The sequence below is a fragment of the Silurus meridionalis genome, chromosome 18 (genome assembly GCF_014805685.1).
Source record: "Silurus meridionalis isolate SWU-2019-XX chromosome 18, ASM1480568v1, whole genome shotgun sequence".
Taxonomy (NCBI): Eukaryota; Metazoa; Chordata; class Actinopteri; order Siluriformes; family Siluridae; genus Silurus; species Silurus meridionalis.
Genome location: NC_060901.1, coordinates 26,553,852 through 26,624,922, shown reverse-complemented (window position 1 = coordinate 26,624,922; position 71,071 = coordinate 26,553,852). Strand labels below are relative to the sequence as shown.

General features: G+C 40.9%; 5 protein-coding genes and 1 pseudogene across 12 annotated transcripts; 4 read left to right on the top strand and 2 right to left on the bottom strand.

Annotated features, from left to right (window-relative positions):
* The first annotated feature begins 4,581 nt into the window (after window positions 1-4,581).
* LOC124401394 (tripartite motif-containing protein 16-like) lies at window positions 4,582-7,963 on the top strand. 3 transcript variants are annotated; one of them, XM_046873686.1, is made up of 7 exons: window positions 4,582-4,765; window positions 5,072-5,248; window positions 5,718-5,813; window positions 5,971-6,204; window positions 6,349-6,535; window positions 6,766-6,813; window positions 6,947-7,963. In XM_046873686.1, the coding sequence occupies exons 1-7, from the start codon at window positions 4,658-4,660 to the stop codon at window positions 7,486-7,488; spliced, it is 1,392 nt and encodes a 463-aa protein (XP_046729642.1). In that variant the 5' UTR covers window positions 4,582-4,657; the 3' UTR covers window positions 7,489-7,963. The 3 variants fall into 3 exon arrangements, with proteins under 3 accessions (XP_046729642.1, XP_046729640.1, XP_046729641.1); XM_046873685.1 differs by having other exon boundaries at window positions 4,630-4,765; window positions 4,864-5,248; window positions 6,947-7,962; XM_046873684.1 differs by having other exon boundaries at window positions 4,582-5,248.
* A 491-nt stretch (window positions 7,964-8,454) lies between these two features.
* On the top strand, window positions 8,455-13,697 carry LOC124401395 (tripartite motif-containing protein 16-like). Its single transcript, XM_046873687.1, has 7 exons — window positions 8,455-9,103; window positions 9,839-10,979; window positions 11,213-11,308; window positions 11,480-11,713; window positions 11,858-12,044; window positions 12,363-12,410; window positions 12,523-13,697. The coding sequence occupies exons 2-7, from the start codon at window positions 10,386-10,388 to the stop codon at window positions 13,059-13,061; spliced, it is 1,698 nt and encodes a 565-aa protein (XP_046729643.1). The 5' UTR covers window positions 8,455-9,103; window positions 9,839-10,385; the 3' UTR covers window positions 13,062-13,697.
* A 5,693-nt stretch (window positions 13,698-19,390) lies between these two features.
* LOC124401383 lies at window positions 19,391-22,609 on the top strand (annotated as a pseudogene).
* Window positions 22,610-22,927: 318 nt separating this feature from the next.
* Window positions 22,928-46,877, bottom strand: tmem244 (transmembrane protein 244). 5 transcript variants are annotated; one of them, XM_046873794.1, is made up of 7 exons: window positions 46,748-46,877; window positions 28,724-28,853; window positions 26,559-26,644; window positions 25,344-25,420; window positions 24,406-24,531; window positions 23,554-23,598; window positions 22,928-23,167 (listed from the first exon to the last, which is right to left on the bottom strand). In XM_046873794.1, the coding sequence occupies exons 2-7, from the start codon at window positions 28,802-28,804 to the stop codon at window positions 23,070-23,072; spliced, it is 513 nt and encodes a 170-aa protein (XP_046729750.1). In that variant the 5' UTR covers window positions 28,805-28,853; window positions 46,748-46,877; the 3' UTR covers window positions 22,928-23,069. The 5 variants fall into 5 exon arrangements, with proteins under 5 accessions (XP_046729750.1, XP_046729751.1, XP_046729752.1 ...); XM_046873795.1 differs by lacking the exon at window positions 46,748-46,877 and adding an exon at window positions 28,980-29,103; XM_046873796.1 differs by lacking the exons at window positions 28,724-28,853; window positions 46,748-46,877 and adding an exon at window positions 26,835-27,675 and having other exon boundaries at window positions 23,554-23,574.
* tmem200a (transmembrane protein 200A) lies at window positions 46,845-55,107 on the top strand. Of its 2 annotated transcripts, none has more exons than XM_046873711.1 (2): window positions 46,845-47,453; window positions 53,036-55,107. In XM_046873711.1, exon 2 carries the CDS (start codon window positions 53,056-53,058, stop codon window positions 54,550-54,552), a length of 1,497 nt encoding a protein of 498 aa, XP_046729667.1. In that variant the 5' UTR covers window positions 46,845-47,453; window positions 53,036-53,055; the 3' UTR covers window positions 54,553-55,107. The 2 variants fall into 2 exon arrangements, with proteins under 2 accessions (XP_046729667.1, XP_046729668.1); XM_046873712.1 differs by lacking the exon at window positions 46,845-47,453 and adding an exon at window positions 47,896-48,231.
* A 4,394-nt stretch (window positions 55,108-59,501) lies between these two features.
* On the bottom strand, window positions 59,502-60,432 carry LOC124401691 (leucine-rich repeat extensin-like protein 3). Its single transcript, XM_046874123.1, has 2 exons — window positions 60,422-60,432; window positions 59,502-60,252 (listed from the first exon to the last, which is right to left on the bottom strand). Exons 1-2 carry the CDS (start codon window positions 60,430-60,432, stop codon window positions 59,502-59,504), a joined length of 762 nt encoding a protein of 253 aa, XP_046730079.1.
* Between the last annotated feature and the right edge of the window lie 10,639 nt (window positions 60,433-71,071).

Here is a 71,071-nt window from a genome sequence, read left to right as displayed (position 1 = left end):
CACTGCTCTACATGCTATTTGGAAAAGCTTCTGAAAAATAAGGAGCAGTTTTCAAGTTTCTCGTTAGAGGTCGCTGATCAGCTGTATTTGGTATTGAACTCAATTATAGAATTGATTCAATTGTTTCTACCTATAAAAATATATGAAATAGATTTTTGTTTTTTATTTATTTGAAATCCTAAATGAGATGGACCATGACAAATTTAATTTTAATAAAATGTTACAATGCAACAATAATTTTTAGCCCATACCTTTTTAGCATCAATCAAATTCGAATTTTTGACCTTTTAAAGAAAATAGTTTGGGCATCCCAGCCTTATAATATGACGTTTTAAATGTATGTTATAAAACTAACTCATTCATTCATTTCATTGTTTAGTTTGTTTTCTATATGCTTTAGTTTTATTTGATTTTCAGTCAGTTTTGATTTATTTTGTGTGAAAGCTTGTATATAATCCTGCATTAGATTCAGGATTCAGGATTCAGATGTTTCCGTTCCTCATTTCTTGTTGCTAAGACTGAGTTTTGTGATTTTTGTGATTATCCATCATACACAAGTACCAGATGCAGTGTTTTATTTCCTGTTACATCTAAGTTTAATCATTGATGACAAAAATGCATTGAGGAAAGAAAATGTGAGTAAATAAAATAGTTAAAAAAGAAAAAGCTAAGTGAGAGCAGAACATTTCCCAGTGAAGAGAAGTGAGTTACAAGTTTTGGAGCTCCTCAGAGTGTACAAAATTGTTCTGGAAAAGATGATGTCCCGACGAAGATCATCATCGCTAAACCTGAACCTGAAAAGAAATCAGGTTGAAGTGTGAGTTAGACTCTGAAGGTGCATCTTAATTACCTCATGAGTTCCAGAGTTCCTTTAGCCATTTTAAAGTCTGTCTCATTTGCAAAATCATACAAGTCCAAAATTCTGTTCTCTACAGGAAATGACATCATATTATTCAAAGTCTCTTAGCTTTCAATGTAAGTAGCTGTATTTCCTAATTGTATTTGAAGTGTGATTGAATTGTAAGTGTTTTATGATATTTTTTTTTAAATCGACTAGCTAGCTTTTGGAATAATTATGCTAACAAGTGTATATAAGATATAAAAGCTACAGATCATCAGTGTTCCGATATAGTATATATAAATGTAGTGAACTAGGGTTCCTAAAGTATACAGGTTCTCTATGTACAGAAGGGAGCTTGGGAGTATGTTGTAAAGTACCCAGAGATTGTACTAGAATGAGCAAAGTCAAACTGTCAAGTCAAGTCAAGTTTATTTCTATAGTGCTTTTCACAACAGACATTGTCTCAAAGCAGCTTTACAGAAATCAACAGTCAACGTGAATGGTGTGTGTTTATCCCTGAAGAGCAGCCATGGTGACTGTGGCAAGGAAAAACTCCCTGAGATGTCATGAGGAAGAAACCTTGAGAGGAACCAGACTCAAAAGGGGAACCCATCCTCATTTGGGTGACATCAAGAGTTTAATCATAAATCTTCCAACAATACAGAACACTGGAGAGTGAGAACTAACATGAGCACTGGAGTATAAGATTATAAGTAAATGTTCTTTCTACAGTCTTTGGTATGAAATTAGGAGCTACTGAGCTCAACATTTGTGATCATCACAGATCCAGCAACAGCTTCACCATGCCAGAGCCTTTAAACACTCCCGGAGGTCCAATGTCAAAACTCCACACATGTAGTGGGATCCAATTGGCACTGGTACGTCTCTAGATGGTTCGGGATGTTTGCGAGTTTGGCATCTACTTATTTAAAGTCCATAATCTTCATGAGGTGGGACGTGACTGGAGCTGGCCAAACCTCAGGATGCCTCGGGATGGGGAGAGAAAGAGAAGCAGTGGAGAGCAATTAGCGTAGCTAGGTTATGATGTGATGTGTGTTATGTGTAGGCTTTGCTAAAAAGATACGTTTTTAATCTGCACTTAAACTGGGAGAGTGTGTCTGAGCCCTGAACACCGTCAGGAAGACTATAGTTTAGGAGCTAAATGTGAAAATGCTCTACCGCCTTTAGTGGACTTTGCTATTCTAGGAACTACTAGAAGCCCAGAGTTTTGAGATCTCAGGGAGCGTGGCGGATTGTAGCGTGTTAAAAGACTGGAGAGATTCATGGGAGCCAAACCATTTACTGCTTTATAAGTAAGAAGTAGTAGTATGTAGTCTATTCGAAACTTAACAGGAAGCCAGTGTAGGGACGATAAGATTGGGGTTATGTGATCATATTTTCTTGACCTTGTAAGAACTCTTGCTGCCGCATTCTGAACTAACTGAAGCTTGTTTATTAATGATGCAGGACATTCACCTAGTAATGCGTTACAATAATCTATTCTGAAGGTCATGAACACATGGACGAGCTTCTCTGCATCAGATATAGACAACAAATTTCTTAGCTTAGAAATATTTCTAAGGTGAAAGAAGGCTGTTTTTGTAACTTGGTTGCTATGATTTTCAAAAGATAAGTCGCTGTCTAAAATAACTCCCAGGTCTTTTACTGTTGAGCTAGTGGTTACAGAACATCCGTCTAAATGCAGGTTGAGATGCTGGAGCTTCTGTATACTAGTTTTTGGGCCGATGAACAAAATCTCCGTCTGGTGCTCTAAAAGAAATCAGGAGTCAATTTGAGAGTCAGGACTCACCGAGAGCGATCCACCAATGTTCTGTGGAAGGGAAATTAGCAATGACTGAAACACAACAGCAAACATGAAGATGTATTTATATCTAAACCTGTTGGATAGCAACTGCAAAAACACAGATTTCCAAATTTATCCAGAAAGACCTGGTGTGGTTGCAGGATTTTATCCAGACTAATCAAGATCTGTTAAATTCACTGATTTTGGTTTTTAATAGATAGATCAGGTTTGATTTCTATTTGGATGGAATAAAAACCTGCAACCACTTCTGCTCTTTCTGGATTAAATTGTACACCCTTAATGGAAACAGTTCAAATTCTCTATTTTTCAGTCATTACTTCTTGCACAGCAATTTACAAACAATTAGCTTTTTTAATTTGTGGAATTACATTTTGTGTTGTAGAACTTCATAGCAGCTAGAAATGATCAATTCCTTATCACCTCTATATGATATGTAGCTTTTCGAGCTCCTTTTACAGAAAATCGAGTTTAATCGATTCCAGCTGCAGTGTCCCCATCACGCCACCAGAGGGAGCCGTCACTCAAATATTGAGCTCTTTCAGTTCAAGGGACAACCTTGTTAAACCACTATCGCTAATGACTTACTAATACTAATGTGAAGTATTGCGTTTGTGTTGTGGCTCATACACCACGCTGTATCTCTTTAGTGTTTATTGGATTGCCGGTTTCTTGACCTTTGAATTATTTGACTGGTGTCTTTCAGTGAAATTGGAACAAATTCTTCAAATGTCTCAGTTTTAACTAGGACTACGAGATTTGCATGTGGAAATGGAGTGTGGAATTCATTTGACAATTGAAGCGATCTCTGGCTACAAAAGTGTTCAATACCAGCAACCGTTAGGCCGACGTGTAGCAATGTGACGGTGACGGCGTAGTCCCACACGCACTCCTCGACGATTCAGGCGAACATTAATCTTCCCACGATATACGTCACCTATGTGGAAATCACGCTCGCTGCACGGGGAACAGATGCACAGTCTCAAAAAAACATGAAAACAGAATTGAATGGCGTCCCCAGAACTTAAAATAGCACCAGGACACCTGAGAACCTAGCCTCTGTGCTCATTTCTGAGGTGATTACAGATCTTCAGTTTGCAGAAGCATAAATCTATAAACATCCTGATTGATGAGTGCTGGTTGGTTAAATATTTATCTGCTCTTTGGATCTGATTAACACGGAATAAATAATAAAGTGTTCAACACTTGGAATCTTATAAAACATTTTTATACACAGCTTTTATTCCTGTAACTAAAGGAAGCAACAAATTCTATACAAGAACAGAACTTTGACTAATTACTGTTAAAAGTCATCCATCCATCAAGTTATTTCCCAGAGGTGTGTTAGAGATGATGTGCTGTAATCAACATCTATCTCTTAATGGTGTCACTGATTTCACCATTCTTCTGGACTATCTGGTTCATAACCATGTACCGGTGTTTCAGAAGCCCTCCTCCAAGTGCTGGTGTTATGTCAGTAATGTCATGTGTCCTGGCTCAATGGTCTCCAGTGGATTATAGCTGTCTGGGGAGGACCCTTTGGATGTCAGTTGAAGGTCCAGTTGATCATGTTCTATGAAATATTCCCTACAAGCATCAAACTTAAATAAATTGTTCAGTAAAGCCAAGGCTAGTAGTTTACCAGCGAATCACCATTACATCTGCACCAATGAGCTTCTTCCCACACTAACTAACTAAACTATTGTAGTACCTTATTTTTATTATGATCCGAATAGATTTTCTTGAGATGTTAAAAAAAATGTATGGATATTAATATAGTAATAATTAAATTACAGTACATTATACTCTATAAGAATCATGGAGTTTATCTTCATTGTCCTCCTTTAAAGCCCCGCCCACTGTCGCTTTTATGCTATAAACTCAAAAGCTCAAAGTTCATTTAGATAAAACACTGCACTCGCACAGAGGCTCTCTCTCTTCCTCTTTATCTCTTTTTCTTTGTCTTTCTTTCTGTTTCTGTGAAAGGAGTGAAAATGGCGGAGGCCAGTATTTCAGTAGATCAGGATCAGTTCATCTGTCCAGTGTGTCTGGATCTCCTGAAGGATCCGGTGACTGTCCCGTGTGGACACAGTTTCTGTAAGGTGTGTATTAATGACTGCTGGGATCAGGAGGATCAGAAGGGTATCTACAGCTGTCCTCAGTGCAGAGACACTTTCACTGCAAGGCCTGTTCTAAACAGAAACAACATGCTGGCTGAAGTGGTGGAGAAACTGAAGAAGACTGAAGTCCAAGCTGCTTCTCCTGATCACTGTTACGCCGGACCTGGAGATGTGGAGTGTGATTTCTGCACCGGAAGAAAACACAAAGCCGTCAAATCCTGTCTGGTGTGTGTGTCTTCTTTTTGTGTAACTCATCTGAATCCTCATTATGTTTCTCCTGCTTTTAAGACTCACACATTAACTGAAGCCTCAGCAAAGCTACAAGAGAAGATCTGCTCTGAACATAACAAGCTGATTGAGATCTACTGCAGAACTGATCAAAACTGCATCTGTTATATGTGTATGATGGATAAACATAAAGGACACGACACTGTCACAGCCTCAGGAGAACGAACTGAGAAACAGGTGAGAACTTAAAATATCTCTAGAATAAATTAATCATTCATTTTCTAATCTAGAATTTGAAAGAGAGAGAGAGAGAAAGGCAGAGAGAGACCGGGGGGCTTTTACAAGAACAAAGGCAAAATAACCCACATAAAAACAGCTCTGGAGTCCATGTCACACTGTCATCTAATTCATTTACAGCTCAAGTTTTTTTTTCTTTTTTTTTTTTTTTTTAGCCCCACCTTCCATCCATGCATCAGTACTCATAACACTGTCGCCAAGAATCTCTGGTAGCTGACAAAGTTCACCCACATGTAGGTTTTATTTATGATTAGTTAGCTTTTTAATCTTCCATCTGATTGCTAATTAAACTTAGACACAGAAAATCCTTTATTTTCTGCAGTTATAATAAAAACCCCATCATATAAAATCTACAGAACGCTGGCATTCAAATCATTATTTAAACAAAAACGTTATATTTTCTCCTCAGAGTGAGTTAAAGGAGCAGCAGATGAAATCCCAGCAGAGAATCCAGGAGAAGCAGAAGAAGGTGCAGGAGCTGAAACAGGCTGTGAACACTATAAAGGTGAGCAGTGAGCAGAGACGGAGCTGCTCCTAGAAACACACACAACATGGACAACATGGAGTCATTTAGAGTCCCAGTGACAGAGGGAATGATAGATGTGTGTGTGTGTGTGTGTGTGTGTGTGTGTGTGTGTGTGTGTGTGTGTGTGTCCTAACAGCTCAGTGCACAGACAGCAGTGGAGGACAGTGAGCAGATCTTTACTGAGATGATCAGCTCCATGGAGAAAAAGCGCTTGGAGGTGATGGAGATGATCAGAGCTCAGGAGGAGGCTGAACTAAGTCGAGCTGAACGACTCCTGGAGGAACTGGAGCAGGAGATCACTGATCTTCAGAGGAAAGTCACTGAGCTGGAGCAGCTTTCACACACACACGATCACATCCATTTCCTCCAGGTAACATACACTGTCTGATCTACAGAACCAGCTGTTCCTCACACAGTCTCTAAAACACCTCTCATTAAGGGAACAATAAATGTCCCTGTCTGACATCACAAGTGTGTCTTTACTCTGAGATCATTCGTTCCTCTCTTTCTGTAGAGTTTCCAGTCTCTCTGTGTCTCTGCTGGACGTCGATCTCCTCCATTTGAAAGACCAGATTTTCACACATCCAGCATCACTGTCCATCAACATCACTTATCAGATGGAATGAGGAAATATTTCTCAGATCTGAAGAAGAAACTTGAGGAATTCTGTGCGGTGAAATTCAACAAAATCCCTGCACAAGGTAAGAGGAACTGTTCCTGCTGGAGAAACACAATGATGGAGGTCTTTACTCGCTCTGTGACAGAGTGATGTCGAGGGGTCAGGCTTCATTCCTGAGCATCAAAGTTCTGCACAGTTTAGAGTTTTTAACACTCACCTGATTCCAGTCTTGATGATAAACTGCTGATGATTGATATAAATCTCTGATTTTATGTGTTTTATCATCTGATCATTTTATTTCTGTCTCCACAGTTCAGTCTTTTCTCTCAGAGCCACAGAGCAGAGATGATTTTATGAAATGTACGTCTCACACACACACACACACACACACACACACACACACACACACACACACACACACACACACACACACACACACACACACAAACACACACACACACATTGTTCAGTTTGTTTTTCTCTTTTATTGTAGATCTCTGTTATCTGACTCTGGATCCCAATACGGCACATTGTTACCTCATTCTGTCTGAGAAGAACAGAGCAGTGAGAGGGAGTGAGAGAAAGCAGCAGATCTCTGATCATCCAGAGAGATTTGATTACTGGTTTCAGGTGTTGTGTGAGGAGAGTGTGTGTGGACGCTGTTACTGGGAGGTGGAGTGGAGTGGTGGTATGGGTGTATCCATTTCAGTCTCATATAAAGATATCAGAAGGAAAGGACGGGGTGATGAGTGTGGGTTTGGACGCAACAATCAGTCCTGGAGTCTGCAGTGTTCTTCTTCTTCTCTCTGTTTCTATCACAACAACATTGAGACTGATCTCAGAGTTCCGCCACCATCCAGAATAGGAGTGTATGTGGATCACAGTGCAGGAACTCTGTCCTTCTACAGCGTCTCTGACACCATGAAGCTCCTCCACAGAGTCCAAACAACATTCACTCAGCCTCTATTTGCTGGATTTGGACTTTACTACTTATCATTTGGTTCATCTACTGTGAGATTCTGTGATCCAGAATAAATTGTAGTGTTTGAGGTAAAATTCCTGCACGTTGCCACATTGATCCTCAAACATCTGTTTTACTAGAAAACAATCCAGCTGCACAAAAACAATCTAAAATTGTAATGAATAAATATCAGTTATTTTATAATAATTAAAAATAAATGTTACAAAATTAACAAACAAATAAAATGTAAAAAGACAATGATCAAATGATTTCTCATGATCTCATTAAATATTTAATAAACAATAACAGATCCAGAACAGAACAATATTGTGTTTATGTGTTACCTAAAATATATTCCCCTGTGAAACAGGATGGTTTTGATGAATTTCCTGGAACAGCAGCTCTGACCGAAGTTCAGATTTATATGAATGTTCTAATACTTTATTGTTTCTACAGTAACAGTTCACACAAATGTCAATATTTTGGCTTAATATATAAACTTTTAATTTAAAAACCATTAATGTTATTTAATATATTTTTTTTTATATCTCATATTTATCATTGATTATTATCTTTTACTTTCTGTAATTCGTTTTCCTGTTGTCTATCTATCATCGTCTCTTCTCCCTTCGATATGTGAGTTTTTTCTATGTTTGTTTCTCTTTCTATCTAATATCTCTTAATAGCATTGTCTCTCCTTTTATCTAACACTGTCTCTCTTGTCTTCATGTGTCTCCCTCTTTCATTCTCTCTCTATCTGCCTTTGTGTCTCTCCTTCTATCTATCATTTTGTCTTCCTTTGCAGTCTCTGGGAACGACAAAAAATAATTTTCTACACAATAAAGAAAAAGGATTTTTTCACTTCTATCATGTCTATGAACAGTGTAACATCTTACCCCTAGACCACCAGGCGGCGCCCGTACACACATTCTAAAGATTCTCTCCATTTACTCCGATCATTTCCTGTTTGTTCTCATAAAACACACGTGGAACACTCAGTACCTGTGAACTCTTCCAGTTTGGTAGAAAATCTCCTGAGAGCTGAGCTGTGTTTATTCTGGATTTATCTCCTGCGTATGATCTTGAATCACCTCTGCCTTTGCCTTTATTTTAATCAGATCTCTGGTCTACTGTGTTTTAAACCTTTTACATGTTTCAGTGTGGGTTTCCTCCTGGTCCTCCAGTGTTCTCCTACGTGTCACTGACGGCTCATCATGAAGTGTTGAGGCACTCATTAAGTGTGAAGTGGAGACTCTATGAGCAGTGAAACGATGCAGTGACAGAATGAGGGAAATATTTCAGCAGAACAAATGACACTAAAGTGCAGAATCTAGTGAAATCTTTCTGCTTTATTTACATAATTAATGAACACAATCTGGTGGAGGTTTTAGTGCTTGTAGTGAGACACGATCCTGCTGTAAATCCTCTTGTTGTGAAGATCCAGAGTGGATGATAAAAGGCTGCTTGGGTTGTGACGTGGTGCCTTCAATAACACTTGGATTGGATTAGTGTAGGGCTGCAACAACTAATTGATAATAATCAATAACGAAATTGGTTGTCAACAAATGTTGTTATCAAATAGTTGGGCTGCTCAAGTTACGGGTTCGCGTGACTGCAAGAAAACAGCCACATGTGAAAAGGAAAAAGAAAGCAAACTGGTGTCCCGGATGAAGGTCAAACATCAGCACGGTGAGTAAAAACTGTAAAAACAAGGCAAATGTTGATTTACACAATTTGCACTTTGCCTACTCAAATGTTTTATTATTATACAGAAAGAAACCACCAGCATGAGTGACTTTGTTAAAGGAGAAATCCCACATTTACTCCTGAACAAGCAGCTACTATTATCTTTAAAATGGCAACATTAAAGAGAGTTCAACTTAATATGTGGCTTTTGCATTTTTTAAAGTACACGTTTATACATAAATACCCTGAATTAGTGTTTTATATAGTTATAATGAGCAAAACAGTTTATTTCAAGTTTTTAACAAAATTCAGTTATCGCAAAATAATTGTCCGATTAATCGATGATCAATATAATCGTTATTGCAGCACTACATAAGTCCATCATCCTATTCTGTTGTGCTTTCCAACCTCATTCTCCTTCATATGTAGCCTCTGTGCTCATTTCTGCGGTGATTACAGATCTTCAGTTTCCAGGAGCATAAAGCTATAAACATCCTGATTAATGAGTGCTGGTTGGTTAAATATTTACCTGCTCTTCTAAACTTTTTTATACACAGCTTTTATTCCTGTAACTAAAGGAAGCAACAAATTCTATACAAGAACAAAACTTGAACTAATTTTTGTTAAAAGTCATCCATCCATCATATTTTTCCCCAGAGGTGTGTACCCCTTAATGGTGTCACTGATTTCACCATTCTTCTGGACCATCTGGTTCATAACCATGTCCCGGTGTTTCAGGAGCCTTCCTCCAAGTGCTGGTGATAAGTCAGGGATGTTATGTGTCCTGGCTCAATGGTCTCCAGTGGATTAAAGCTGTCTGTGGAGGACCCTTTGGAAGTCAGTTGAAGGTCCAGTTGATCATCTTCTATAAAACATTCCATACAAGGATCAGAACTTAAATAAATTGTTTAGTAAAGACAAGGCTAGTAGTTTTCCAGCAAATCTACATTACATCTGCACCAATGAGCTTCTTCCCACACTAACTTACTAAACTATTGCAGTACCTTATTTTTATTACGATTTGAATAGATTTTCTTAGTTTTTGAGATGCTCAAAAATTAATGGATATTTATTTAGTAATAATTAAAATACAGAACATTATAAGAATCATGGACTTTATCTTCATCGTCCTCCTTTAAAGCCCCACCCACCGTCTTTTTTATGCTATAAACTCAAAAGCTCAAAGTTCATTTAGATAAAACACTAAACTCAGATAGAAGCTCCATCTCTTCCTCTTTATCTCTTTTTCTTTGTCTTTCTTTCTGTTTCTGAGAAAGGAGTGAAAATGGCAGAGGCCAGTATTTCAGTAGATCAGGATCAGTTCATCTGTCCAGTGTGTCTGGATCTCCTGAAGGATCCGGTGACTGTCTCGTGTGGACACAGTTTCTGTAAGGTGTGTATTAATAGCTGCTGGGATCAGGAGGAACAGAAGGGTGTCTACAGCTGTCCTCAGTGCAGACACACTTTCACTTCAAGGCCTGTTCTAAACAGAAACAACATGCTGGCTGAAGTGGTGGAGAAACTGAAGAAGAAGACTGAAGTCCAAGCTGCTTCTCCTGATCACTGTTACGCCGGACCTGGAGATGTGGAGTGTGATTTCTGCACCAGGAGAAAACACAAAGCCGTCAAATCCTGTCTGGTGTGTGTGACTTCTTTTTGTGAAATTCATCTGAAACCTCATCTAGAAGTTCCTGCTTTAAAAAAACACACATTAACTGAAGCCTCAGCAAAGCTACAAGAGAAGATCTGCTCTGAACATAACAAGCTGATTGAGATCTACTGCAGAACTGATCAAATATCCATTTGCTCTTTGTGCATGTTGGATAAACATAAAGGCCATGACGCTGTATCAGTTACAGCAGGAAGAGCTGAGAAACAGGTGAGAACTCGTCCTAATGATATTTCTCATTGAGATTCAGCAGCTTTGGTCAGTTACAGCATTTAACTTCATATTTTCTGGTCTCATTTGAAGTAAATTTATTTTTACTCAGTGTTCTTCATAATCAGATCAGAGGAGTGAACATTTAATCAGCCAACGTCCATTTTACACCTGAAACTCGTCCACATGAGAGAAAACCTGAGTGAACTTTAATAGTAATGATTTCTCCTCAGAGTGAGTTAAAGGAGCAGCAGATGAAATCCCAGCAGAGAATCCAGGAGAAGCAGAAGAAGGTGCAGGAGCTGAAACAGGCTGTGAACACTATAAAGGTGAGCAGTGAGCAGAGACGGAGCTGCTCCTAGAAACACACACAACATGGACAACATGGAGTCATTTAGAGCCCCAGTGACAGAGGGAATGATAGATGTGTGTGTGTGTGTGTGTGTGTGTGTGTGTGTGTGTGTGTGTGTGTGTGTGTGTGTGTGTGTGTGTCCTAACAGCTCAGTGCACAGACAGCAGTGGAGGACAGTGAGAAGATCTTTACTGAGATGATCAGCTTTATGAAGAAAAAGCGCTTGGAGGTGCTGGAGATGATCAGAGCTCAGGAGGAGGCTGAACTAAGTGGAGCTGAACGACTCCTGGAGAAACTGGAGCAGGAGATCGCTGATCTTCAGAGGAGAGTCACTGAGCTGGAGCAGCTTTCACACACACACGATCACATCCATTTCCTCCAGGTAACACACCCTGTCTGATCTACAGAACCAGCTGTTCCTCACACACTCTCTAAAACACCTCTCATTAAGGGAACAATAAATGTCCCTGTCTGACATCACAAGTGTGTCTTTACTCTGAGATCATTCGTTCCTCTCTTTCTGTAGAGTTTCCAGTCTCTCTGTGTCTCTGCTGGACGTCGGTCTCCTGATCTACCAAGACCAAATTTTCACACATCCAGCATCACTGTCCATCAACATCACTTATCAGATGGAATGGGGAAATATTTCTCAGATCTAAAGAAGAAACTTGAGGAATTCTGTGAGGAGGAATTCAACAAAATCCCTGCACAAGGTAAGAGGAGCTGTTCCTGCTGGAGAAACACAATGATGGAGGTCTTTACTCGCTCTGTGACAGAGTGATGTCGAGGGGTCAGTCTTCATTCCTGAGCATCAAAGTTCTGCACAGTTTAGAGTTTTTAACACTCACCTGATTCCAGTCTTGATGATAAACTGCTGATGTGAAGGAGTTTGTGTTCGAGCTGAGAAACTCTGCCCTCTGGTGCTTCAAGACTGAAGTCTGACACGTGACCTACACACGTTTCTGATGATTGATATAAATATCAGATTTTATGTGTTTTATCATCTGATAATTTTATTTCTGTCTCCACAGTTCAGTCTTTTCTTTCAGAGCCACAGAACAGAGACGAGTTTCTGAAATGTACGTCACACACACACACACACACACACACACACACACACACACACACACACACACACACACACACACACAGTGTTCTTATAGTTCAGGTTGTTTTTCTCTTTTATTTTAGATTTCTGTTATCTGACTCTGGATCCCAACACGGCACATCGTAAACTCATTATGTCTGAGAAGAACAGAGCAGTGAGCGGTAGTGTGAGAAAGCAGCAGTACTCTGATCATCCAGAGAGATATGACTCCTGGCCTCAAGTGTTGTGTGAACAAAGTGTGTGTGGATGCTGTTACTGGGAGGTGGAATGGAGTGGTGTGGGTGTGGACATTTCAGTCTTATATAAAGACATCAGAAGGAAAGGACGGGGTGATGAGTGTGTGTTTGGACGCAACAATCAGTCCTGGAGTCTGCAGTGTTCTACTACTTCTCTCTGTTTCTATCACAACAACATTGAGACTGATCTCAGAGTTCTGCCACCATCCAGAATAGGGGTGTATGTGGATCACAGTGCAGGAACTCTGTCCTTCTACAGCGTCTCTGACACCATGAAGCTCCTCCACAGAGTCCAAACAACATTCACTCAGCCACTATATGCTGGATTTGGACTTCACTACTTATCATTTGGTTCATCTACTGTGAGATTGTGTGATCCAGAATAAATTGTAGTGTTTGAGGTAAAATTCCTGCACGTTGCCACATTGATCCTCAAACATCTGTTTTACTAGAAAACAATCCAGCTGCACAAAAACAATCTAAAATTTTATTGAATAAATATCAGTAATTTTATAATATTTAAAAATAAAATGTTACAAAATTGACAAGAAACAAATCAAATGTAAAAAGACAATGATCAAATGATTTCTCATGATCTCATTAAATATTTAAAAAACAATAATAAATCCAGAACAGAACAATATTGTTTTTATGTGTTACCTGAAATTCATTCCTCTGTGAAACACGATGGTTTTGATGAATTTCCTGGAACAGCAGCTCTGACAGTAGCTCAGGTTTATATGAATGTTCTAATACTTTATTGTTTCTATAGTAACAGCTCACTCAAATGTCAATATTTTGGGTCAATATATAAAATGTTAAGGCAAAAACCATTAATGTTATTCAATACATTAGATATTTTTTATCTCATTATCATTGACTTTTTCTTTGTCTCTTCTGTCTCTCATTGTATCTTTTACTTTCTGTAATTCGTTTTTCTGTTGTCATCATTCTGTCTCCCTTTGCAGTCACTGGGAACGACTTAAAATAATTTTCCACACAATAAAGAAAATGAATTGTAATGATTGAGGATTTTTTCACTCCCATCGTGTCTATGAACAGTGTAATATCTTGCCTCTAGACCACCAGATGGCGTAATTTCCCCACATTCTAAAGCTTCTCTTTATTTACTCCTCTCGTTTCCTGTTTGTTCTCATAAAACACACATGGAGCACTCAGTACTTGTGAACTCTTCCCTCACACTTTGGTAGAAAATCTCCTGAGAGCTGAGCTGTGTTTATTCTGGATTGATGTCTTGGTTATGATCTTGGATCACATCTGTCTTTGTCTAGACCTTATTTTAATGAGATCTCTGGTCTACTGTGTTTTAAACCTTTTACATGTTTCAGTGTGGGTTTCCTCCTGGTCCTCCAGTGTTCTCCTATGTGCCACTCACGGCTCATCATGAAGTGTTGAGGCACTCATTAAGTGAGAAGTGAGCTTTGAACGATGCAGTGACAGAATGAGGGAAATATTTCAGCAGAACAAATGACACTGAAGTGCAGAATCCAGTGAAAACTTTCTGCTTTATTTACATGATTAATAAACACAATGTGGTGGAGGTTTTAGTGCTTGTAGTGAGACACGGTCCTGCTGTAAATCCTCTTGTTGTGAAGATCCAGAGTTCATGATAAAAGGCTGCTTGGGTTGTGTTGATATATTTACAGTATAATTAAAAAGTAGTTGAACGGTTTGATTTTTTATGACAGATTTTTTAAATGGTAGTTTACTTCTGTTCCTTCTTTATAAATGTTTTTATCGTATAGTATAAAGATGGTGGAGCATGGAGTTCAAACAAAGTTTACCTGGTGTGAGAGTGAGCAGGCAACTGTGATGCCGTGAGCGATTCTTATCAATACTGAACTTCGCATATATATATTTATCTCTGATTTCCCTCATTTGTCTTGACCATCTGATTCATAACCATGTCCCAGTGTTTAAGAAGCCCTCCTCCAAGTGCTAGAGATATGCTGGGGAAAGATGTCAGGAGCACCAGTGTTTCAGCTGAGGGTATTTCAGTCCATTTGTTCAACAATGCTCTCTTTGTGACCAAACCAGACCCAAGCAGGGGTTTCCCCTACAAAAGAAAAACTGCAGGAATCCTGCATGACTATTATAAAGATTTCCTACAGGATTTTCAGCTGTTTCCTTTCGGAATACCAGAGGTGGCAAAAGTACACACATCCATTACTTAAGTAGAAGTACAGATACTCATGTTTTAAAATACTCAGGTAAAAGTTGAAGTACTGATTATACCTTTTTACTTAAGTGAAAGTAAAGAAGTCTTGGCTCTGACATGTACTTAATAAAAAAGTAGTTATTACTTCCACCTGTTTTAGCTGTTAACTGGACCTCACATCATATTCATATTTAATAGATAGATAGATAGATAGATAGATAGATAGATAGATAGATAGATAGATAGATAGATAGATAGATAGATAGATAGATAGATAGATAGAACTATATTGTCATTGCATAGTACAGGTACACAGCAACGAAATGCAGTTTGGCATCTACCAGAAGTGCAAAAAGTGCAGATAAATATCTATCATATTTACAGCATGTGATATGTATCTAAGCATATGTACAGTGATTAAATATAAAGGCTGTATCAGTGCAGAGACGTGTGGACATCAAGAGCCTTTGCTATGTTTCCATACGGACAGTTAATGAGGTGATACCGGAGAAACTGCACCTCTTCAAGTCAAGTCAGGAAGCTTTTATATATAATCATAGACATTTTACAGATTTGAATGATGTATTGTTTTTATCTGTACGATCAATAAAGACAGTAATTTATGTTTGTGTCACCATTATGAGGGAAAAACCCACAAAACGCCACCCAGAGGGTTAATTGTGTAAAACATGGCAGATTTGGTGTTTGATTTGAGACTTGGCGCAGAAATAAAACAAAAGATTACTGATTAAAAATATTTTTCGGTGGAGTTTATTTATTTATTTTATATCTAAGTTAAGAAGGGACGTCGTGAATAAGTGTATGTTTTGCTGGAGGTTTTAATTTCGCCTCTTTTATATTTATTTATTTATTTATGTATTTACATTTTTTTAATAAAAATGGTAAAAACAGAAATGAGCGCTGAATTGATAGCGCGTTAATAACATTTAGTGCCGTTTAAAATAATTTGAATTTTGACAGCCAAATATATTGTGTCTGTTCTCAGTCATGTTTACATCACTGACTCCCTCTGTCTCATCCACGTTAACCCCAAACTTCTTACTGCCTTCTGCCTGCTGATTCTTATCTTCGTAAAGAGTGAGAGTCAGGACTTTATACACCAGCGGATTGAAAAAGACGCACAGTAACAGGAAATCGGTTGTTCGGCTGAAATCGGCGCGCAGTGAAAAGAAAAATTGGATATTTCACCAAATCAATGGATTAAAACTAAAGTAACGAGCCGGTTTTGAAAATGTAAGAAGTATAAAGTACAGATATTTGTGTAAAAATGTAATGAGTAAAAGTAAAAAGTTGTCTGAAAAATAAATAGTGGAGTAAAGTACTGATACCAGAAAAATCTACTTAAGTACAGTAACAAAGTATTTGTACTCCGTTACTTCCCACCTCTGCGGAATACCTGTGGGAATTCTATGAAGGAAACAATTATACTCAGGAATTATGCTCCTGCAGGTCTATTAAAACATTTCATGCAGGAATTTGTGCAAGATAGATCTGAATTTATGCAGGAGTTTGCAAGTTGTCTTCTGGAGGATATATGAAGGTGGAATAACTTCACAACAAAACAATGGATCTTCAGGGCAGAGCAAAGCAGAGTCCAATTGACAGACAAATTTAGCTAAAACTGGCTTTGCTAAAATGCCTTTTTTTTAGCCTTGACAGCCCTTCCAGACAGCGCACTTCCGGGTCGGTGGCCATCTTGCCATTTTTTCCCGCGCCTCCCGGTGTATATAAGGACAATCAAGACTTTGGTTCCGGGCCAGATTATCTTACCGGTTTCCTAGCCCCTGAGATCAGTCTCGCCATCCTGCCTGCTCTGTATCCTGATCCTGATCCTGATCCTGATCCCTGTCCTTCTCTGCCACCCTAGTTTCCTGGTTTTGGACTTTGGACTGTTTTTTGGTTTGTCTTTTGCTCTGCCCTGTTTTGCCTAGTTTGCCAGTTTATGGATTTTTGCACTGTTTGGTTTTGCTTCCCTGTATTGCCCTCTGCTTTATATATTAAATATATATATATATATTAAATCCAGTTTTTTTTTTTTTTCATAACCTTGTGTACATCCTGCATTTGGGTCCTCACATCCAGTCACTCTGCACCTACCGTTGCACCCGTGCTTGCTGACAGCCAAGGTCTCTCGTCCAAACACTTCCACTGCCAGATCTTCAACTATGGCAGAACACTATGCACAACCCTGTCTGCAACTTGCCAGGAGAGTAGGAAATTGAAGGACACTAAAATTAGAAGCATGTAACAGTGACTACATATACATTACTGTACAAAATGGCTGTGTAGTTGGTCTTTTCAGACACACCTATTAAACTGATTAGTTTTGGCTTGTGTTCAATTGAGGCAATTGGACCCAAGGCCTATAAGTGATGAACAATGTTCACTATAGTAAAGCAACGGAACCATGGACTCAAGAAGCTGTAACTTCACTGCTGCTGAAACCAATGCACTACTAGAGGGTGTTCGGTGCCATTATGGAACAATAGTGGGAAGTTTTAATTCTGCTAAGGATACCAACAAAAAGAAAAATGATGTTTGGATTTTAATCACAGAAAATGTGAATGCCATAGGGTCTGGCCAGAGGAGGACCACAGACCAAATCAAATTGCGGTGGAAGAATATTAAGGCCAGGGCAACAAAGGACCATGCTGAAGCCAAAAACCCACAAACAGGCAACAAGCCATTTAAGAGGGGAGATTACACAGATGTGGTCCTCATTATCATTGGAGGTGAGAAGTCACAAGCTCTCCATGGTATTAAAGGTGTTGTAGGGGATGGCGAGCCTTGGATCGAGGAGGAGGAGGAGAATCTGCCAGTTCCTTCTGAGGCTGATCCAGAATCTCAGCTCTGTTCCTGAGGAAGAAGCTGGATCCTCATTGGTTGAGCCAGTGGTAGTTGCCACAGGATCTCAGAGGCTTGAAGCGCCCTTCATCAAACAAAGATGATGATTACAAGGCACTTCTGCAAAAAGAGACTAAAAGGGCAGAAGCACAGCTTCATCTGGGAGAGGAACAACTGGCTCTGACCAAACTGCAGCAAACCAAGGCCAGACTTGAGATCCACCTCCTAAAGGCTACGCTCAAACAAGCTGGTCTCTTCACATCAGATGAGGAAGTCTGAAATTATTGTGGAGTATTTGACATTAAGTCTTTTTTTTTAATTCAATACATCTATATTCAAAACTTGTTATAAATATCCTCAATGTACAGTGTTTGTGCTGTAGGTCTCAGATGAGCGGACTGCTGGAAGAGGATAGGGTGGGGTTTTTCTTGTGTTTAGTTTCTTTTAAATGTGTGTGTTTTCATTTCAAATAATAATAAACTTATATTGACCCCACACTGGCTATTCTACTTGTTGCTCTTTACATATCTATAGTTCTACATTGTGATTTCCTATCCCGTTTGAGCACTGGTTATCCAGATTTGGTGATGCTGAAAAGTTCCTATCCGGATCAGATTGATCCAATCCGATGTTGCTTTGAAAAACTGGCTCAAGTAGTAAGATGGATTACGTGATCACGGATCGCAAAAAAAGGATTACTAAATCCGGATCAATTTTATCCGGATTAAACCTTTTGAAAAACCGGGGGCCTGGTGCTGATTAAAATGATTTCTGAGGTAACAGAAAAATTTTTATTGATTTCTAAGGTAATAAAAAAGTACATTTTTTTTTTTTGTTACCTCAGAAATGATTATTATTTTTGTTGTAACTTTAGAAATGCTTTTTTTTGTTACCTCAGAAATTATGTATTTTTTCCCCGTTACCTCAGAAATGTGAGAACGCTCTGGCTGGTTGATGTTATGAATAGATTATGGAGTTGCCAAATTAATTATATAATCTTTCTTTCTTCAAAAATTTGCAAAACATGATTCCTGGTAGAATGGAGGGAGGAACCACCTACCTATGATATTGTCTCTAAAAAGGACATACTGAAAAAAGAACGTGAACCTGGGGATGTTATGGATGTGGTGAACGAGCATGAAGGTCCAGCAGCCACAATTATAGAGATTGATGGTAAAATAAAGAAAACAACAGACAGAAAACTGAAGGAACTATCAGATATTTTTCAGAGAAATTTCTCGTTCAGCTATCAGTACATACACAATATCACTGTTTTCACTGTTGATTCATTTTCCATAACAACAGCTCTGACAGTAATCAGAAATAAAGCTGTAACTTTAAAATAAAATTCAGACATTTTCAGGATTTTTCTTTTATAGACGTCACTAAAAATTTGTAAAACTGAAAGAAGTTGTGTTTGAGGTGTCAGGAGGCAAAAAGACCATAAAATAAAACTTGTGTATTTCTGGAAATGAATCCCAGAAAGTGTAGATACATGGGTTAAATTTATGAAGTGAAAGGAGATGAAGTGGTTAACAGGTGAGTTTTTATAACCTACCTGTGTTTCTGGTTCTCCTACTTCTCTCTCTAACACACACAAAACCAGGAAATAACTAGTCATTTCAGACAAACAAAACTGATCTCAATTTCTTACTGTGTAAATGCAGGAAAATGGCGGAGGCCAGTATTTCAGTAGATCAGCTTTCAGTGGATCAGTTCATCTGTCCAGTGTGTCTGGATCTTCTGAAGGATCCGGTGACTGTGGACACAGTTTCTGTAAGGTGTGTATTAATGACTGCTGGGATCAGGAGGATCAGAAGGGTGTCTACAGCTGTCCTCAGTGCAGAGACACTTTCACTCCAAGGCCTGTTCTACGCAGAAACAACATGCTGGCTGAAGTGGTGGAGAAACTGAAGAAGAAGACTGAAGTCCAAGCTGCTTCTCCTGATCACTGTTATGCCAGACCTGGAGATGTGGAGTGTGATTTCTGCACCGGGAGAAAACACAAAGCCGCCAAATCCTGTCTGGTGTGTCTGACTTCTTTTTGTGAAACACATCTAAAACCTCATCTAGAAGTTCCTGCTTTGAAAAAACACACATTAACTGAATCCTCAGTAAAGCTACAAAAGAAGATCTGCTCTGAACATAATGAAGTGCTGAAGATCTACTGCAGAAATGATCAAATATCCATTTGCTCTTTGTGCATGTTGGATAAACATAAAGGCCATGATGCTGTATCAGTTACAGCAGGAAGAGCTGAGAAACAGGTGAGAACTCGTCCTAATGATATTTCTCATTAAGTTTTGGTCAGTTACAGCATTTAACTTCATATTTTCTGGTCTTATGTGAAGTAAATTTATTTTTACTCAGTGTTCTTCATAATCAGATCAGAGGAGTGAACATTTAATCAGCCAACGTCAATTTTACACCTGAAACTTGTCCACATGAGAGAAAACCTGAGTGAACTTTAATAGTAATGATTTCTCCTCAGAGTGAGTTAAAGAAGCAGCAGATGAAATCCCAGCAGGGAATCCAGGAGAAGCAGAAGAAGGTGCAGGAGCTGAAACAGGCTGTGAACACTATAAAGGTGAGCAGTGAGCAGAGACGGAGCTGCTCCTAGAAACACACACAACATGGACAACATGGAGTCATTTAGAGTCCCAGTGACAGAGGGAATGATAGGTGTGTCTGTGTCTGTCTGTGTGTGTGTGTGTGTGTGTGTGTGTGTGTGTGTGTGTGTGTGTGTGTGTGTGTGTCTAACAGCTCAGTGCACAGACAGCAGTGGAGGACAGTGAGAAGATCTTTACTGAGATGATCAGCTCCATGAAGAAAATGCGCTCGGAGGTGAAGGAGATGATCAGAGCTCAGGAGGAGGCTGAACTGAGTCGAGCTGAACGACTCCTGGAGGAACTGGAGCAGGAGATCACTGATCTTCAGAGGAAAGTCACTGAGCTGGAGCAGCTTTCACACACACACGATCACATCCATTTCCTCTAGGTAACACACACTGTCTGATCTACAGAACCAGCTGTTCCTCACACAGTCTCTAAAACACCTCTCATTAAGGGAACAATAAATGTCCCTGTCTGACATCACAAGTGTGTCTTTACTCTGAGATCATTCGTTCCTCTCTTTCTGTAGAGTTTCCAGTCTTTATGTGTCTCTGCTGGACGTCGGTCTCCTGCATTTGAAAGACCAGATTTTCACACATCCAGCATCACTGTCCATCAACATCACTTATCAGATGGAATGAGGAAATATTTCTCAGATCTGAAGAAGAAACTTGAGGAATTCTGTGAGGAGGAATTCAACAAAATTCCTGCACAAGGTAAGAGGAGCTGTTCCTGCTGGAGAAACACAATGATGGAGGTCTTTACTCACTCTGTGACAGAGTGATGTCGAGGGGTCAGTCTTCATTCCTGAGCATCAAAGTTCTGCACAGTTTAGAGTTTTTAACACTCACCTGATTCCAGTCTTGATGATGAACTGCTGAGAAACTCTGCCCTCTGGTGCTTCAAGACTGAACACGTGACTTAAATACGTTTCTGATGATTGATATAAATATCAGATTTTATGTGTTTTATCATCTGATAATTTTATTTCTGTCTCCACAGTTCTGTCTTTTCTCTCAAAGCCACAGAGCAGAGATGATTTTGTGAAATGTACGTCTCACACACACACACACACACACACACACACACACAGTGTTCTCATTGTTCTGTTTGTTTTTCTCTTTTATTTTAGATTCCTGTTATCTGACTCTGGATCCCAACACGGCACATCGTAACCCCATTCTGTCTGAGAAGAACAGAGCAGTGAGATACAGTGTGAGAGAGCAGCAGTACTCTGATCATCCAGAGAGATATGACTCCTGGCCTCAGTTGTTGTGTGAGGAGAGTGTGTGTGGACGCTGTTACTGGGAGGTGGAATGGAGTGGTGTGGGTGTGGATATTTCAGTCTCATATAAAGACATCAGAAGGAAAGGACGGGGTGATGAGTGTAGGTTTGGATGCAACAATCAGTCCTGGAGTCTGTGGTGTTCTTCTTCTTCTCTCTGTTTCTTTCACAACAACATTAAGACTGATCTCAGAGTTCCATCACCATCCAGAATAGGAGTGTATGTGGATCACAGTGCAGGAACTCTGTCCTTCTACAGCGTCTCTGACACCATGAAGCTCCTCCACAGAGTCCAAACAACATTCACTCAGCCTCTATATGCTGGATTTGGGTTTAACACTCTGGTTAGAATTCTTCCCTTGCTCTTTTTTGCTACATCTACTGTGAAATTGTGTGATCCAAAATGAAGTGTGTATTGTTTTAGGTAAAATTCCTGCATGTTGCCAAAATTGTTGCTCAAATATCAGTTATACCAGCACACAATTACACCATGTCCTGAATGAACCATCAGCTAGAAATGTAAGCTTTGCTTTGTTTCTAGAAGAGCTTTACATTTCATATGAAATACAATATTAATTCAGGTCAATATTTGGGTGATGGCTCCCTCTCATGGTTAAAGTTGTGGGTCTCAGGTTGAGGCTTGCAGAGATGCCCAAGCTAGCAAATCAGCCCACTGCTCCACATGCTATTTGGAAAAGCTTCTGAAAAATAAGGAGCAGTTTTCAAGTTTCTCGTTAGAGGTCGCTGATCAGCTGTATTAGGTATTGAACTCAATTATAGAATTGATTCAGTTGTTTCTACCTATAAAAATATATCAAATAGATTTACGTTTTTTATTTATTTGAAATCCCAATTGAGATGAACCATGACAAATTTAATTTTAATAAAATGTTCGGTACAATGCAACAATAATTTTTAGCCCACGGGCATCAATCAAATTCGATTTTTGACCTTTCAAAGAAAATAGTTTGGGCATCCCAGCCTTATAATATGACTTTTTAAATGTATGTTATAAAGCTAATTTATTCATTCATTTTATTGTTTAATAGGTTTTCTATATCCTTTGGTTCCATTTGATTTTCAGTAGGTTTTGAGTGATTTTGTGTGAAAGTTTGTATATAATCTTGCTTGGTCAGCACATTCAACACATTCATTAGCATTAGATTTTGATCGCACACTGAATTATACCTGATATCAGATTGTAGTAGATTTTGAAAGGATTCAGATGTTTCTATTCCTCATTTCTTGTTGCTAAGACTGAGTTTTGTGTTTTTGTGATTATCCATCATACACAAGTACCAGATGCAGAGTTTTATTTTCTGTTACATCCAAGGTTATTTATTGATGACAAAAATGCATTGAGGAAAGAAAATGTGAGTAAACAAAATAGTTAAAAAAGAAAGAACAAGTGAAAAAAGTGAGTGCAGAACATTTCCCAGTGAAGAGAAGTGAGTTAGAAGTTTTGGAGCTCCTCAGGGTGTACAAAATTGTTTCGGAAAAGATGATGTGCCAAAAGCTGCCCGACGAAGATCATCATCGCTAAACCTGAACCTGAAAAAAAATCAGGTTGAAGTGTGAGTAAGACTCTAAAGGTGCATCTTAATTACCTCACAAGTTCCCAAGTTCCTTTAGCCATTTTAAGGTCTGTCTCATTTGCAAAAACGTTTAATTGTTTTATGATCTTTTATTCAAATCTACTAGCGATCTTTTAGAATAATTATGCTAACAAATGTATATAAGATATGAAAACTACATATTTGATCATCAGTGTTCTGATGTGTAGTGAACTATGGTTCCTAAAGTTTACAGGTTCACTATGTACAGAAGGGAGCTTGGGAGCAGATTGGAAAGCACTCAGAGATTGAACTTCTAGAATGAGGAAAGTCAAACTGGTGCTCTAAAAGAAATCAGGAGTCAATTTGAGAGTCAGGACTCACCGAGAGCGATCCACCAGTGTTCTGTGAAAGGAAAATCAGCCATGACTGAAACACAACAGCAAACATGAGGATTTATTTATATCTAAACCTGTTGGATAGCAACTGCAAAAACACGGATTTCCAAATTTATCCAGAAAGGCCTAGTGTGGTTGCAGGATTTTATCCAGACTAATCAAGATCTGTTAAATTCACTAATTTTGTTTTTTAATAGATAGATCAGGTTTGATTTCTATTTGGATGGAATGAAAACCTGCAACCACTTCTGCTCTTTCTGGATTAAATTGCACACCCTCATGGAAACAGCTCAAATTCTCTATTTTTCAGTCATTACTTCTTGCACAGCAATTTACAAACAATTAGCTTTTTTAATTTGTGGAATTATATTTTATGTTGTAGAACATCATAGCAGGTAGAAATTATAAATTCCTTATCACCTCTATGTGATCTGTAGCTGTAACTTTTCGAGCTCCTGTTACAGAAAATCGAGTGTAACCGATTCCAGCTGCAGTGTCCCCATCACGCCACCAGAGGGGGCCGTCACTCAAATATTGAGCTCTTTCGGTTCAAATGACATTTCCTTTTTTTTAGCCTTGTTAAACCACTATCGCTAATGACAGTGCGACGTATTGCATTTGTTCTGTGGCTCATACACCACGCTGTATCTCTTTAGTGTTTATTGTATTGGCGTTTTTTTTTACCTTTAAATTATTTGATTGGTGTCTTTCAGTGAAATTGAAACGAATTCTTCAAACGTCTCAGTTTTAACTAAGATTCGGAGATACTTCGGTTGAATGTGGAAATGGAGTGTGAAATTCATTTTAAGCTATCTCTGGCTACAAAAGTGTTCAATACCAGCAACCGTTAGGCCGACGTGTAGCAATGTGACGGTGATGGCGTAGTCCCACACGCATTCCTCGACGATCCAGGCGAACATGAGTCCTCCCACGATATACGTCACCTCTGTGGAAATCACACTCGCTGCACGAGGAACAGATGCACAGTCTCAAAAAAACATGAATGCAGAATTTAATGACGTCCTTAGAACTTAAAATAGCACTAGGACACCGGAGAACATAATTATGTGCTCACGCCACATTTAGTCCACATTTTTAGTTCTATGAAGAACCACTCTTCTGGAAAAATGTTCCACTGGAAAAATTGTGATTTGTGAGATTTGTTACTAGGTTGGATCAGGTAGTGATTAAGGTAAGGAGATATGGGGTGGGGTTCCATTTATCCCAAAGGTGTTTGAGCTCTATTGCATTAGATCTTCCACTCCAACACATGGAAAGCAGATCTTCATGGAGTTGACTTGGGGCATTGGGTCTCCTATTTCAAATGTAGGCTAAATTTCTTGACACTATGAAATTTTCTAGAATCTGTCTAGATAATTTATGGAAAATGTACTAATTGGGAACAGGTGGTGGCGATTAGAAGTCTGGGGAACAAAACGTCCTGTACAACTGTGTGTCTGAGGTCATGTCCACAAGTTTTTGTTTAAAAACACATCATTTCTCTCCGTTTTTGGTCTTCCGTTTACACCGAGATGGCGTTTTTAATTCAACAAAAAATTTCGCTTTTTGAAAAAGCATTTCAGATGTTTCAGTGTGGATTAGCGTCTTTTGTGAAACGATTGAAATCAATAGTGTGGACACGGTATGCCGTTTTCAAATTTATCCAGATTCGTGCAGACGTAGGCTCAGACACCATAGGAACATTTTGGAGAAGAACCAAAAAAAGTCAGGTGGTGATGATTTTCTTTTTACTTGAAAAACCTGAATTGGACTTACCTAAATATTCCGGACTGTTCCATGAAGGCTGTATTTTGTAGTTGAAAGGTGCTAATAACCTGTCGATGTCTTCTACCCTGATACAACAAACAAATACCCATAGTATTCTCTTAAATACAACTCCACAGGATGAAGCTAATTGAGGTAAAATCTCTTCCGCAACAGTGAAGGTGGCAAAAATTCACATCAATTCCAAAATAAATAGATTATAAATATACATTTTTTGCGTCCTAAATGAATCTCTATAAGTTTACCCCTAATAAGTACCAAATCACAGACATCTCTCTGAGAGGGTGTGAGGAAGAAACCTTGCGAGGAACCAAACTTCGAATGGAACCCATCCTTATTTAAGGAGTTCCGAATGTCTATTTATTATAGTTTCATCATTGTTGAGGTTATTTTTCAACTTTTCATGATTTATTTTCAATCATGGTGACTGTAGCACCAAGTCCATTGTAGCAGACAGTTTTATATTAATTACAAATCCACAGCCATGATACAGAACATCTCTTCAAAAAGGAATTGTTTGCACAACCAGCTACTGCAAATCTGGAAATGCTCATCATTTCAAATGGAGCTGATGAAACTTGTATCTTCAGTCTTAATGTGGGAAATGGAAGTCTGGACACCAAGCTCTACTCTTTCATTCTTTAGTTGAAAATTATGTTCCATAAAAAAGTAACAACAAGAACAACAACCATGACCGCTTTATCATCTGCATTGTCAAATAGAGCCAGAAAGAATTCCCAGTTCTCCAAGATGGCTGCCGGTATAATTAATGTTTTGGTTTTGGTAAAAGTTTGTTTTTTGGTCAGGAAGTGACATCACTGGAGAAGTGGAAGATTGCAGTGAGAAACAGCTGATTTATTAGTTCTTCTCACACTGAGAGAAGTGTAAGAATTACCATGATTTAAAGCCCAAAATGTTGGTAAATGACCATTTTTAAAGGCATTTTTCTTGGAAATAATTTGGTGTGTATGCATTTTTGATGTACTCAAAGACCATGTTGTAATCTGATCAAACCTTTTTCTTTTTTTTTTTAAATAGTACATAATTGGTATGATGATGGACATCACAGACCCACAATCATGCACCAAAAACTTTGCCATAAAAGAAACATCACCTTGGCAGCTCTGATTAAACTTGCTGAAAATGTAGTTTTTAGCACAGCCGAAGTCCCCCACACATACAAGTGTATTATTTTCTAAGATTTACCTCAGGATGCCGATGCACAGGCTGACAGTGATGTAATAAAGTGAGTAGAAACACACCATACACATGAACAAGTTTTGAAGAACCACCTGGAAAACGAAACACAAAAAGCATGCAAGCGTTAGCACAGGAATAAAACGAACGCTAAGACAATATAAAGAAATCAGTGCCAACATCAACGATCCCAGTCATATCAGTAAGTCAAATCCGTTCCTTTTGTTCAACTGTGAACTAGTGTGTTTTAGGTAGATCTCCTGACCTCGAGATGAAGAGCTTTACCCATGTGTCGCTGAGCTTGGTGTTGATTGACAGCTTGCTGTGGTGCTTGAATTGAGGCGTCCCACAGCACCGGTAGCAGTAATACCACACCATGGGGAGCATACGCTTTCCGCAAAAAATGTTAGCAAAGCGGTGTTATGCTAACTGTGTTTCTGTGAGCAGCGGTTTTAATGGGATTAGCAACTTGCTTAAACGTTTTAGCCTGAGCCGGATTAAATCCTACACCCGGGGGCCTGACATGGACAGAATGCGGCTGCAAAGTTATTTTTCTACGTCATGTTAGCACAAGCTGTTCAGTGTATTAGCATGCGTTTCGAAGAGTGTTAGCAGGACCGCCTTGATCTTTTGTCGTACGGAAAAACGTATGGAATTAAATATATCATTAACGACAAAATCCTGTTTAGGCACAGTTTAACAGCCAGAACTGAGATTCCAGTGTTTTTTTGTGTTTGTGTCATTTAATTTCCTGTTCCCATGGTGACCCTGAGATTTAGCTAATCCCGACACTGTGCTGTCTTTAAGCATACTCCTGTTGACATTAGAGCTATCAAGGTTTATTTGCATAAAGAATACAGTAGGGAGGAGACACTACATCTGCACACTATATCTACACCATCACACCTTCTGATAACTAATTGAATAAAGAAAGAAAGGATCCGAACTCTAGTTAAATTTAGTATAGTTCTGTATAATATAGTGTAGTTCAGTAGTGTACAATACATTATAATTTATAGTGAAGTGTTTGTGCAATAACACCATTTTTAACTGCAATATTTTTTTTTTTTTAAGTGTAACTACTTTATATATTTGCACATTTCTTTTCTTCGTTGCTGTAACATAGAAATTTTCCGACTGTGGGACGAATAAAGGTGTAAAGGTATAATCTAATCTAATCTAATACTGTATGAATCAGTATAATATAAATATAGGATATGATAGTATTATTCAGTGCTGTTTAGTGCAGTATAATACCGTGTATAATAATACCGAGTATTATTCTGTGTGGGTGTGTGACATGATTTAGTCTCTAGGTGGTGCTATAGTATCCATTAGGACACAAACTTACCACAGATGTGTTCTCTTAAATTATTCACAAGCATAACACATCTCTCTCTCTCTCTCTCTCTCTCTCTCTCTCTCTCACTCTTTCTCTCTCTCCTTGTAATTTATTCCTCTAGTCTGATGCTTTATTGACGTCAGTGTCATTATACAGACGTGTGAAAGAAACAGCACAGATAACAATAACACACTACTTATAGTAATTAACAATGGGTCTCTCTCTCTCTCTCTCTCTCTCTCTCTCTCTCTCTCTCTCTCTCTCTCTTTCTTCACTCTCTCTCCCATGTGTAATTTATTACTCTTTCTGAGTCTGTTCTCTTATTTCCTTTTAATTCTGCTGTGTTTTGTTCTCGCAATTGTAAACCAATTTCTTTCTCTTTCTTTCTTTCTTTCTTTCTTTCTTTCTTTCTTTCTTTCTTTCTTTCTTTCTTTCTTTCTTTCTTTCTTTCTCTCATGTTTAATTTCTCTTAGTTTTTCTTCTAATTAATTGAAAGATAATTCTACATTCAGGAATTCTACCTTCTCTCTCTCTCTCTCTCTCTCTCTCTCTCTCGCTCTCTCTCTCTCTCTCTTTCTTATGTCCTTCTTTCCCTCCCTTCCTCCCCTTAACTCCCCATTTTTCTCAATCGTATATAGATAGTACTGTGCGTTTCTGTTTATTAGAGATGGTGTAGGTGTGTTGCGAAAAAAGAAAGAAAGAAAGAAAGAAAGAAAGAAAGAAAGAAAGAAAGAAAGAAAGAAAGAAAGAAAGAAAGAAAAGGATAGACACCCGAGTGCCATGGAGTGGATGAATGAATGACAGAAAGAAAAGATGCAGTAAATACTCTGACTTTATGTTTGTTGGTATGATTTATCTTCTGCTTTTTGATGTTCTTCTGATGTTCTGCAGATGTCTGGAGGAGCCTCAGCATTTGATTAATCTATAAACAATTTCTCCTCCATGACATGTTTCCCAGATTTCTGTAAAACAAAAAAAGAGAGAGAAAGTTTGTGCGCCTGTGTGTGACGCGATGGTAGGCGCCGGAGGTTACTCTGGTGCTGAGAACTTCTCCTGGAAGAGGTACCTGGAGAAGACGAGCTCATTACCTGCACCTGCCAGGTCCTTCAAATCGGTGAGGGAACACCGTGTCTGTGTACGGAAGCATCTTTTGATATAGTTTGAAATCACACACACACACACACACACACACACACACACACACACACACACACACACACACACACAGCTCCATGTCTCAGTCCATACTGCTTTGTCTCCATGTTTCTTAGCAGAAGCCTCACCATGGTTTTCAGGTGATATAACCCTGCCCACTTACACTCCAAGCTCCACCCCTAATTTAAAAGCACTGTGTCTTCTGATTGGTCAGACCTTTGCCCCACCCACTTTGCTTCTTTACAAGTTACTGCTTTAGTTCTAAAGATTTCTGCACACAAATTCATTGTCCCTTTAATACCAAATGCATAATAATACTCTGAATTCTCACCTCTAAATGACCTCTAACATCTTTCTTTTCCCTCCATTATGATGGATGGATTGGTGAGTGAGGCTCCTAGCAGGACACAAAAACAGGACACAAAACCCCACAGCTGGAAATCAGTAAGTGGGGTTTTGTGTGAGTGGAGATGAAACTGGGGACCCCAGAAGAAACGTACATGGACATGGAGATCCCAATCTCACTTCTGCAGTTCCCATAGTAACGTGACACGAGCACACAGAACAAATATGCACTGGACAGAGAACGAAATGTGTGTGTGTGTGTGTGTGTGTGTGTGTGTGTGTGTGTGTGTGTGTGTGTGTGTGCGAGTATCTCACTAACACCTCATCTAACTCAGTGTTTCAGGGTCAAGCCCATCTTATCTGCCTGTCTGTCTGATATGCATTTATCCATCCATCCATCCATCCATCCATCCATCCATGCATCCATCCATCCATCCATCCATCTTTCATCTGTCTGTGCAACCATCTATTTAATCCTCCATCTGTTTGCCCATCTATCTATTAAAGAGACAGGTGGATCTATCAATCCATCTGTCTGTCTGTTTATCCATCCATCTATTCATCTATTTGTCTGTCCATCTTTCTATACATCTATCCATCTGTCTGCCTGTATATCTATCCATTCTATTTTTCTGTCTATCAGTCTGTAAATCCATCCATCTATCCATCTGTTTGTCCATCTGTCTGTCTGTCTGGCCATCTATCAATCCATCCATCTATCCTGACATCTTAAAACCTGCCATTTATCTAGATTTATTCATTTATTTCTTATATATTATTTAAATTCTTTACTCCTACATCCATCCATCCATCCATCCATCCATATATTCTCTACTTTTCTGATAGATGTATTGAACAGGCAAGTTTTAAAAACAGAGGTTCACAAACAGATTAATATAATCATGAGTCAAGCCAGAAAGATAAACAGACAATGAGACAAAAGGCTACAACTAATGAACTCATCCCTCGCTCCGTCTTTGTCCTTTTCTATCTTTGTTTTCACACACACCGTATCACAGAGTGGTGTTGTGAGGATGGAAACACGAAACGGACCACAGCAACCAGAGATTATAATTTGAAAGATAAAGAATTGAAGAGTGTGTCGTGATGTGACGTGTTCTATCAGTCCCTTCCCCAATCTTTCGTTCTGTTTGAGTGACAGTTCTTGATCCCTGCTGGATCCTATTTGTATGCTAATCCACTCGTCTGAGGAGATGCCCTTACGTTTCTTGTAAATAATAAGTCAATAAAAATAGGCCCGTCTGTTCATTTCAGCCACACGGGGATCCTCAGACACAATCCTCCTCGGTGCTGCTGATCCAGTAGCAGCCTGCTTCTCTAAATCCAGTCTTCGTCACATTGCGAGGATTAGGGACCTGAAATGAGGACGATATTGAGAAGAGTTTCATAACAGGTTGTCTGTGGGCTTTTTATAAATGTAAACACAATTTAATGTTTTTTTGTTTTCCAATTCTGGGAAGAACAATGGCGTATGTAAAATGCGCAGTCGTTTGCAGTGATGCACAATCCTTTAAATAATTAGTTTGACTCCATTTATTCAATGGGTTTTATATTAAAATTCAAAACACAAAACTTAGTCTTGCATTCAGCTTTTTATTCAGGTCTATTCCAGAGTTTATTCAAGAGTCTATCCCATCTACTGCAGAGTCTATCACAGAGTCAATCTACGAGTTTAACCCAGAGTTTAACTTAGAGTCTAGCCAAAGGCTATCCAGAGTTTATACCATAGTCTATCCAGAGTCTATCTAGAGTCTAAACCAAAGTCTACCCTGGAGTTTATTCCAGAGTATTACTCAGAGTCTATCCCAAAATATATTCCAAAGTTTATCCATGAATCTATCCCATAGACTGACCTAAAGTTTATCCCAGATAGTAACCTGAGGTTTATTTCAGAGTCTATTCTGGAATCCATAGAGTCCCTACTAGATTCATAACTAGACACTATTTCAGAGTTTAACGCAAAGTTTGTCCTGGAGTTTGTCTCAGAGTTTCTCCCAGAGTCTATCTTAGTCTATATCCCAGAGTTTATTCCAGAGTAAATTCCAGAGTTTATCCCAGAGCTTCTCCCAGAGTCTATCTCAGTCTATATCTCTGAGTCTATTCCAGAGTATATCCCTGAGTTTATCCCAGAGTGTATCTCAGTCTATATCCCAGAGTCTATTTCAGAGTCTATCCCTGAGTTTATCCCAGAGTTTCTCCCAGAGTCTATCTCAGTCTATATCCCAGATTCTATTCCAGAGTCAAATCCAGAGTCTATTCCAGAGTTTATCCCAGAGTCTATCTCAGTCTATACCCCAGAGTCTATTCCAGAGTTTATCCCAGAGTTTCTCCCAGAAACAATTCTTCTCAGTTTATAACCCATCATTAAGTTATCCACCCATGCGACAAGGCTAATGGAGCAAAAAATAGTAACAGCAGTATGATGAAATCGGCAGAAACGGATATGGATTTGAAATCTGTTTTAGAACTACTTACTTCTGAATGAAAAATTGACTATAATTGTTTCTGAAAGAACCCAAAGTTTCAGCTGGAAAAGCACATCTAATATAGATATAAAGATATATATATAGATATAAGATATAAACAGGTAGCTAATAAAATTATAGAACCAACATTTAAATATAAGTGAATTATGTGTGTTTATTCCCATTGAGCAAGCATGGGGTGAGTGGGGCAAGGAGGATGGTATGAGGAAGAAACCTTGAGAGGAACCAACCTTAAACCCATCCTCATCAAAACATTAAGATTATAAACCATTAAACATTACAGAGAGTGAGAAATATCATGAGCAACGGAGTGTGTGATATTAAATAAAATCCTTTTAGTCTTCTACAGTCAGGTGGAGTTGTGGAACCAGGAGCTCCTAAAAAAAAACATTTGCGCTGGAACATCTCTAGATGGTTTGGGATCTTCGAAAAGTCGGCATCTTTTTCTTTAAAGGTCTGAAACTGGAGCTGGAGCAATCTCTAGATGCATCGGGATCCTTGTGGGATCAGTTGCTTTTAACAACTGCTAACTGGGGTGTTTGTAGGAATCCTAAAGACATCCTATACAATTGTGGGCTTCCAGGTTTGTGGTAACCGTTTTAGTAAGAACCAGAAATGGCTGGAATAGTCGTGTTCAAATGCAAATGCTTCCTGAGATGAGAAACATACTTTCATCCGTCTCTTGTTTATAAAATCCTACAGCAGCAGGTTTGTCTTTCATTAAGAGTTCCAAGTTGGACCTGTTTAGAAATGTAACAACCCACTAACAATCCAAAGAACCGCAAAGGAACCTTCTGGTGAAGAAGCCCATGTGTTTCCATTAACCTCCTCTTTATTTGTGATGGTAATGTGCAGTTCCAGTCTTTAAATACGATCCGACACGCTGCCATTAAGATTTTTAAATCAGCCTGTATGAGTTAAAAAGACACCAGGTTTATTCGCTGCAGCTGAGTAGAAAAAAAACTTTTGATGAAATCTCACAAACCCGTGAAGCCAGCAAGTTATTGGAACCTGCTGATTTGTTCCTGGATCCCAGCCACCGTCATTTTTATGTCAACATTGTGTAGAGTAAACAACTCCAAGCGTATAGGAAACAAGTACAAGATGTCGTTTCTTTCTTCTTCGATTTGTTTGGAGAAAATTGGCACCACATGACAACACTGTGTCATTCTCACATTCCCAGTTCACAGACACTGAGAGGAGCCAATCTGCTGTTTGTCTGGCAACTTCTATTCATCAGCTTTTAAACGCTACACTTTTATTTTCTTCTCCAGTACATGAGCAGCAGCACCTGTAGAACTTGTGCAGAAAAAAAGCAGCCAGTGATAGGTATGGAGGCCATGTCTATTTAACTTAGACTGACAAGTTTAAAGGCCACACCCACTTTACAAAATCTGATAGTCATAAAGGGACAAACCTACTTAACAAAGACTGACAGGTACATAGGCCACGCCTACTTAACTAAGACTGGTTAATAGGAAAACCACACCCACTTAACTAACACTGATAGGTACAGAGGCCACGCCTTCTTAACTAAGACTGAAAGGTATAGAGGTCACGCCCACTTTACTGAGATTGACAGGTATAGAGGCCACACCTACTTTACTAAGACTGACAGGTATAGAGGCCATGTCTACTTTACTGAAACTGACAGGTATAGAGGCCACATCTACTTTACAGGGCGTAACAGGTATAGAGACCACACCTACTTTACTAGGACTGACAGGTATAAAGGCCCTGCCTACTTTACTGAGACTGACAGGTATAGAGGCCACACCAACTTTACTAGGACTGACAGGTATAGAGGCCACGCCTACTTTACTACGACTGACAGGTATAAAGGCCATGCCAACTTTACTGAGATTAACAGGTATAGAGGCCACGCCTACTTTACTGAGAACGACCGGTATAAAGGCCACGCCCACTTAACTCAGACTTAAAGGTACAAAGGGCACATCTACTTTACAAAGAGTGACATGTATAGAGGCCACACCTACTTAACTAATACTAGCAGATTTAAAGGCTACGCCCACTTAACATAGACCTACAGATATAAATAATACACCTATAGGTCTAGAGGCCACACCCACTTAACTGTTCTTAATTAAGGCTGACAGTTACGGAGGCCACACCAGACTGGCTCATTCTGACAGACAGATATGCCACTCCTCCCTGGATATTCTTGAAAGGTACCAAGGCCACGCCTCCTTTTTGTGAGAGACAGATGTTTGAATGGCAGAACCTGCACCTGGTTGTCCTTGTGAATGTCAGTGAGACATGTTTTCAGGCACATGTGTGTGTTTTTCCAATGAGTCAGGAGTCCCAAACTGATCTGTCACTTTCTTTCTTCATTCTCTCATCCAACCTGTCCGTCACCTGGACAAGGCCAACGCGGCAACTGTCGCCACGGAAACGCGGCATCAGAAGCCAGTCGGTATGAAGTCTGAACGAAGGTAAAGGGCAGCTGTTTAATTACCATTCACACATACTGGCATTCAGCCATCTGTCATGTCGTAATTCCTCAGAGGAATAAATTGATCAGGGATTAGTAATTGTGCTGCTGTCAGCACCGTGGTGGAGATGTTACACAGCAGGAGCTCGACTGGAGCACACGGCCAGGAGCCCGGATTGGAGAATAATTATGATGCCTCAGGCTTCTTCAGAGCTCTTTATCACAGATTGGTTTGTGATTCCAGCTGGCGTCCAGTAGACCTTGCAGAACTCTGTGAATCACAGCCCGGGTTTGTAATGCCTCTTAGTGTGTATGTGTGTGTGTGTGTGAGTCACTGCTTTCCTGATAATGCCTCATGGTATCTGGCTGGCGCTGTAATGGGGAGGATTCACAGTCTGACAGTGGGGGAGGAAAAACAGACCCAGCATGATTTGTGCAATTACTCAATCCAATGAGAAGTTATGCTTCGTTTCATCGAACACCACGTGGGAGAGCTTCCTCATCAATCTAGCGTACTTTACACACCTCTAACGGGAACCTCCACAATGCTGTCATGACCGTTAACCCGTTAGAACCATCAAAACCATTACAAATTACCATTGTAATCAACAAAATCTAGTATTATTCCCATTATAACCATTAACATCATTACAATTCCCAGTGTAACCGTTAAAACCCAGTATAATTCCCACTATAACCATTAACACCATTACAATTCCCATTATAACCTTTAGAACTATTACAAATCCCCATTGTAATCATCAAAACCAAGTATTATTCTTTTTATAATCATTAACACCATTATAGGATCTTATTATAACCATTAAAACCATTAGAGATTCCAATTATAACTATTAGAACTATTACAAATTACCATTGAAATCATTCCAACCTAGTATAATTCCTATTATAACCATTAACACCATTATAATTTCCATTATAACTATTACCACCATTACAGATTCCCATTATAACCATTAACACAATTGCAAACTCCCATTGAAATCATTAAAACCCAGTACAATTTTCCAATATAGCCATTAACACAATTACCATTTCAATTATAACCACAAATGCTATTAAAATTCCCATTATAACCATTATCACCATTTACCTTATAACCATTATCACCATTACAGTTATAACCATTATCACCCTTACAATTCCCAATAATAACCATTTTTGAACAGCTGGAAAGAACAGATGTGTGAGCTGCAGCTGTCAGAGAGCTGAACACCTGGATCAGGCTGGGATTCTGTCATTTCATCTTCATGGCTCTTTGTGATGAAGTCAAAGCACATTATTGAGTATTTTATTTACATTCTCTGTTCAGAGCTAATTAGATTTAATAAACACAGATTTCCTACACAGGAGACACACAGAGTTTACACAAGCAGGAGGTCAGGAAGTCACTGATCAGAACATGGAGTCTTCTGTAATATGGTCTAATACCATGATGATGATGATGATGATGATGATGATGATAAAGATGATAAAGATGATGATAGTGGTATGAATGATGATGGTGATGATGATGATGATGATGATGATAAAGATGATGATAGTGGTATGAATGATGATGATGATGATGATGATGATGATGATAAAGATGATGATAGTGGTATGAATGATGATGATGATGATGATGATGATGATGATGATGATGATGATGATAGTGGTATGAATGATGATGGTGATGATGATGATGATGATGATGATGATGATGATAAAGATGATGATAGTGGTATGAATGATGATGGTGATGATGGTGATGATGGTGGTGAAAATAATAATGATAATAGTGATGGTGATGGTGATGATGATTATCATGATAGTAGTGAAATTATTGGTGATGGTTTTGGTGATGATGATGATGATGATGATGATGATGATAAAGATGATGATAGTGGTATGAATGATGATGGTGATGGTGGTGAAAATAATAATGATAATAGTGATGATAGTGGTATGAATGATGATGATGATGATGGTGATGATGTTATCATGATAGTAGTGAAATTAGTGAAGTAGTGAAAGTAGTGAATTAGTGAAGTAGTGAAATTATTGGTGATGATAAATCGTAGCCTCGTCGCTCTGGCGCTCTCGTGCACACATTACCCTCACCGTATTTCGTTCATGACGTGTTTTTTTTTTTATGTCCCGTACTTTCTGAGCTCCTGCTTCTCCTCTGAGGTTCAGACTCCAGACGTTAATGAGACTGAAGATCGGATTCGAACCACGAGGCTGTAGCTCATTAAATTCCTGCAGCACAGATGAAACTTCTCTGCGTTTCCCTGGACGCTTGGGTTAAACACGAATGGACTGGACAGTAAGCTGAAAATCAGAAATTCGGTCTTCCAGAACAAACGCGCGTTCCTAACGAGACATTCCAGTGTCTATGTTTAGGACTTGTATATTTCTTATAGAATAAATGGGGTGTTATTTAAATGAGGTTTATTTGTTTGTGAAATATTCGTAATATTATTGAAGTAATTAGCATGTAGCATGTCAGCTACAGCACTAAGTTCGAAAGGGGTGTTATTCCTGTAGTTAGCATATTTTTGCATTGTAGTGTATCTTTAGGGGTATAAAAAAGTGTTATTCTTATCTGACCAAATGTTTGCGGACACCTGGTCATAAATATGGTATTTTCCAGCTTTGTGTTAACAGTGTGGAGCAGAATCACATGTGGCAGGAAAGGTCAGGTGTCCCAATACTTTTGGCAATATAGTGTAAGTTTGCCCATTTTGGGGTTACAGTAGGTTTCCTGATGTTGGGGTCCAAGCACCAAATGTGTCATAAGTGTCCACAAACTTCTGACATTAAAATGTGTCTTCTCCTGTACCAAATACAAACACAAACACACACGCACGCACACACACACACACACTTTCACAGTGAGTTTACATTCTGTTTGTATTGATCGTCTCTCACATCGATCACACAGCAGAGATTCTAAAGAACCCAGACGAAATCAAAGGCGTGAAAAGACGAGCGCTCTCTCAACACACACACTGTACCTCTAACACACACACACACACTGTACCTCTAACACACACACACACTGTACCTCTAACACACACACACTGTACCTCTGACACACACTGTACCTCTAACACACACACACTGTAACTCTAACACACTGAGTGCAGTACACATGTGTGATTACTTTGTCTGTCTGTCTGTCTGTCTGTCTGTCTGTCTGTCTGTCTGTCTGTCTATCTATCTATCTATCTATCTATCTATCTATCTATCTATCTATCTATCTATCTATCTATCTATCTATCTATCTATCTGCCTGTCTGTCTGTCTGTCTGTCTGTCTGTCTGTCTCTCTGTCTGCCTATCTATCTGTCTATCTGTCTGTATGTCTGTCTGTCCATCCATCTATTTAGTTCTGTCTGTCTGTCTAGCTATCTGTCTGTCTGTCTCTATCTATCTATCTATCTATCTATCTATCTATCTATCTATCTATCTATCTATCTATCTATCTATCTGTCTGTCTGTCTGTCTGTCTGTCTCTCTGTCTGCCTATCTATCTGTCTATCTGTCTGTATGTCTGTCTGTCCATCCATCTATTTAGTTCTGTCTGTCTGTCTAGCTATCTGTCTGTCTGTCTCTCTGTCTGCCTATCTATCTGTCTATCTATCTATCTATCTATCTATCTATCTATCTATCTATCTATCCATCCATCCATCTATCCATCCAACCATCCATCCATCCATCCATCCATCTATCTATCTATCTATCTATCTATCTATCTATCTATCTATCTATCTATCTATCTATCTATCTGTCTATCTATTTGTCTGTCTGTCCGTCTGTCTGTTCGTCTGTCTGTAATACAGGGGGATTTTCCTGCTCTCTGCGTCGTCACTGCAGTCTGCTGAATAAACAGTAACAGGACACAATTGCTTTCAGAACTCCAGTAATGGCGATTGACAGCTCTGGCATTCGAATCCACTGATGTGACAAGACTGACACAAAACCCTGTAAAGCAGCTTGGAATCATCTCCCCTGTCTTTCTCTCTTCCTCCTTTCTATGATCTGACTTCGTTACACATCTACACCCCGATACGCGATCTCATCACGCACCTTCTCCGCTAAAGGAACACGTGGCGCAGTGTCCTCAATAACGCGTCTTTCAAACACTGAATTCATTATCAAGTCTGCGAGATGTCACAGGCGGAGTGAGAACGCTGTGGTGAGAAAACAGTGTGGTTTCAAAGATCTAACTGGGTGATGGAAAGGCTGTGATGAACAGGAGATGAGGAACAGACAAGCAGAAGATGAGGAAGAGATGAGCAGAAGATGAGCAGAAGACAAGGGAGAGACGAATGAGAGCTAAGGGAGATACAAGCACTAGATGAGGGAGAGATGAGCAGAATATGAGGGAGAGATGAATGGGAGATGAGAAAGATGAGACGAGCAAGAGATGAGGGTGAGATGAGCAGAAGACAAGTGGGAGAAGAAGGAGAGATGAAGGAGAGATGAGCAGGAGATGAATAGAAGATAATGGAGAGTTAAATGGGAGATGAGCAGAAGATGAGCAAAAGACAAGGAAGATATGAATGAGAGCTAAGGCAGATACAAGCACTAGATGAGGGAGAGATGAGCAGAATATGAGGGGGAGATGAATGCGAGATGAGAAAGATGAGACGAGCAAGAAATGAGGGTGAGATGAGCAGAAGACTAGTGGGAGAAGAAGGAGAGATGAGCAGAAGATAAGCAGAAGACAAGGGAGAGATGAAGGAGAGATGAAGGAGACTACTAGTAGAAAAGTCACTTGGTCTTTGGTGCACAGGTTTGCTGTTGCTGCTGTTGCTAATTAAAGACTTATGATGATTGGAATGAAATCCTGAGACCTGATGGTCCTCGAGCTTTAAACGCTCTGTTGGGGGTCTGATTACGTTCCAGCATTTTATTGAATCGTAAAAAACAATGACATTCTCTGGATTTCCTAAACAATTCCGTCGATCCTTGAGAGTGTTTTGATAGTAAACACCTCCCACTGTGCAAATGCATCAAATATAAACACAAACCCTGGTTTTTACCCCTAAACCAGGACAAATGAATAATTACATGTTGGTACTTGCAGTGTTGGTAATTAGCATGTCTTCTGCCACACAGGGTTGCTTGATTAGCTGTAAACGTTGGTTGCTAAGCACCATAAAGCACATTGATTCTGCTTTCTGTGGGTGGGATAAAGGTTTCTGTGTGATGCTTTTACTGTGGCATTTATAGAGGAATCATTTATAGAGGAATCAAGGATTGTGATCACATGTGCCAATCAGCTTTCAGATCTGAAACTATCCAATTCATTATCAATTACGCTTATCTCAGCATGCCTCACTGCTCAGACCAACACAGTTAGTCAGTGGTGGGCATCAGAGCCAGAGTTGCCACCAGGAGTGTGGAGAGGATCAGCTTGGTCCTACTTTAATTTCCAATATTGTAAAATCTTCACATGTAGCTTGTGGAATGGTTCTTAACAGTGTTTGGATTGGGGGGGACCCCCCATAAGGCAATAGGGACCATGACAAGTAAAAAAATACACTTAGGGGGTCCAAAATATTATTTTAGTAAAAATATATAAATTTCACAACTGGGGACCCCCATAAGACTCAATTTAAGCACTGGTTTCTCAACCTTCTTACAAAGTACCAATATCTAAGTAGCTGAAGGTTATTTGATAGAACAAATGGGTTTTTTTTTTAGAGAACCCTTCTGGGAAACGAAGACTCTATAACTGCTAGTGGAACTCTTGAAGATTCTTTGAAAACACAGCCACTATAGGAAGCCAAGAACCTTAAACTGTTTGTGGAGTCCACATGGAAGTTTTCAACAGAGAACTTCTTTGGAAAACTGAAGCTTGGTAGCTAGCCAAAGAAACCTCAGTGGAACTCATAAAGGATTTCCAAAGCACAGCCATGTTTCAGATGGAACCTTTATGGAGTCTATGGGGTACTTCCCAACAACAGGATTTTAACCTTTCAGAAAGAGGTCCAGAAAAACTCTTTGGTGACCTAAGAATCGTTTGCCGATTTTAACTGTTGGATGTAGAACTTTGTGGCTGCTGGAAGCTTTTGGTTTATAGATGATTTGAAAAAAAACACTTGAGGAACACTTGTTTCTTTTTTGGGAAATTGTCTAATCTGTGACCTTTTCTCTAGCTAAATATGATTCTACATTTTTCCTTGTCATGGTCTATGAATTGTTCATAATCAAAAGCCATCACGTTTATGGTTGAGGAACATGGATATGTGTCACTATCAGCATCTGCACAGCATTTAACTTCTTTTTTAATTTTCTGAGAATGTAAATGCATGTTTCTGGTTTTAGTTCAACTCCAACTGTTCTGTCATTATTTACCTGCAGGTCTTGTGGTTTATTTCGATCTGCAGGTGACTGAGTTTATCCAGGGCCTCCTGAGATCTAAGGAGCAGGAACACACTTTCAGAGAGTAGGTAACAATTTACACTTCACTTCCAGAACCACAATTATTATGTTCTTGAAGCAGCTGGCTTCCACTTCACTCTCAAACACTTCAACCGTCTCAAATCCTTGAACTGGGTTGGTCTGGAAAAAAGCTCTTCAATCTAAATTATTACTAATCAAACCTGAGTTTATTCTGGATGTGCACCTCAATCATGAAGAAGATTCGGTTCTGCTGTTTGGTGTGCATCTTGTTCAAAACTTTTCTATTTACCATTGAACACTGTTATTTTGGAACTTTGAACCCTCCAAGAAGTTTTATGCAGAACCTCACAACAGATGGATTTGTCTTCCAGTAGAACCCCCAGTTTTTGGTGGAACACCTTTCTAAATAGTGCCCTGTTTTAAAGCCAAGAACTCATAACTATCCAAATACTAATATGTAGAACGATAGAACAGTGGATTTTTTTGTCTGTGCTTTGGTTCTTAAATGTTCTTGTCACCAAAGATTGCTTGGTTTTACCAATAAGCTCTCTGAACGTTCCTGAGGTTCATCAGAACACGATGTTTCAATAAATCTAGGTCCAAAAAAGCCTCAGGTGGATCTTCGGTTTCTTCAGAGGATCAGTTTGTGGTGAATTAGAATTTTGATTCTTCATCATTCGGTTCAAGAGAAGTACAAAAAGTTTCGGAACAAACAAAACGCATTGGACTTTTCCAGCCTTACGCGCTCCTTCACAGACAATTCCGGAGGTACGCGATTGCAACGGACGTTGAACATGAAAGCTTGAACTTGAACTTGGAAACCCAAACCTGTTCCAGCATGACCATGTTCCATGGGTTGAAAGATATGGAAGATCTCCTGCTATAAAACTCCAACTGTATTGGGATGCATTGGATCAGCACCCCGGACCCTACCTGATAATCTCAGACAAAATCTAGTTGAACATCTTCCAAGAAGACCTCAGTGGATACAACGTTAGACTTCTAAACAGAAGGTCATGGGTTTAAATCCCAGCACCACCAAGCTGTCACTGTTGGGCCCCTGATCAAGGCCCTTAACCCTGTTCAGTTGTATAAAATTACATACGTAAGTCAATCTAAAAAAAACCGCCATCAATTTCATTTCGGATTTCATTACGAAATTTCTAATGAGGTCAAACGGACCTGTGGGTATTTATGGCTGAACGTCTCGTTTGTTTCTCCGCCATGTCTCGTGTTTTATTTATTACGATACAACATTTTAATCTAATTATAAGCGTCTCAGTGACTCATCGTTGAAACATCAGAGCAAACCGAAATATTACTAAAGAAAAGTGTGTGTGTGTGTGTGTGTGTGTGTGTGTGTGTGTGTGTGTGTGTGATTCACCTCCAAGAAATGTGCTATTTTTACATAGAAGGATGTAGGCTGAATTGCTGAAAGTTCTGGAGCAGTGTGTACATGTTTATTTGCTCTGTGTGTGTGTGTGTGTGTGTGTGTGTGTGTGTGTGTGTGTGTGTATGGACCACTAAATTCCAACGCATTTATGTTAAAGCATGTATTCACCCAGCACTCTAAGGAAGGTCACGTCTGTGAAGGTTTTCTGTGTGTGTGTGTGTGTGTGTGTGTGTGTGTGTGTGTGTGTGTGTGTGTGTGTGTGTGTGTGTAAATAAGATTATCGCACTGTGACTGGGTCCAGAAGATACACTTCACTCTCTTTAAAATAAAGGTCAGTAGTTTTACACACACACACACACACACACACACACACACGTCTACTTCTTTTTTCTATGAATGTGTTCACTGCAGATGGAACAGTCTGGAATAAATAAACAACAGTGATGAAGGAACTCCAGAGGGACTGAACACTAAAACATGAGAACATTTGACATTTGACGAGGATGAAACCTTAAGAGGGTCTCCAAGAGGAACCACTCATGCGGTTCTCCAATCAGCCAATCACATAAGCCCATGCAGATATAGAAGAGCTTCCATTCATATCAAACATCGTCAGTGAGCTGCTGGAACACACGCCAGTCTGAATGCAGAGGTTCTGTGGCAGGATTGTGCCATCAGGACTACATCTCCCATCAGCCCCTGCTGATGTGTCACATGATCTAGGCACATGTGATTGATCTCTCACACCTGTTCCTTGTTTAAGTTTCACCTCACAGGTTTAAAGGTTTTGATTTTTTCTAGATGTTTTCACAATCCAGCTTTCATTTTCTGCTTCCTTCATCTGGACCTGCAGTGTGTGTGTGTGTGTGTGTGTGTGTGTGTGTGTGTGTGTGTGTGTGTGTGTTAGTTACAGAACAACACTAAGTAATGAAGTGTGTGTGTGTGTGTGTGTGTGTGTTACAGTACAACAGTCACAAGATTTGTTGTGTGTATGGGTGTGAGTGATGAGATGTTAGTCCAACAATAAATGTGTGTGTGTGTGTGTGTGTGTGTGTGTGTGTGTGTGTGTGTGTGTGTGTGTGTGTGTGTGTGTGTGTGTTACAGTAATATCTTACAGCAGTGCAGGATCAGGATTGTACACAGAGTTTCAGGTTTTCAGAGAAATGAAAGAAAGTTCTTTGAAGAACCTCCTCACTGATGTTGAATAGTGAGGACGCTTTGTAATGAGGAATAATGTCTCGGATCGTTTCGATGGAAAAAGGAAAAAAAAAACCCTGTTCCACGAAAAGCTGGTGTAAAGGATGCGTGTGTGGCAACCAGAGCAGCCGTCGCCATGGAGACGCTTAGCATTCTGAATCCCAGCATTGGAAAAATGTGTGTCTGTGTCTGTATATGTGTGTGTGTGTGTGTGTGTGTAATTGACCTTCAGTGCAGGAGTGAAAATGAGGACAGGTTTGTGTGTGTGTGTGTGTTTACTAAAAAAGTGTCCACTTGACGGTAATTATTATTTTCACCCAGCACGTGTAGCGAGAGCGTCACTGTGAGAGGGGAGAAATGGTGGTTAGATGAAGACGAGGACATGAATTTGATAGGACATTCGATAATTGTACTATGAGGGTCCGTGGAGACGTTTGGGACACGTCCAGGCGTGATGTTAAGCTCATGACCCGCGTCCCTGTGATTCTCGTGCTATCGGACATAAACACACACACACACACACACACACACACACACACACTAGACGTGTCACTGGAGTGTGTGTGTTGTGTTAAAGGTGTGTGTGGATTTAATCCCTACATGGGAAAGCAGCTCTCCACATTCAATTCCATTCCAAAACACACACACACACACACACACACACACACACACACACACACACACACACACACACACATGCTGAGAACACACTGTTCAGAAACACTTCCAGGACTTGCATCAGCATGACTCCTGAGAAAGAAAAAAAAAAAAACAACTGGTTGCGCGTTCTACTGCAGTGGAAAGTCTGACTTTTAGCGATTGCAAACCGCCAAGTTTCCATGGAGGATGTCCAGCTGGAGCAAAAGTGTCCCGAAGCTCTCGCTGTGGAAACTGTAACGACAGGACGACGGGCCGCCGAGAAACGATTAGTCAGGATGATATACGCTGAACCCCCATACCCTCCGTATGGTTCTCCATTTCAAACTCCGTTCTTCTGAGATGTTCCTCCAGATTTTCTAGAGATTTCTGCTAATTTAGCTTTAAGGATGTTAGCAGGTAGGGTCAGGTCTCGATGTAGGTGATGTAGCAAGAGATCTTACGATCCAACAGGCGAAAACAGCAGGATAGCGAAGCCACGACAGGACATGATTTTTTACCTCAGGAAAGCTCCTTTCAGAAGAGTAGAGTAGACCGAGAGCGCGAAGAACCTCAGCAAGCGATCACTCTAACAGTGAAATCAGATTAACACACGACAGGCGAACACGGTCGGATAACAAACCAGAAAAGGACTAGAACATGCAATGAAACCGGTCCGTGTTCGTGTGTTAGAGAACGAGGAATTGACATCACTGTGGTTTAACCACCACCTCAAAAACCTCTCAGCTCGTTGTCCTTCATGCCGCGAGTCCCTGGTGAGGGGCCAAACACCAGGTTTTGGAGCTGATGTGGTTTTCCAGAATGTCGGAGCTGCTCCAGAGACCTGAGTGGGGAACAGTGGGTTGCTTGTGGGGGCGTGAATTTTTTTTTTTTTACATGAATAAGCGTTTAAATACAGTCAGGTGGTGTCTTCACAGCAAAGACGTCACAAACAAAACGACCAGAAATCTCCTTTTCAAACATTGTCTGGCCCAAAATATTGGAACACCCCAATTTTCTGAGGCACATGATTGTGTAGGACGTCTAGAACTTTTCTAGTGTTTCATTTACGGAGGTGGGGAATAAAAAGAAATGGTTTTCTTTCTGGAAAAATGCTCTGTCTGTCTGTCTTTCTGTCTACTGTAGCTATATTGTCTGTCTCTTTTTCTAGATTTTTGTCTGTGTCTGTCTTTTATCTATCTATCTATCTATCTGTCTGTCTGTCTGTCTGTCTGTCTGTCTGTCTGTCTGTCTGTCTGTCTGTCTGTTTTATCTATTGTAGCTATATCGTCTGTCTCTCTCTCTTTCTTTCTTTCTTTCTTTCTTTCTTTCTTTCTTTGTATTTGTTTGTCTTTCTTTTTTTCTATCTACTGTAGATATATCGTCTGTCTCTCACTCTTTCTGTCTATTTGTCTGTCTGTCTCTCTTTTTTTCTATCAATCGTGTCTGTCTTTTTTTCTTTGTCTGTTACTCTTTTCTTCCTTTTTGTCTCGCACTACTTCTAGCTTTCTTTCTTTCTTTCTAATATTTAAACCCCTTCACTGTGTTTTTACAGCAACAAACGACCAGAAATCCCTTTTCAACGATTTTCTGCCCATAAATATTGGGATGCCCGACTTTTCTGAGGCACACGATTGTGTAGGACGTCTAGAAAACATCTAGTGTTTGGTTTACAGGAAGAGGGGGGATGGAAAGAAACGGTTTTCTTTCATGAGAATTGAAAGGCATTTACACACACACACACACACACACACACACACACACACACACACACACACAGCTACATGTCCTTGAGCAGGAAATGGACATTTCCGAGTCTTTCAGCATTAAACCTGAAACTGTGTATCACGAGTCTAACACTGTCTGGCCAAAAGTTTCTGGACACCTGAGCATAAGATTCTGTGGGGGATTTTTAACATCTGTCCACATTTAGAAGAGGAGGAGGAGAAGGAGGGGGATTTCCACCCTGTAAACTCAAAACAGCTGTGAATGGCCTTCAAACCCACAGCAGCGCAAAAACTCCTTATCTAAGAGATTACAGATGTCTGGAGAGCACTTTCTTTCAGAGAGTACAAACAAACCGACTCTGGAATAAACACACACACATGGATTTACTCTCCGAAGAAAAAAACACTATACTGCCAAAAGTATTGGGACACCTGACTTTTCCAGCCATATGTCCCTTGTGAAGCATGAAATTGTCTCTTTATTAGAAGTAGGAGATCCCAAACCTGTTCCAGCATGATGATGCCCCTGTGCACAAAACCAGCTCCATGAAGAGCTGCTTTGCATGGGTTGGAAGATAGGGAAGATCTCCTGCTCTAGAGCTCCAAACCTATTGGGATGGTTTGGGTTTGGAGAACCTCACCTCCATCAGTACCTTCTCGCCCTACCTATTAGCACCCTTGTAGCTGTAACATCTTCACAAAATCTCCACAACATCTTCACAAAATCTATTGGAACACCATTCTAGAGGAGTGGAGCTTTTCGGAACAGCAAACATGGATGTTCAGAAAACACGGAATCTCATGTTTGGGTGTCCACAAACTTTTGACCAATCAGTGTATATGTATCTGCAAAAAAATAAAATAAAAAGAAGGTCAGTGTGAAGATTTTATCCGTTAAAGGCTGAAGATGGTTTAAAAAAAATAAAAAATAAAAAGTGAAGCAACAACTTCTGACCAATCAGAATCCAGAATCTGGTGGGATCGCGTGCTTATAAATAGTGCAAATAAAAATAAAAACAACCCACCTTGGTTTTAGTTTGAAAAGCGCAAATCTGGCAACCTAGTGCGCGCGCGCGCTCTCCTGAACGTTCTCCTCCTTCCTCTTCGTTCCTCCTCCTCCTCCTCGTTGAGGAACAGCTCAGGCATCATCTAACGTGGCAGTCTTCAAGACGGAACTCTTGTCTTGGTGAAAAATGAGACCCAGAATGCAGAAGAAGATCAGGATCAGGATGGCCTCGTGCGCGTCGTGAGCTGGAGAACATCTGACCAGGGTTCCACCTGCTGCTCGTGCGCCTGTTGTTTGTTCTTGTTTTGTTTTGTTTGTTTGCGCGTGCGGGTTGACTGATGAACTTGTGGAGGAGCTCGAAGGGGCAGAAGGTCCGAGTGGACACGGGATGCGCTTTGGCCACGAGGATGCGCGCTTTCGGAGGAACCCCTTAAAGCGCGTGCCATGCGAGTGTCTCGCGTCTGTCTGCGCCGCGCGCGCTTCGGATATGCGATTCTGGAAAGAGAACGAAAGAAAGAGAGAGAAAGACAAAGAGAAAAAGGAAAGAGAGAGAGGAGGAATCCCCGAGACCTGTTCTCTGGAAGTCTTTTTGTTTCCTTTCTTTCTTTTTTTTCTTTTCTTTCTTTTTTTCACTAATGTGAATTAGGATGGTGAAGAAGGAGGAAACCCGCGCGTGCACGATGGCAAAATAATAATAATAATAATAATTTAAAAACGCAGAAAAGGTGAGTTTTTCACAACATCATCATCATCTTCTTCATCATCATCATCATCATCATCATCATCATGAAACTTTCTAACGAACATTTTTTAAATAATAATAATAATAATAATAATAATAATAATAATAATAATAATGTTCTTCAGGTTAAAGCAGAGGGTTTTGAAGAACCTCTAAAGAACGTTGAAGTGTACAGCAGAAATGTCCTTCTCACTAAATAAATATATATTATAAAATAATATTAAATTTAATAAAAAAAACATTTAAAAATTACATTATGATTGAAATTTTTTTTATTTAAATTAAAGTTTTTTTATTTTGCATCTATAATGAATTAAAATGAATATTGTAAAATTATTAATGAAAAAAAAAATACATTCAGAAACTGGAAAATTTAAAGTGGAAAAAACTCATGAGAAAGAAAAAAAAATTAATAAATGTGTAAATTCTGCATCCAAAATCTTGTTTCCACTAAATGTTTTCATGACCCAAGAACTAAAACCCCCTCAGTGGCTCAGTTTGTGGGGTTCTGATGTCGAAACGTTCTCAGAGAACCGGAGGAAAAACCTCCTCTACACTATTCTAAAGATCATCTCATCCTGAAGATCTGCAGTCGCATGGACGGAGATTGGAGGAGATGTTCGAGTGTGTGAACTGGTGAACATCGATCTGTTGCTTATGTGAAGGTGAAGGTTCTACTCTCCTCAGCACCACCACGGAAAAAAACCATGTGAGCTCTCGGATCATCCACAGCTCTGAGACGGACATGCCAGTCTGAGAAGGTCCTGGTTTGTCTCTTCTGACTGTCATTGCTTTTCATGTTTGTGTCCTACATTTTTTTTTTTGCTGTTCTAATGAGCTCCATTCTTCTGGGAAGATGTTGCACGAGATTTTGTGGAGATTGTTATCATTCAGCTAGAAGAGTAATAGAGGTGAGGTGAGGACATCTGGGGTGATGTTCCATTTCCAGCGTAATGGTTGTTTTTTTTATTGCTAGCTTTATCCAATCATTTCATCATCATGAGGAACTTAAAATCCCCGATTTGTTCTGTGATTTCAGTTGTTCATCTCGCCCGAATGCTAAGAACGACTTTGCGCTCTCGCTAATCGCTAGCTAGCCGGAGTCGGGTTTGTTTATTTCCGTAACTTCAGAGAGGAATCCGATTGTATGGTGTTTCTTTTTTTAGCAAAATTGTGATAAACGTTCGATTGGATCTGCTTCCTGTCAGTCATTTTATAGACCCTGTACAGAGCAGCTGGGAAGCCCTGTGGGGGCGGAGCTTCATAGGGGGCAATTTTTAAAGTGTTAAAAGTTTGGAGACGGAATAAAAAAAAAAAAAAACGCTGACCCACAGCAACTTTTAGTGTTGGCTGTCAATCAAGTATCAGATTATTTTGTTTGTTTGTTTGTTTGTTTGTTTGTTTGTTTAATAGCTAAGGTTGTTCCAAATCCTAAGATTCTCTCTATCGCTCTCTCTTTTCTCTCTGTATTTCTCTCTCTCTCTCTCTCTCTCTCCAAATACCTCTTGTTATCTCTGTATCTCTCTGTATCCCTCTCTCCTCTGTTTCTCCACCTGCCTCTCTCTCTCTTTGTATTTTTCTCTTGTTTTCTCTCTGTCTCCCAATGTTTCTTTCTCTAGCTCTCTTTTCTCTCTGCATCCCTATCTTTCTGTTTCTCGCTGTGTCTCCTGATGTGATTCTCTCTCTCTCTCTCTCTCTCTCTCTCTCTCTCTCTCTCTCTCTCTCTCTCTCTTTTTCTCTGTGTATCTCTGTCTTTCTCTCTTTAACTGTCTCTCTTTCTGTATTTCTCCCCTCTTTCTCTTGCTTGGTCTCCCAATGTCTTTTCTGTATCTCTTTTTTCGTCGTCTCCTCTCTCCCTATGTTTCTCTCCCTCTCTCCCACTGCCCTTCTCTCTCTCTCTCTCCTAATCTCCACCCTGCTGCTGCTGTCATGAGTTTTTTATGGAGTCAACATCAAAAGCATAGAAGCACCCACTCTTCCAGTGTGTGTGTGTGTGTGTGTGTGTGTGTGTGTGTGTGTGTGTGTGTGAGTGATGGAGAACAGGAGTGAGCCAGCTTGTGATCTCTGGCATGTGGGTGGAAGTTGTGGAGTTCTGAGATCCATTTGTTTGTGTTTAATCCACCGACATGCCGTCCGTCTGCCGAGAGACGCCTGAGAGGAAAACACACACACACACACACACACACACACACACACACACACACACACACACACACACACGGAAACTCTGAGCAGTATCTAGAATTATGACTCCTCCTTATTCTTACTTATTATCTAATTATCTTTCATTGGTCTATTCATCACTCATATATATATATATATATATATATATATATATATCACACACACACACACACACACACACACACACACACACACGCTGCTCAGACACATGAAATCCTCACACTTGCACACTCAGCATGAAGTCATCCACATATTGAAAAAGTATAAAGTCGTGCGTCAGCTCGGATTCTTGTTAAAAGCATCTTGGCGTCGCCGCAGCACGTAAAGGATGGCAGCTGGGCCCGTTCTCGATTACCTTCACGCCATCGAACACAGAAAAACCTTCCACCGCGCCAACTTCTAACTCTAAAGTAAACCCGGGTAACGACGGCGTCGGGGTCTCGGCTGCCGCTCACGCGCCGGCCCTCCGTCGCCGACTCTCGACCCGCCGCTTGTAAAAGAACATCATCACCCTGGTTTTTTTTTTTTTATCTCTTCCTCTCGAGTTTGTGCTGCTGCACTTACAATCACGTCGAGCACCCACGCTCCCGCAAAGGGAAAAAAAACCTTCTCCAGGCTGCCTCGCTTGTTGCCTAGGCGACGGATAAGCATTCCGGCGGAATCGTTTCCTGGATCCCCCGCTAATTTTTGCCGCTAATGAATTTCATAATCGATACAGTGAGACGAACACAAAAAAAACCCGGAACGTTCCGATGAGACGAAGGCGGTGCAGAATTGAAAAGTTTGATTGACGTCTTTTTGCTTGACGTGGATGTGGACGTGAGGAACAGACGGAGGAAAAAAGCTTATAGATTCTCAGACAAACAAAATTCTGCATTAAACGAGGGATAAATGTAGCTGAAGTCCAACCTTCAGTTGCTAGTTTTGATGCTCGCAGCTAAAGCCTGCATGTGCTAACTAGCATAAACACTAATGCTTTGCTTTGTCCAATTCTAGCATTAGCATTTATTCATTTATTTATTCAATAGCTAAGATTGTACCAAATCCCAAGACACACACTCTCTCTCTCTCTCTCTCTCTCTCTCTCTCTCTCTCTCTCTCTCTTTTGTCTCACAATATGTCTCTCTGTCTCTCTCTTCATCTGTTTCTCTCTCTTTCTATTTCTCCCTCTCTTTTTTCTCTTACTTTCTACAGATAGCTTTGCCTGTATCTCTTTGTATCTCTCTCTCTCTCTCTCTCTCTCTCTCTCCCTCCCCAATATCTCTCTCTGTATCCATTTCTCTCTCTCCTGACATCTCTCTGTATTGCACCCTATCCTTCTATCCTCTCTCTTCCTTGCTCTCTCTCTTGCCTAATATCTCTGTATCCCTCTCTCTCCCTCCAATATCCCTTGCTCTTTCCTCTCTCCTGACATCTCTCTGTATCTCTCACTCTCCCCATATCTTTCTCTGTATCCTCTCTCTTTCTTTCCCAATATCTCTCTGTATCCCTCTCTCCTGACATCTCTCTTCATTTCTTTGTATCATTCGATCCCTCTCTCTTTCTGTCTCTATCTCTCTCTCTCTCTCTGTCCCCAATATCTCCGTTTCCTCTCTCTTTCTTCCTCTCCCAATATCCCACACAGTATATCTCTGTCTCTTTATCGCTGTATCTCTCCTGCTGCTGCTTGTGAGATAAGTTTTTCATGGAGTCAACATCAAATACCTTCACCAGAGCCACCAACCATCTCTGCTCTGCCCTCCGAAAGTCCCTTTTGTTAAGTCTTTCTACACATTTAATGAGTTTGTATAAGCCAAAAAAGGCGAAACCATGATTATAAGAGGTTTAAACTCCTGCCTGCAGGATGTTCAGGGGGACTGAAGAAACAGGAGCTCAACAGGATCGAACAGGAACAATCTGAGGACTTAATTGTTTACAACACAGTGTTTGAAGCAGACCTGAGGCAGGTGTATGGATGAGATAATGAGTCCGTGGAAAAACAATGTTGTTTGTTTATTTTTCGGGACCCTTTTTGTTCCGAGCGCCGTCATCGTCCATTCAGACAACAAGGCTGAGCTTTCAGCACTTCAGATGATTATATAAGAGGCTCAGTCATTGTGTGTACAAGCTGCCGCAAGAAAAAACACACACCATACCACCGATCCCGAGATATTTACTGTTACTGTGAGGGAAATGAGCTCGGTGTGGAAATCGCTATTCGATGCGATGAGACGGTCTGGACATCATTTTAACGGCGCTAATTATATTAACGTTCAATTGATGCAGCATTTCTGTTTGACCAATTTTTATTTCAAATAGAAACGAATAAACATTGAGGCGAAGGTTCATTAATGACACCCTTCGTTTACTCGGAAATAATAAAAAAAAAAAAAAAAAGAAAAAGTTTTAAATCAGTAAACATTTGTTTTACTGATGCGCCAAGTTTTAAATCTGCCATAATGCACAAATCCGCCAATTAAAACTGTCCGTGTGGAAACATAGTAGTGTGGAAAGTTTCGTTTCATGTCCTGACGATTAACGTCATTTAAAACAACATAATCACTTTACAAGGATATTTTGTCTTCATGCTCTATGTTGATTTATGATGATTGGCGAATTTAAAACTTGAAAAGTATTCATATAAGGTACATTTAGAACAGATGCACTGCGATTTTGTGCGATTAAGTTGCGATTAATCACAAGTTAACTCATGATTAAATATTTAACGTTTTTGAAGTAAATTCGATAAAACGATGACCCGCTAATCTTAGGAGTTTGTGTCCAGGCTACGCTTTGAGACATGAAATTGAGGCGAAATGTTTGTATTTATTGTTTATATCCAGTGATAAGCAGCAATGTTTGGAAAATAACCAGAAGCATTCAATGTGGCATCATTTGTTCCAATTCAGCGTTTCAATAAAATATATTTTGGTACATTTAAAGATCTTCCCCCTTCCCTGGTCGTCTTTGTTTAGGCTTTTTTGCCGTTTCATTTCCTGCTCATGACTATATTTGTCCCATCACAAACTGGTATTTATAGATGAGAATCAGAGCGGAGGAAATAACGGTCTGCATTATAAATGTGTGTTTCCGCTGCAAACGCAAGCTCTAATTAAGCGGTAACGTCTCCACCATTTTCTCTGATAAAGGCGAAAAAGCATGCACCGTTCGTCACGAGTGTCTTCTGGCGGATTTAATTCGCCACAGCTGGCGTAATTTCCGCCTAGACGAAGGTGGTGGAAGCAAGTCTATCCGCTAAACCCCTTTCCTAAAGGTTAATGCATCTGCCTCGCCTACGCTAGCGCTGTCTAAACAAAGACAAAGAGGCATCTGTGAATGACGATGCGGCATCTCTCTCTCTCTCTCTCATCTCACTGTATGCTCTTTGTTTGTTTTTTCCAGGCCCGCGTGTTGTCGTAGCGATGATCGCGACTGGGGGTGTGATCACTGGCCTTGCAGCCTTGAAGAGGCAGGACTCCGCTCGATCCCAGCATCACCTGCCCTCGCAGTCTCCTGTTCCTCCTCCTGAGAAGAAACGAATGAAAAGGAAACCACGCACGGACATCGTCGTGGTGCGTGGGAAAATCCGTCTGTATTCCGCGTCTGGATTCTTTCTAGTTCTCGGAGTCTTGATTCTGATGGTCGGCATCGCCATGGCAGTACTCGGGTACTGGCCTCACAAGGGTCACCAGCAGCCACCTGAGAGCAAGCACTCGAAGAACGATACTCAGGCATCAGCGAGGCAGGAACAAGCGGGAAAGGTGGCGCAGTTTTTCGAGCAGCATTTGCACTCAGAGAAAATGAAGATGCTTGGACCGTTTACGATGGGCATCGGGATATTCATCTTCATCTGTGCAAACGCTATCTTGCACGAGAACAGGGACAGAGAAACCAAGGTAATCCACATGAGGGACATGTATTCAACGGTCATAGACATTCACAGCCTGAGGTTACAGGAGCAAAAGTGTATGAATGGGGCCTACACGGGTCCCTGTGTCGACCACGAGATCCGCGCTTTTGGTCAGGACAGTCAGTACGCTACGCGGCTCGCCGCTAACACACTCTTGACGTTTTCCGGATTGCGTGGGGATGTACAACTGTCCCGGCGCACAAGCTCAGCTGAAGACGAGGAAGGCCTAATGAACGAAGGAGGCTCGAGCTTGTTATCGCCTGGATACAGGGAACGTTCGGGATCAATATTCGGCTTCCAACCAGAGGGGATGCGCCGCTGGGAGGATAAACGCAACTATCTGAAAAAGTGCCAGACGCATTCTATTGTATCCTCCTCCATTAGCGCCTTCACTCTTCCTGTCATCAAACTCAACAACTGCGTGATCGACGAGCCTGACATCGACAGCATAACTGAGGATTCTGAGCAGCTTCAAGATAGATCAACACCGTCATCCATAGAGTCCTTATCTGTACCCATTCCAGATATCTCGAAAGCTTTCAAGCCTCCTGGTACAACGTTACTCCGGAGTAAATCAGCTACAGAACCCCCCTTGTATGCATCTGCTTCACCATCCTGCCTATCCCCTGGGTCCACCAGCAGCCGATTCTTATCTCCTGGAGCTGCCCGGAAAGACTTTGGCTCTAACAACTCTCTCCACATGCTCTCAGCTCACTCCAAGTCCTTGGACCTGGAACGAGCTCCCACTATGCTGACCGTACAACCAGAGCAGCGCAAGCACCCCAGTTGGCCCCGGTTGGACCGCAGCAACAGCAAAGGCTACACCAAATTGGAGAATAAAGAGGACCCAATGGACAGGCTGCTGGTACCCCCAGTGGCTGTCAAGCGGGATTACACCAAAAAAGAGAAACTGCTCATGATCTCGAGGTCGCACAACAACCTGAGTTTTGAGCATGAGGAGATTATGAGCTGCACTCTGAAACGAGGGACATCCGAGACCAGATTTTAAAGGATGTCTCGTGTGCGCAATGTCCTCGTCCCTCTGTGATTATATAAATATGTACACACACAATGATTTTTTTGTTGTTTCACTATTGTCAAAATGGTTGTGAATTCCCGAAACACAAGTCCCATGGACTGCAAGCTCAGGTGGATATTTGGATAGACAGAGCATTTATAAAAACTAAGCAAGAGGATTTTTATCCATGTCCAACACCCCCAAAAACACAACATACCCATACCCTTACCCATACATGCCCAACCCCCGAGGGACACACAAAACTCCCAGTAGAAACACTGTAAATAGACTGCGACTAGATCGCTGTGTTTTTTCGTTTCGGTTTCTGTATTCGATATTTGAAGCATTGATACACAACCCGTTTTGCTAGTTGTGCGTAGCGACTTGTGTGTAGAGAGTGCGTGCGTTGTCGTACCAGAGACCGACACTTATTTTGCTATGAGGTTTTAAATAATTTATTGTTCAAAACACCACACAGCTATTTTTGAACGAGAGTCATCAATGTATTATTTATCTGTTTCTCAGAATAAAAGTTTTCACACAACACAGCCTTTTGTTCTACAACCTAAAAGTGCTTTCAAATCCACCCTGAAGGATCAAGATCCTCCACAATGTTCTTGCTGGAAACCTTTGAAGAATTCATGGAATGGTGTTACCCACATATAGAGCTTCGACAAAGGACAAAGCAGTTAAAACCCTGATGGATGGATGGATGGATGGATGGATGGATGGATGGATGGATGGATTAATGCATGGATGGATGGAAGGACCAAAAAAAACCCTTTTCTTGCAAATGACTAAAGGCTTACACAATTCCTCCATCTCTTTGTATGTCCTTTCCCGCGCTCCCTCTATCTCCATCTTTCTTTTTCTCTCTCTTTCTGTGTCCCTCTATTTCTTCATTTCTGTCCTTCCATCTGTCTGCCTTTCCCTTTCTCCCTCTTTCCACCTATCCCCATCTCTTTCTGTTTCTCCACCTCTCCATTTCTCTCTCTGCCTTTCTCTTCCACTTTTCTATCTCTCTTTGTCTCCCCATGCCTGACTCTTATTTACTGTCCATCTATCCATCCATCCATTCATCTCTTATCTTCCTCTCTCGCTCTCTCCATCTCTTCATCGCTCCCTGTCTTTTTCTCCCCTTATCTTTCTCTCTCTTTCTCTCTCCATCTCTCCCCACCCCTGTCTCTATTTCTCTATCCAGTCCTGTTTTTCTCTCTCTTCTCCAATCTCCATCTCTCCTCCATCCCTTTCTCTCATCCTGCTCTCTTCTCAACTCTATCACTCCCTCACCCCCTTACTCCCTCTTTCTCAGTCTCTCGAGTTCTGTGACACAGCTGAGAAAGCGTTCCTCCTCTTGGCATGGAAGTGAGCAGCTTTCCAGTGTTTATCATCTTCAGCTGTTGTTGGAGGACCAACGCGTTCCATGCCAAGCTCCGCCTCCGACTCGCAGCCAATCAGAAAGCAGTTCACACTAGGCTTCGTAGTCTGGGGGAATAAAACAACCCACTATACAGTGATGGAGCAGAAGAAAAGCGATGTCCTGATGTCCTCTGTTTCATCTACTTGCTCCAAAGAATTATAACTGGTGAGGAAGGAAGGAAGGAAGGAAGGATTGATTGCATTTTAGGCTGTAAAATAATTTGAAAAGGCTTCAGTAAGGATTTATTGAGTACATTTAAAATTCCTGGAGCTGCACTGTGAAGATCACTCGCCACTCACACGGTGCTTAAAGCAGCTTCACCTGCACTCAGGAGTTCATGGGTCAAGTGAAGAGACAGAAAAAGAGGGATGGAGGGATGGATGGATGGATGGATGGATGGTTGGATGGATGGATGGAGATGGATGGATGGATGGATGGATGGATGGATGGATGGATGGATGGATGGATGGATGGATGGAGACAGAGAGATATAGATAGATGGATAAGTGGATGAATAAATGGATGGATGGAGACAGAGAGATATGGATGGATGGTTGGATGGATGGATGGATGGATGGATGGATGGATGGATGGATGGATGGAGACAGAGATAGAAACAGATGGATGCATGGATGGATGCATGGATGGATGGATGGAGGAGGAGCATTGGATGAATGAAGACAGAGAGAGAAAGATGGATGGATGGATGGATGGATGGATGGATGGATGGATGGATAGATAGATAGATAGATAGATAGATAGATAGATAGATAGATAGATAGATAGATAGATAGATAGATAGATAGATAGATAGATGAATAGATAGATAGATAGATAGATAGATGATAGATAGATAGATGTAGACAGAGAAAGAGATGGATGGATGGATGGATGGATGGATGGATGGATGGATGGAGGAGGAGCATTGGATGAATGAAGACAGAGAGAGAGAAAGATGGATGGATGGATGGATGGATGGATGGATGGATGGATGGATGGATAGATAGATAGATAGATAGATAGATGATAGATAGATAGATAGATAGATAGATAGATAGATAGATAGATGTAGACAGAGAAAGAGATGGATGGATGGATGGATGGATGGATGGATGGATGGTTGGATGGATGGATGGATGGATGATGGATGGAGACAGAGACAGATGGATGCATGGAGACAGAGATGGATGGATGGATGGATAAATGGATGGAGGAGCGTTGGATGAATGGAGACAGAGAGGTGGATGGATTGATGGATGGATGAATGGAGACAGAGAAAGAAAAATTGATGGATGGATGGATGGATGGATGGATGGATGGATGGATGGATGTAGACAGAGAGAGAGATGGATGGATGGTTGGATGGATGGATTGATGGATGGATGGGTGGATGGATGGAGACAGAGAGATGGATGGATGAATGGAGACAGAGAGAGATGGATGGATGGATGGATTGGATGGATGGATGATGGATGGAGACAGAGACAGATGGATGCATGGATGGATGCATGGATGGATGGATGGAGATGGATGGATGGATGGTTGGATGGATGGATGGAGACAGAGAGATGGATGGATGGATTGATGGATGGATGAATGGAGACAGAGAGAGAGAAAGATGGATGGATGGATGGATGGATGGATGGATGGATGGATGGATAGATAGATAGATAGATAGATAGATAGATAGATAGATAGATAGATAGATGATAGATAGATAGATGATAGATAGATAGATGTAGACAGAGAGATGGATGGATGGATGGATGGATGGATGGATGGATGGTTGGATGGATGGATGGATGGATGGATGGAGACAGAGACAGATGGATGCATGCATGGATGGGTGGATGGATGGATAAATGGATGGAGGGCGTTGGATGAATGGAGACAGAGAGGGTGGATGGATTGATGGATGGATGAATGGAGACAGAGAAAGAAAAATTGATGGATGGATGGATGGATGGATGGATGGATGGATGGATGGATGGATGGATGGATGTAGACAGAGAGAGATGGATGGATGGTTGGATGGATGGATTGATGGATGGATGGGTGGATGGATGGAGACAGAGAGAGATGGATGGATGAATGGAGACAGAGAGAGAGATGGATGGATGGTTGGATGGATGGATTGATGGATGGATGGATGGATGGATGGATTGATGGATGAATGGAAACATAGAGAGATGGATGGATGAATGGAGACAGAGATGGATGGATGGATGAATGGAGACAGCGAGATGAATGGATGGATGGATGGATCAGGTCTCACTCACCGTGTACATCACTGCGTTCTACCCCGTGCTGTGCAGTAAATCACCCCGGGGTAATTTGGGGTAAAAGCAGTTGAATATGATTCCATCTGCAACAGTAAAAGGCACATGTCTGCATCCTGAGTGATGATGAGAGCAATAACACTCTATAAACACCCCTGAGACTGCAGCGCTTCTGGAGAAGATCCATTTCCTGATCTCTGAGATGATTCCGGATGAGAGTTAACTAACCTGCCAAATATGATTATACAATAATCAAACTATGTGTGATTGTTTCAGCGGAATTGTTTTTGTGGGTTTTTTTTGTAGAAACTCGTGCACAATTCTTCAGCTGATGGACAGATAAATGGACAGATAGACAGATAAATAGGTAGATGGATGGATATAAAATATAATAAATGTTATTTTGTATCCAATCTATTATCTTATCAATGTTTGTTTTTTAGAACAGAGATATTCTCAGATATTGTTTTTGATCCTACGATGTTCCTGAGATGTTTCTGGGATGTTTCTGAGATGTTCCTGCCTACAAAGTTCTAAAGAAACTCGCTCTAATGCTTTAGGTCCTCCTCAGGCTTCTCAGAAGTTTAGAACGATGCTGGCATCCCAAACACAGGCCCTCAGGTGCACTTTTAATGCTTCGGTGACCCTGATTGCAGGTAGCTGTTACTGTGTGTAACCTTAAGTGTTTCATTACTTATCTTATGGTCTTCTAAAATTCATGATGTGTTATTAAAATCTAATAATGATAATGATGATGATAATAATAATGTATGGGTTTCATCCTCCTGGTTTCCTCCCGTTTGCTGGTGTGTGAAGAGACTCTTGTGGTTCTCCCTCTGTAGCGTTTGTCCACCAGAGCACCCGCAGCTTACCATGGCAACAGCAGGACTCCTGCCACTCACCTAGTCGACGTCACAGACGGGCGCTCTGCAGGACTCCGGCTCGACACATCATCATGAGAGACGGTGGTGAGGAGCAGGTTGAGGATGAACCCTGAAGTGAACCACTAAAACTGAACAACCCCTGTCCTATCCACAGACAGACAGACAGACAGACAGACAGACAGACAGACAGACAGACAGACAGACAGACAGACAGACAGATAGATAGATAGATAGATAGATAGATAGATAGATAGATAGATAGATAGAATTTCAGGTTATGATCCGGAATTCTTTATTTTGTTTTTTTTTACACAAAAACAGAAAAATTGTTGATAATTTTATTGTTCAAGTGCAAACCTAGTGTAAAAACAAAGTGGGGGCTGTGTGGGTGGTGTGAGGTGAGTGGGGGCTGTGGGAGGTGTGAGGAGGGAGTGGGGGCTGTGGGTGGTGTGAGGTGAGGGAAGTGGGGGCTGTGTGGGTGGTGTGAGGTGAGGGAAGTGGGGGCTGTGTGGGTGGTGTGAGGTGAGGAAGTGGGGGCTGTGGGTGGTGAGGTGAGGGAGTGGGAGGCTGTGGGTGGTGTGAGGGAGTGGGGGCTGTGTGGTGGTGTGAGGGAGGGGGCTGTGTGGGAGGTGTGAGTGAGGGAGTGGGGGCTGTGGGAGGTGTGAGTGGAGGGTGGGGGCTGTGGGTGGTGTGAGGTGGGGGAGTGGGGGCTGTGTGGGTGGTGTGAGGGAGGGAGTGGGGGCTGTGGGAGGTGTGAGGTGGGGGAGTGGGGGCTGTGTGGGAGGTGTGAGGTGGGGGAGTGGGGGCTGTGTGGGAGATGTGAGGGAGTGGGGGCTGTGGGAGGTGTGAGGTGAGGGAGGGGGCTGTGGGAGGTGTGAGGTGAGGGAGTGGGGGCTGTGTGGGAGGTGTGAGTGAGGGAGTGGGGGCTGTGTGGGAGATGTGAGGAGGGAGTGGGGGCTGTGTGGGTGGTGTGAGGTGAGGGAGTGGGGACTGTGTGGGTGGTGTGAGGGAGGAGTGGGGGCTGTGGGTGGTGTGAGGGAGTGGGAGGCTGTGGGTGGTGTGAGGTGAGGGTGGGGGCTGTGTGGGTGGTGTGAGGGAGGAGTGGGGGCTGTGTGGGTGGTGTGAGGTGAGGGGAGTGGGGGGCTGTGTGGGTGGTGTGAGGTGTTTTTTTCTTGCTAATTCTGCTCATTTCTGTGGTGTTGTTTTTGCAGGCGCATGCTAATGGTGTTGTTGTGGGGTCTGATGACTGTGTTTTTCAGAGCGAGACGCTGCTTCACCGCGACACCATGACTACTACTGCACTTAATAATAATAAAACAAAAAACTATTTGAGAAAAGGCACATGAGCGTAAGATAACATCCAATTCCACTTTCGTTCCCACGTCCTGTTCTAATAATCTCCACTCTCTCGGGAAGATGTTCCACTAGATTCTGTAAAAGTCGGGTCTCCCAATACTTCTGGCATTGCTGTTTGCTAATCCTCTGTTAAATGGACTGATCAGTGACTAGCGCTTCGTGTTGCACAGACCTAACAAATTTTTGTGTGTGTGTGTGTGTGTGTGTGTGTGTGTGTGTGTGTGTGTGTGTGTGTGTGTGTGTGTGTGTGTGTGTGTGTGTGTGTGATTGTGTGTGTGTGTGATTGTGTGCATGTGGAGTTGATCAGAAGAGCTGCTAGGTGTCAGAATAGGATCAATTCCCAACAACACCCTCTGTGTGTTCCAGCTAAAAATAACTGGTGCTTTTAGTGTCATCAGAGAGAGAGAGAGAGAGAGAGGGATGGATGGATAGATGGAGAGAGAGAGAGAGAGAGAGAGAGAGAGAGAGATATTTCTCCTTTGATTCCATTTTTCCCAATAAAAGAACCATGTGGGGCTGGAAAAGTTGTCTCACAATACTTTTGAGTCAGTATGACAGCCATATGATGGCAAAGTGGGCGGGGCTTAAACATAATATCAGAGCTGTTCAGCTATTGGTACAGATGCAGTAAAAAAATAAATAAAAGGAAACAAGACTATTATCGGACACGTCTGGGTTTCACGTCTGGGTGTCACGTCTCACCCTAGAGACCCAGAGCAGGAGCAAAGCCTCATGGGAAATGATTCGCTGCAGTGTGACTGGAGGTCAATCAGATTTGATCTGAACGTCCGCGAGTGTGAAAAGTTCAAATGGCACGTGGACACGGAAGGAGTCTCCAGTGTCAGTCATAATAATGTCCCGGGAACCAGACACCAGAAGACCTGCTGAATATGACATCATACTAATGTTCTCTCCGTTTCATATTCATTAAGAGAGAGAGAGAGAGTGTGTGTGTGTGTGTGTGTGTGTGTGTGTGTGTGTGTGTGTGTGTCATATCACTAAGCCTGATAATCATACTAAAGTACTGTTTATTTAACAGGAAGGATCTCATCATGCACAAAAAGCCCACATATTTATAGAGGAGTGACAGCTGAGACAAAGCACACACACACACACACACACACACACACACACACACACACACCAGCAGTGAAGCAAATGAATAAACTATCCTTCTCGTGATTTGTAGAAATGGCTTCTGTGGGTGTTCATTTGTAAGTGGTGATTGTTGAAACACACACACACACGCACACACACACACACACACACACACACACACACACACACACACACACATCAGGATGCCATTAAAGCAGAGTGTGTGTCGAGCTAACAGCTCCAGGCTTTAAAGATGAAACTCGTTGCTCAGAAGCACCCTGCAGCTCTGTAGAGATTTGGGCGAGAATTTAATAATCTGCTCGGTCCAGAGAAATCTCTCCCTCGCCACACACACACACACACACACACACACACACACACACACACACACTCAGAGTCAATAAAAGTTAAGCTAACCTGAATATTGTGCTAGAAGTCAGTAAAAACAGGTGATCACAGCTTTAATCTGGTTCTACTCTGCATAAAAGATCTCAAACATCTTCTGTCTGAATTCCAGAAAAGATCATGTGGTGGATCGGTTTCCTCTGTATCAGATCATTTATTGCAGATTCTACAGCCTCTGACCTACAATTTAATCAAATCTGCTCCAGCATGATTCGGAAATCTTGTGGACTTTTGGAGAAACATTCTTGAAAATGCCCATGTACATTTTTTAGATTTTAATCTGGAAATGGGTTCTACAACACCAGTTGACATCACCAGGATAAGCTTGAGGTGTGGTTCAAAAGTAGATAGACCTTAAAAAATTATTTGCTGTCAAAATCTGAAATGTTATTCTAGAATAGTGGCACTACTGAAATAAGTCTAAAGTGTTGTTCTAGAAAATGTAGGCAGAGGTGGTAGAATGTACTTACAGACTAGAATGTGGTTCTAGAATCTGTATCTAGAATTGGGATGTTTACAGGGAAACAGTCCAGGATAAAGAACTATTATTTACAGTCAAAATCTTAAATGTTTATCTAGAATGGTGACACTATTCTAGCAGTAGTTGGAAATGTGGTGCTAGAAAGGTCAATTACAGTCAGCATACAGTCTTGAAGTTGATCCTAAAAATAAACATAGTTGAGAGTTCTAGCTTTAGAATGGTTATGTGCACTGGAAATAGTATTTACAATCTGGAATGTGGTTCAGTCATAATCTAGAAATATTGCTGTGGTTCTAGAAATTTAACAACGGGATAAATTTTATATATATATTAGAATAGTTAGAGCCCCAAGGATTAATATGTATAGTCAAAATCTGGAAAGGGGTTCCAACAACTGAGTATAAAATTTAGGTTTTAGAATGGCACTGCTTCTGAAAACAGCATTTACAGTTTGGATTGTGGTTTTTAGAATGACAATCTAGAATGGTAATGCTTCAAGGAAAACTATTCATAACCATAATCTGAAATGTGGTTCTAGAATAGTTCCTCCAGGAATTACTGTTTACTGTCATCATTTGGAAATTAGTTGAAGTTAGTTGATTAGTCAATTAGTTGATTAGTTAGAATGGTTCCACCAGTAGGATAAGAGTGGTTCTAGAATGTGGATCCAAAATGTTGGTTATTTGGTACAGCAGAAACTGTATTTATAGTCATAATCTCAATCGTGGTTGCAGATTCTAGGTTCTATAATGGTGACATTTAATGTAAAAGCTGTGAGAAGGTTCTAGAATGTGGATCTTGATTCTGCCATGGAAAAAATCAACATGCAGTCAAAGTCTTGAATGTGGTTGTAAATGAATCCAGAGAACAGAAACATATGGGATTTTTTTTTGTTTCTGAAATATTTTGAAATAAGCAGACATTTGAGTCAAATCCAGTTCTGTCTTTGGATTCAAGTCAATTTCTTCTGCCAGGTTCTTCTGCTGTCCAATCACCGCTCACCATTTACGCTTTCAGAAATACAGCTAGCAAACACATGCGGCGTCCCTGTGAACACCACTGTGGCACCACTTCCCTCATTAATGAAGCGCTTCCTGCTGAACTTGTCATTACTGTCGCCTCGACCTCCGCCGCACTAGCCTCATTAGCCTCGGCTCAGCCAGAATATCAGAAGCCCGTGCAGTTCCTGCCAATCTGAAAATGCTGTGCATTGGCAGACGGCACGGACCCGAGCGGGCAATTAGAATTCGACAAATAGGATATAGGGCATACATTTCTTAGAAAACTTTGGGTTTGAATTTCACAGAAATAATTAAGATCTGGAAATGCTTCCTGAACACAGACTAGAGTTTTCTCAAAGTGAGTCTCTAATATCAGTGTTCTGAGGGTGGTCAGGCTTTTGGGGTACACTAAATAAAAGGTGTGGTTTCTAGAAATGTTTCAAGAATGCCTTTGGCTCTTGGGAGTAACAGATAAAAGTTCTAAAAGTGGTATCACAACATCCATACCATTGGCACTTATTACTGTGTAATCCACTATAGTCCTACAATTTGTTCTAGAATGGAGATGTTAAGGAGAAATATTATTTACAGTCAGGGTCCTGGTTCTATAATGTTCATATCTTCATAGGAACAATAACTGTTTTTATAGACCTAAAACTATTCTAGAAATCCTCTATAACGTTATCTCCAAAGAAACAGGAACTTCCGTTCTAAAGGTAGTTTTTAAGCATCATTAATGCCTCCAGAGCAACAGTACCTACAGCTGACATGCACAAGGTGGCTCTAAAACTTTAGTTTCTCTAGAGGAGCAATATCTACAGCGGTAGTCCATGAGTTGTCTCTTGAACTTCAGCTTTAGATATTGTTCCTTTAAAAATATTGAAGTCCAAGAGGTAGTTATAAAGCTTCCACAGGTTCTAGAACTTCAACACCTCCAGAAGTACGGTTCTAATCCGTATCCTGTACACGGAAAGGACTCCACCGTTCAGCACGGCTGGTTCTTTCTGCATATCAGAACCAGAGAACCACAGCAGCAGCGATCAGATTCTTATTTTGCAGAACAACCAGTTTTGGACGTTTTTTTTTTTTAAGATTTTGAAAGAACATCGTAGCATGTAGAACGAAAGGGATGAGTCATGCCTGCTACGACGAGCTTCAGAGCATAACCGCTTCCTTATTACACGTGTGATTCTTTGTACGGGTTCGAATGAGCGCACAAGGTACAGATTGTTCAGGGATCAATCATCTTAACCTTATAATAGCTCCTTTTTTAGATAATTTAATCTGCTGATGTGCTGCAGGAAGCAGGAGAGTGACGTCGGTGCTCCGTTCCCTCGCTTCATTTATTTCTCCTGGAGGGGGCCTGAGAACGGTGGAGAGCTCAGCAGGTGGCCGGTTTTTATGTGGGTTATAAAAGCTGCAAATTTGAGATGTGAACAGCTGCTGACAGATGTGATCTGACCCGCACGCTACACGGCAAAAAAACATTCGCTATTCCGCAGAAAGACTTCATAAACGGTGTAGAAGTTCAAATGGTCAAAATTAATAACTACAGAAAGCAAGTGTTATTACATCATACAATACAACAGCCAATCATTTTCCGGTATGCAAATGAAGCTAAATCATTGATCTCATGAATGATAACCAAATAATGCATGGAACAAAAATTCCAGTCAGACAGATGCTTATGCAACTACAAAGCCAAGGATATTTGGGGTATTTTTTTCTACATCATCTGTCTGTCTGTCTGTCTGTCTGTCTGTCTGTATGTCTGTCTGTATGTCTGTGTTCCTGATTTCAAGGTGACACAGAGTGATGTTGTTCCCCCGGTTGCCATGGGTTACGCGGCCTCACTCCTGTTTGGCCATTTTCTGCAGGAAAGCCAGTGATCCTCGATCCTTATTAAAACATCACCAGCTTCTAGCTGTGGATCAATAGCTGGAGAAAGTGAGTATATACCGTGCAACAGATTTCTGCTTGGAAACAGAAGTTCTTCTGATCCTTCACACGCTGTCAATTGGTGTCCAGGTTCTGAAACGTGCTTAGTTTAAAAAAATACAAGAAATCAATGGCCCGACGGCGGAGCCAACGTTCAGCACATCAAAAACGAGCTTCAAACATATACAACATCTCTGAAGATCTACATATGGTTTGACGAAACTGTATATACACTGTACAGCCAATGGTTTGGACAGCTGAGCTTTTAGAACATTCCACTCATGAGCTCCACCCTTCAGCTACAAGGGAAGTCTTTTGCAGAAGATCTTCACAACCTTCAACTCATGAAGAGCAGATCGTTTCCTGGTTCAAATGAAAAGAAAATGAAAAGAAAAAGTTCAAACATCTCAGAGTTTCTAGAAGTGCCAGGAGTTTTAAAAGTTCCAGGATTTTCAGTAATTCTAGATGTTTCAGTAGTTCTAAAAGTTCCAAGAGTTCCATAAGTTCTACAAATTCCAGGAGATCTAGGGGTTCCATGAGTTCTAGAAGTTCCGGGAGCTCCAGAAATTGCAGGAGTTTCAGGAGTTTAAACATTCAATGAGATCCAGAAGTGCCAGGAGTTCTAGGAGTTAGAGAAGCTCCTCTTTGTTATTGTTGAGGTTGTAAAGATGCTCTGCAGTTTTCCTGCTGTAACCTTTGCCTTATTAGGAGGTGAAATGACGCCACGATCGCAGTGTGTTTTGAGGAACAGCGACGTGGGAGGAGAAGTGAAGAAGTGATGACAAGATCACGGCCCGGTTACGAGCAGAACTCATCAATCTCACAGCTATTCTGTTTATCCTGTGAGACGCCATTAGGGTTAGGTTATGCTGTGTATGTGTGTATGTGTGTGTGTGTGTGTGTGTGTGTGTGTGTGTGTGTGTGTGTGTGCGTGTTGGTCTGTATGATGAAACTCGCAAAGTATGTGTGTGTGTATATGTATGTGGACATTGCGTCTGGATGATAAGGGGTGACTGCACGTGTGTGTGTGTGTGTGTGTGTGTGTGTGTGTGTGTGTGTGTGTGTGTGTGTGTGTGTGTAAACGGCGAGAGCTCATCAGTCAGTAACACCCTGGTAAATTAAATCACCCTAAAATTCCTAGAGTGTAGCATGGCCTAAAAAGGAGTGTGTGTGTGTGTGTGTGTGTGTGTGTGTGTGTGTGTGTGTGTGTGTGTGTGCTCCTGGGAGCCATGAGGACAAAAACCCAAACATGTTCCAGCCGTCTGGATCTAATCACTCGCTTTCAGCTCTCACACCCTAATGAGCTTTATTTTTCTCCTCCTACAATAATATATCCCTCTTTCTCTCTCTCTCTCTCTGTCCCCCCCACATTTTCCCTCTCTTTCTCTCTCCCTCTCACAATTTAAATAAGAACAATCTTTCCATCGCCATCACCATCTTCTCCTCTTCTTCCTCCAATCTCCATCCTCCCGTTTCCATCCTGCCACCTCCATCTTTCCATCTTGAAGGTGTTCTGGTGAGAGAACGAGGGATTCACCTGTAAACAGATCAGACACGCCATTAAATATTCATTCAGCATGAAGGGCATAATCTTTCAGCGCGATATGAAATTTTCATACCCCGACTCACACTTTTATCACAGTTCGCCGTCTTGTTGTCATTTTATCCTGCAAAGACAAATCTCTCCTCTGTGCTTTATGAAACAGGGATCAGTGGTGGAGTGGTAGAGGGTGGAGAGATCAGTGATGGAGTGGTAGAGGGTGGAGAGATCAGTGATGGAGTGGTAGAGGGTGGAGAGATCAGTGATGAAGTGGTAGAGGGTGGAGAGATCAGTGATGGAGTGGTAGAGGGTGGAGAGATCAGTGATGGAGTGGTAGAGGATGAAGGGATCAGTGGTGGAGTGGTAGAGGATGAAGAGATCAGTGGTGGAGTGGTAGAGGATGAAGGGATCAGTGGTGGAGTGGTAGAGGTGGAGAGATCATTGGTGGAGTAGTAGAGAATGGAGGATTGGTGGGTGGAGTGGTAGAGGGTGGAGGGATCGGTGATGGAGTGGTAGAGGATGGAGGGATCAGTGGTGGAGTGGTAGAGGGTGGAGAGATCAGTGGTGGAGTGGTAGAGGGTGGAGAGATCAGTGATGGAGTGGTAGAGGGTGGAGAGATCAGTGATGGAGTGGTAGAGGGTGGAGAGATCAGTGATGGAGTGGTAGAGGATGAAGGGATCAGTGGTGGAGTGGTAGAGGATGGAGAGATCAGTGGTGGAGTGGTAGAGGATGGAGAGATCAGTGGTGGAGTGGTAGAGGATGAAGGAATCAGTGGTGGAGTGGTAGAGGGTGGAGAGATCATTGGTGGAGTAGTAGAGGATGGAGGGATTGGTGGGTGGAGTGGTAGAGGGTGGAGGGATCGGTGATGTAGTGGTAGAGGATGGAGGGATCAGTGATAGAGTGGTATTTTTCTGCACTGGCAGATGATTTGATTTGTTTCTTATTTAATGTATTTCTTATATTTAGCAGCTTTAAATGAGGAAGATTTTAAAATATGTTACTCCAAATAACTTCCACTTGAAGTTCACACAGTCAGTAGGGATTAAAGCACAGATGGAATCGGATCATCTGCTCTTTCCATGGTGTTGTTGATAGATAAGGAATTAATCAGACAATAAATCCACCATGTCTCCTCGTACTCGATGCATGAGATAATTGAAGCTGATATTTTCTCAATGAATTTTTTATGATGGTGTGACAGGTGGGAGCTGGAAGCTCAGGAGGGGATGAGGACCAGCCAGAACAATTGCATTGGTGTTTATTTATTTCTTTTTCAGGATGGAACCTAAAGGCCAATACTGTAAGACAGAAGGCATTGTCAAGCTGAAGGACACACGAAGTTTGACATTTCGCAACGCAAGTTTCTTGACGTCATTCGGTACTTCGGTAAGTTCATTAAACAAATGTTCAGCTGCTGACATTTTTCAGGATTCTTAAAGAGATTGCTTCATTTTAGACTATGAAGTGTTTTACTTACATAATCTTCCAGTTTTTCTTTGTACGATTTCTGCAGTAGGAGGATGGGGTTACATCTGCAAGTGGTCTCATTATTGTCAAGAGTCTAGTCTGTAAATATGATGACTTTTCCTTGTTAAGAGTGCAATCAAAGTATGAAGCAGTTTAACAAAGGTCATTATCTGCAGGCAGTTACAATTATGAAGTAGGGAATAGAATAGAGGGGAGATGAAGTGGAGGACTTGGGGAGGGATAGAGTGGTGGGCTTGAGGGGGGCGTGGAGAACAGATTAGAGGAGTGACTGGAAAAATAACTTGAGAGAACATGAGAGAATATAATACAAAAGGATCAGGAGGATGGACTAGAGGATGGAGTGGAGAATGGACTGGAGGATGGACACGAGAATGGACTAAAGGAGGGAATGGAGAATGGACTGGAGGATGGAGTGGAGAATGGACTGGAGGATGGACACAAGAATGGACTAGAGGAGGGACTGGAGAATGGACTAGAGGAGGGACTGGGGAATGGACTAGAGGAGGGACTGGAGAATGGAATAGAGCAGGGACTGGAGAATAGACTAGAGGTTGGAATGCGGAATGGACTAGAGGAGGGACTGGAGAATGGATTAGAGGAGGGACTAGGGACTGGGGAATTAGAGGATGGACCATACTAGACATTGGGCTAGAAGAGGGATTGGAGAATGGACTAGAAGATGGACTGGACTTTGGACTAGAGGAGCGACTAAAGAATTTAGTAGAGGAAGCACTAGGGGATTGAATAAAGGATGAACTACACGATTATGGAGTGGAATAACGTGTATTAAGACCAGAGGGTGAACTCAGGGGTAGAAGATGAGATAAGGGAGTGAGCTCAAGGATGAACTAAGAACTAGACTGGGGTTTTGGAGATGGACTATGAACATCATGCTCACTGTTCATTCTTGACAGTTGAGTTTTTCCTCAAATATTATTGACATAATCAAAACATATTTTAAGTATTCTTTTTCAGCACCAGACATGAACTTGGTCCTGATCTGACTGTACCAGAATGTGAGTCACGTATGGTTGTGTGCAGGTCCACAAAGGTGTCTTCTGGAACGAGCATATATACAGACGTTATTGTGGATTCCAGGTGGCGCCGTTCTTGTCAATAATCGCCCACTTCACCTCTGCACTGTGAGTCATGGAAAATACCACAAGAGCAAAATATATTCTTCTGAAAATGTCATGCTGTTCCTATGGGAGGAAGTGATGTCACAGTGTTATTGTTCTATCACATCACAAAGATCTGTATTTAGGATATTTCTTTCCTTGTTAGCTCTGGAGATAAGGCCTGGAGATCCTAGAGATCCATCAAGTTCAGTGTTGATGTTGGAGAAGGTTCATTGTGAGGGTTTGGAATATTGGTTTTATCGGTTGGTAAGCGATTAGCATCAAATGTTAGAATGCTAGCATTGACAAAAGCTGGGATAGAAAGACAGGAACTGGCTGAGAGAGAGTGGAGGAAGATCTAGCATCATATCGAGTTGAAGATTCACCAAATGCTGGATCCTGAGCTCTCTGCTCTTTTATCCTTTTTAAGATTTTCACAGGAAGTGGCACATCTCACCTACGAGTTTTTTTCTTTCCTTGCTCTCTCTCTCTCTCTCTCTCTCTCTCTCTCTCGCTCTCTCTCTCTCTTTCTCTCTTTTAGAAGTGCTCTGTAATTACCTTTGTTCAGACTGAATTGTGCTCTAATCTACAGCGCCTTCTTTTCGTTTTTGTATGATTGATTTTGGGAAATGGCTCAAAGTGAACACGTAGCTTCTGTTTTTGCATCATAAAACGTGACATTCAATCACATTTTATTTTAAGGTCACACACAGACTAGAGCTTGGACTGGATGAAGTGATTGATTGGTAGAGGAATGAAGTGATGAATTGGAGAAGGGATGAAGTAGTGGATTGGTGATTTGGAGGAGTATTGAAGTGGAGGATTCAAGAAGGGATGAAATAATGGACTGGAAGAGGGAGGACGTGGTGGATTGAAGGAGGGATAAAGTGGTGGGTTTGAAGAAGGAATGAAGTGGTAAACTGGAAGAGAGATCTAGTGGAGGACTTTTGGACGAGGAATAAAGTGGTTGATTAGAGGAGGGATAAAGTGGTGGATTCGAGAAGGGATGAAATAGTGGACTGGAAGAGGGATGAAGTGGTAAATCGAACGAGGGATGAAGTGGTGGATTTAAGGAGGAATGGAGTGGTTGATTAGAGGAGGGATAAAGTGGTGGATTTGAAGAAGGGGTGAAAATGATGGATTGTATGAGGAATGAAATCATGGATTGGAAGAGGGGTAAAGTAATGGATAGGAAAATTGAAGATCTGACATTATAATTTGACAGTATTGCATCATAAATCGTGAGATCCAGTCACGTTTCAGTATGCAAATGAGGGCTTTGGAAGGGAAAGGAAGCAGATCTGTCTTTTCTTTTTAAAATGTACCATTAAGAGTTTTGCCATTTTATCTAATGATAGGTTTATATACAGTACAGACCAAAAGTTTGGACACACCTTTTCATTCAAAGAGTTTTCTTTATTTTCATGACTATGAAAATTGTAGAGTCACACTGAAGGCATCAAGGGCTATTTGACCAAGAAGGAGAGTGATGGGGTGCTGCA

Coding starts and splice junctions, on each gene's coding strand:
- LOC124401395 (XM_046873687.1), top strand. CDS start 10,386: ATGGCAGAGGCCAGTATTTCAGTAGATCAGGATCAGTTCATCTGTCCA. Junction 10,980..11,212: donor CAGGAAGAGCTGAGAAACAG/GTGAGAACTCGT, acceptor ATTTCTCCTCAG/AGTGAGTTAAAGGAGCAGCA. Junction 12,411..12,522: donor CAGAGACGAGTTTCTGAAAT/GTACGTCACACA, acceptor CTTTTATTTTAG/ATTTCTGTTATCTGACTCTG.
- tmem200a (XM_046873711.1), top strand. CDS start 53,056: ATGATCGCGACTGGGGGTGTGATCACTGGCCTTGCAGCCTTGAAGAGG.
- tmem244 (XM_046873793.1), bottom strand. CDS start 26,936: ATGCTCCCCATGGTGTGGTATTACTGCTACCGGTGCTGTGGGACGCCT. Junction 25,421..26,558: donor CTGTGCATCGGCATCCTGAG/GTAAATCTTAGA, acceptor TTGTTGTATCAG/GGTAGAAGACATCGACAGGT. Junction 24,532..25,343: donor GAACAGTCCGGAATATTTAG/GTAAGTCCAATT, acceptor TTCCTCGTGCAG/CGAGTGTGATTTCCACAGAG.
- LOC124401394 (XM_046873684.1), top strand. CDS start 4,658: ATGGCGGAGGCCAGTATTTCAGTAGATCAGGATCAGTTCATCTGTCCA. Junction 6,205..6,348: donor ATCACATCCATTTCCTCCAG/GTAACATACACT, acceptor CTCTTTCTGTAG/AGTTTCCAGTCTCTCTGTGT. Junction 6,536..6,765: donor CAACAAAATCCCTGCACAAG/GTAAGAGGAACT, acceptor CTGTCTCCACAG/TTCAGTCTTTTCTCTCAGAG.